Genomic DNA, 63,732 nt, shown 5'->3' with positions numbered 1-63,732 from the left:
TTGAAGATTTTCAGTCAGGTTTTAGATTAAACCATAGCACAGAAACATCACTAGTTAAAGTTAGTAATGATCTTCTCTTGGCTTCAGATAATGGTCTAGTTTCTTTACTTGTCCTGTTAGATCTTAGTGCTGCATTTGACACCATTGATCATAATATTCTACTGCAGAGATTGGAGCAGACTCACAGGTGCTGCCCTCTGCTGGTTTAAATCATACTTATCTGATAGATTCCAGTTTGTTCATGTTAATGATAAAGCCTCACTACAAACAAAAGTTAATTGTGGAGTTCCACAAGGCTCAGTGCTTGGGCCTATACTTTTTACCTTATATATGCTTCCTCTAGGGAACATTATTAGGAAGCACAACATACACTTTCATTGTTATGCTGATGACACACAGTTATATTTATCAATGAGGCCGGATGAAATAAATCAGGTTGTTCAACTCCAGGAATGTCTCAGAGACATTAAGTCCTGGATGACCTGTAACTTTCTACTTTTAAACTTTTATACTCGGCCCTAAACACCTCAGAGAAAAACTTTCTGATCACATTGTCACTTTAGATGACATCACCATGGCTTCCAGATCCACTGTGAGGAACCTTGGAGTTACTTTTGACCAGGAAATGTCATTTGATTCACACATAAAACTCATTTCCAGAACAGCCTTCTTCCACCTGCGGAACATTATGAAAATAAGAAACATTCTGTCTTTACAGGACGCTGAAAAACTAGTTCATGCTTTTGTTACATCTAGATTAGATTACTGTAACTCCTTATTATCAGGATGTTCCAACAAGTCTGTTAGAACCCTTCAGTTCATTCAAAATGCTGCAGCACGAGTTCTGACAGGAACTAGAAAGAGAGACCATATAACTCCAGTGTTAGCTTCTCTACACTGGCTCCACCCACAGTTTAGAATTCAATTTAAAATCCACCTCCTCACGTACAAAGCACTTAATGGTCAGGCCCCTTCATACCTGAAAGACCTAGTCTTACCTTATCACCCTAAGAGACCACTAGAGATGTAACGATATGAAAATTTCATATCACGGTTATTGTGACCAAAATTATCACTGTTATCAATATTATCACGGTATTATTAGATGTGTTCAAAATGTTCCAAAAGTACTGAACACACACACTGAAATCTTTTAACCAAGTTTTATTTAAAAAAAGATATTTTATATTATATGATTATTATTATTATTATCATTATTATTATTATTATTATTAATAATAATAATTATCATCTGACTGACTGACACACACACACACACACACACACACAGGTCCTCACTCTGTGTCGGATAATAATTAAGTAGCAGCGGTCGTACACAGCATAAAAATTAAATAAAAAAACACAGAAACAAACACATTTTGGTCTGCTACGGTACCTGTCGTCTGCACACTACTCGCTTTCGCGAGACAAACCATGACGTTTCCCACTATTCCGAAATCCCGTTTTTGTTGACTTACCCGCTGAAAAGTTGTGTGTGGTGGTCACGGAGATGGCTCATCATATTGGAAGTGGCTTCGCGGAGATTTTTTTTTTGCATTTTCTGCACAAGGATTGATTGTCTTCAATTATTTTACCCTCAACATCCTTTAAAAATACAAAATATGCCCAGATTTCTGATTTTACGGGGGGTAATCTCTGGAGCGCAGGTGGCTTCAGCCGTGTTGTCGCTGGACAGACAGTGCAAACTGCGCATGCGCGCCCACTTGAGCGAGTGCCGTTCAGGTGCTGCTGCTTCTCCAGGAAATGAGCAGTATCACTGTGAGTTTTTCGGTAATCAGTTGCGGTAATCAATCACGGTTTTAGCGATAATTAAAATTTGAAACGGTATGATAACCGTCGGGAATTTTACCGCGGTTTATCGTCATACCGGTAATCGTTACATCCCTACAGACCACTTAGGTCACAAAATACACGTTTACTTGTGGTTCCCAGAGTCTGTAAGAGCAGAATGGGAGGCGGAGCCTTCAGTTACCAGGCTCCTCCTCTCCTGTGGAACCAGCTTCCAATGACAGTTCGGGAGGCGGAGCCTCTCTCTGTATTTAAAGTTAGACTTCAAACTTTCCTTTTTGATAAAGCTTATAGTTAGAGCTGGTTCAGGGAAACCTGGACCATCTCTTAGTTCTGCTGCTATAGACCTAGACTGCTGGGGGATTTTCCTGTGGTGCACGCACATTCACTCTCTCACCCTCAGGGTATGAATATGACTTTTTATATGTCATTAACCTTGTCTCTTTCTCTCCCTAGTTTGTGTCCTTCCTTCCTTCCCTCTCTCTCACTCTCTCTGTATCCTCATCTTGCAGGTTGCAGGATCCAGATCCAGTTTTCGAGGCTATCCATATCATACATATCACACATCACCATTATTATTGTGCTATAATTAAAAGTCGATATCATTGACTGTATAAACTTGTAACTTGATACAGTTGTTGTGTATCTGCTCCTGGTCTCTCTCTCTCTTCTGTCTCTACCTCATCTCCCTCTTGTCCTTTCTCTCCCCCCTTTCTGTCCCCCACCTCTCCGCTGTCCCCTATTTTCCTTTCACCCCGACCGGTCGAGGCAGATGACTGCACATCTCTGAGTCTGGTTCTGTCAGAGATTTCTTCTTCTGTTAAGAGGGAGTTTTTTCTCTTCTGTTGTGCTTCTGTTGTGTTTCTCTGCTCTCCTTGATGTTGTCTATGTACAGACCTGAGATCATGTATGTTATGATTTTATAATAATAACAATAATAATAATGATGAAAACTTGAGAATCTGAGTTGAGAACCGATGAAAAAAAGAAAAGCAGAAAACACAAACACAAACACATACAAACAAACACCAGATGTCACTTCAACAGAGATTTAAATAACTCCAGAGTTGGTACGTGGTGAACAGCCAGAGGCAGTGAGTTCCAGAGGGTTGGAGCAGCGACACTGAAAACCCTGTCGCCAAAGCTTTGCCTGCAGGTGCGGGGAACGGAGAGGAGACCGAGGTGCACATGGAGGAGGTCGGAGAGATAATGTGGAGCAAGTGAATGGAGAGACTTGTAGAGGAGAAGCTAGAGATCCGGAACTAACGGGGAGCCAGTGCAGTTGTTTCAGTGTGGGGCAGATGTTTTGCCAAGGTTTGGTCTATATTAAAGTACTGTAAATGATAACAGTCATGACTGTGAGACACTGAGGTGCTGCAGTTGCATCGACAGAGCACAAGATGGCGCTGCTGTAAAGACCATGACAAGTGGAGACAGACTTTCTTTCCTCCAGCCTCATTATCAGAGGGAGAGTGTGTTTGTTATTACAGAGGAATGACCAAAGAAAGAAAGAGAGAAAGAGAGAAAGAAAGAAAGAAAGAAAGAAAGAAAGAAAGAAAGAAAGAAAGAAAGAAAGAAAAATATTAAAGAAAACTGTGAACCTAAACATGGATTATTGGATTAAAAAAGGGAAGTTGCTTCATCAATAATGATTTACCATGCGATTATGTCACTTTGTTTTAACACAGTCCTCTTTGGATCTAAAGACACAACGTCTAACTTGACAAATGTGAAGATAAAGTCAAATAATAACGATGAGCAATGAGCAGCATCAGCTTCAGCCATGAAAATGCCATGTTATGTCAATAAAGCATCTTAAAGGTTATAATATCAGAAGATGATTATAAAACCCAAACACCATATGTCAGATTCAAAGCAACAACAACACACTTCACAGCAAGTCAACTTCATCTCAAAATCAGAAATTAAAAACCTGTTTTTATTTTTATTTCATGTCCTTTCAAAGCCCACATGCAGTACCGCCACCAACCACTAGGGGACGATGCCCCACACTTGGGGAATTTCTGACGTAGAGTAGACAGGACAGGAGAAGAGATTCAGAAGATGATCTGGTTAAGATAAGATCTGCTGTCAAAGGGTAAGGGGCAAGGCATCGCATTATATACATGTACGTGTGTGTGTGTATATGAATGAATGAATATCATGTCAGATACATTTGAAAAAATAAACATAAAGTTTAACACAACACAGCAACTGGTGTTCGTGTACAAGTACAATGTTTTTTTCTAAAGAAAATGTTCGTTTGTCTTCATTTTAAATTATTTATACACTATTTCAACATGCAGTAAATAGTCAGTAACTGCTGAAAAATGGGCAAAAGCTCAAAATACTCACTGGATATTTTCTGGCCCTTTAATGGTTAAATGTTGAGGCTTAGGTGTTAAAGGGTCATTAACCTTTAACCCTAAACTTAACCAGAATTCAAATCCACTGGTGTGCTACAGTAAAGAAGTGTCTGACTGGCTGTCATTCATATGCGGCCTATAAGCAAACATGATAAAGTAAAGAAAAGTGACATATTAGACCTTTTATGAAAGTCTAAAGATGTTCTTGTCCATGCTCTGATGAGTGACTGTTGTGTCAGTACATGTGAGGTGACCATGATTTATTTATTTTTACAATCATACAATTTAAAAATAAGAAATAATAGTTACATTACATTACAAGTCATTTAGCCACTCCACCACCAATATACATGAACATCGACTTTAATGACTCAAAAAAACTAAATGTTGATTATCTCTGTTGGGCTGTGTGTGTGTGTGTGTGTGTGTGTGTGTGCTTGTGTGTGTGTTTGATGACAGGCGAGTGACAGAGACCCACGCATTAAGGCTAAATGACGTCAGCAGTGGGTTCAGTCAGTAGAAAGTCAGCGTCCTCCTCCCTCTGCTGCGTCTTGCACAGCGCAGCGCGCACTGCTCCATATTCCAACTCATCACCTGAGTGAGAGTGTCTGCGGTGTCTGCGGTGTTTGCGGTGTTTGCGGTGAGGACGAGCATCATGGGGAGGTTAGACGACCTGCGGCAGTTTAACTTGCTGAAATGGCTCAGGGAGGAGAGACAGTCGAGGAAACTGATTCTTTTCATTGTTTTCGTGGCGCTGCTCCTGGACAACATGCTGCTCACTGTGGTCGGTAAGCGCGTAAACTCTCATCTCTCTCTTTGTCTTTGTTTGCTTTTGTTGGCTTTTTCTTTTCTTTTTTTTCAAACCCAGCTCAACAGGTTGTACAACATGCGCAGCGCAGCGCAGCGCACACAGCAGTATCGAATAAAAGTAGAATAAGTCATAGTGTATGTCATAGATGACCCAGCACGGGTGACTTTTAACTCAGTAAATGATTGCAATTACATCTCAAATCCAACGCATTTGCGCAGACACAATAATTGCACATACACGCACGCACACACACACAGAATAAATCACAAAGACTGCATGTTGGTGAGTTTGACAGGATTTTAATATTAATGTTTACAGTTCAGTGATGGTAACGATGAGCTTTAACATCATTATTTACAGTTCACATCAGGTGTGAGAGTCAATGCTGTGAAAGTATTCCTTATAATCTGGTGCTGAACTCAGCTGACAGGGTGAAAGGCGGGGTCACAGATCACCTGACCCAACAGTTGAACACAGCATGTTTTTGGGAGGAGAAACACAGGGAGACCAGCAACCTTGTAGCCACTGTGTGGGCAGACGACGACGATGATGATGATGATGACGATGATGATGAGGAGGAGGGTTTTATTTATTATTACTGCAGAGGAAGCTGTATGAAAGAACTGTATTCAGCCTCAGAATAACCATGATATATGTTACATTGAAACACTAGTTTTACAGACAATGGATTTAAAATGTGATTGACACCTCGTGTTTCCTGCTCCTCCATGGACACACATTATTAGTACCACACATCAAGTTACTTTGCTTGTAAAAGAAATAAATGAATGACATAATTAGGCTTTACAAACACAGAGCTGGAACAATGAAGAGCAATGAGCTTCTATTCTAATTACAGTTATATTCTTACATCAGTATTATGTGCACACATATGCTTTGCTTTATCGTCTGTGACACCTGGTGCTTTATATGGAGGTTTATGAGCAATTATTGTTCAATTCCTTGATTATTAATCAATAACTATATGAATCGTCAACTATTCTGATAACTGATTCATCGGTTTGAGTGTTTTTTAATCATTAAACATTTGAGAAAATGTGTAAATGTCCAACTCTTGGTTGAAAAGGTGGAATTATGAGGCAGTTTTTATTGTGCCGTCACAAGGTCGAGCCAAGCAGCTGTCACCATTAAAGAGGCCATAGCCCAGAAGTGAGTCTGTGTGTGTATCTGCGTCATCACCTCGTCTATGAAGCCCTAAAAGTCCAGAACAATCAGTTCAGCCACTGCTGAGAGCGCAGGCTTTCATTGTTTTCCTGAGCTCCACAAAGCAGCAAGGCGAATCCCAGCACTCCTGTAAACAGCAGGGCCTCCTAGTCCAGGTGCATCTTTAGTTTATTTCAAACTTTTTGACTCTCACCTTTTCCTATTTAATTCCACCCTTTGTTGTGTTTTATTGTTGTATTTGCTTCTACTGTGAAGCACTTTGAGCTGCAATCCTTGTATGAAATGTGCAAAATAAAGTTTAGTTTTATTATTATTATTATTATTATCATTATTGATATTATTATTAGTATTGTTATTATTATTGATATTATTATTATTGTTATTGAAATTGATATTATTAGTATTATTGTTATTATTGTTATTGATATTATTGCTATTGTCAGTCAGTCAGTCATCATCTACCGCTTTATCCTCTGCCAGAGGGTCGCGGGGGGTGCTGTGCCAATCTCAGCTACATCGGGCGATAGGCGGGGTCACACCCTGATAGGCGGGGTCACACCCTGGACAGTTCACCAGTCCATCGCAGGGCCACACACACACATATAGAGACAAACAACCATTCACTCTCACACTCACGGTCAATTTAGAGTGTCCAATTTACCTATCCCCACATTGCATGTTTTTGGACTGTGGGAGGAGCCGGAGAACCCGGAGAGAACCCACGCACATACAGGGAGAACGAGGGCTCGAACACGGGTCTTCTCGCTGCAAGGCGAGAGTGCTAACCACTACACCACCGTGTGGCCCTATTGATATTGTTATTATTATTATTATTGTTATTATTTTATTATTGTTATTGATATTATTGATATTGTTATAATTATTGTTATTTTTTATTATTATTGATATTGATATTGATATTATTGATATGGTTATTATTATTATTATTGTTATTGATATTTATATTATTGATATTGTAATTATTATTATTATTTTTATTGGCATTGTTATTCTTCTTATTATTATTATTATTATTATTTATTTTTATTTTTTAAATTATTATTATTATTATTATTATTATTATTGGTGCTTTATTTTATCCCAGTGTTGTATAATTGAAAAATATGTAAATAAATAAAATATCTCTCCCTCCCTCTCACAGTTCCCATCATTCCCAGTTACCTGTACACTCTGGATGAGACAGCAGAGGTGAACGTCACAGTGACGCAGCAGCAGCAGCAGACTCCTGGTGGATCCTTCCACAGCATTGTGTCTTTATATGACAACTCTGTGAGACTTCCTGTTACCAACAGCACAGACAGACCCACCACGGTGGTCCCCACACACCAGGACCTGCCACACAACTCGTCTGACTGTCCCCAGTCTAAAAAACGGCTGCTCAATGAGAACGTCAAAGTGGGATTGTTGTTTGCATCCAAGGCCACAGTCCAGCTCATCACCAACCCCTTTATAGGACCACTGACCAACAGGTAGGTGTGTGTGTGGTCTCTGTGTGAAACTGGCATTGATTTCAGAAGTTCACCTTCTTTGTAAATGGCCCGTTTGAGGTGCCACGCTTCATCTCGCTGCACACAACTAAACAAACACTACGATGTAGTTGTGGAAAAATGTGTCCTAAGATGTCTGATGAGAACAGAAAAGCTTGAAGCGGCTGTTCGTCTGCACCGAGAGAGATACATGCTTTTATATTATCGCCTGTGAAAGGAGAAATATGGAAACAGAAAGATTAGTAAATCAGTTTGGTGTGAATGTTTAGACAGTCAGTGTTTGAAAGAAATAGATTCTATATTCATCACTAAACTAAAGAAACCTCGCTAAAGCTAGAGGAAACAATAACAATACATGAGTAACATACATGAGTATACCATGTTAACAAACATCTAAATCCTTCTAATATTATCATCGCACAGTCAGGTGAATATCTTTAGCAGAAGGTGAAATAATGTAGTTATTGGTGCACTTTCTGAACTCACTGATCATTTTAACACTTCTTAAAAACATTTCACAGACATCACTAAAATAAATGTTATCTGTAACAACCTTTATTAGCCAAAAAACTATATGTAATTATTATAAGAGTTAATTTCTTTCATTGATATTCATAAGAACACAATATCTCTTATATATTGTGTTCTTACACACAGAGAACACAAGATGATACAGTACAGTGTGAATGTGTATTCTTCACTTTCCTTTTTGTCTACTAGTGTTGATTTGTCACATTTCACACATCTGTGTTACCAATATGTCATTTATTAGGATCTCAGTGATAACAGCGATGCAGAGTATTTGCTGTTGCTACGTTTACAATGAATTATTTTCCATTTGTGACGTATGAAATATTTCAGTGATTACAAAACAATAAAACAGCCCAGCTTCTGTTTAAAAACTAACATGGGATTGTGTTGTAATGAAGATTTCTGAAAGGACCACATTAGATATTGTTAATAAACTGACCACCAACAGACTGTGGTTCTCTTCATAAAGATCCTTAAACCAAAAAGCTCTAATCATATCCTATAAATATCAAAGTCTGTGATTCATTTGAACTGATGATAAAATGATAAAATGATAAAATGATAAGATTATAAAATGATAAAATGATAAGATTATAAAATGATAAGATTATTCAAATGATAAAATTATAAGATTATAAAATGATAAGATTATAAAATGATAAAATGATAAGATTATGAAATGATAAAATGATAAGATTATAAAATGATAAAATGATAAGATTATAAGATGATAAAATGATAAGATTATAAAATGATAAAATGATAAGATTATAAAATGATAAAATCATAAAATGATAAGATTATAAAATGATAAGATTATAAGATTATAAAATGATAAAATTATAAAATGTTAAGATTATAAAATGATAAAATTATAAGATTATGAAATTATAAAATGATAAGATTATAAAATGATAAGATTATAAAATGATAAAATGATAAGATTATAAAATGATAAAATTATAAAATGAAAAAATTATAAGATTATAAATTGATTAAATGCTAAGATTATAAAATCATAAAATGATAAGATTTTAAAATGATAAGATTATAAAATGATAAGATTATAAGATTATAAAATGATAAAATGATAAAATGATAAGATTATGAAATGATAAAATGATAAGATTATAAAATGATAAAATGACAAGATGATAAAATGATAAGATCATAAAATGATAAGATTATAAAATGATAAAATGATAAGATTATAAAATGATAAGATTATGAAATTATAAAATGATAAAATGATAAAATAAGATTATAAAATGATAAGATTATAAATTGATAAGATTATAAAATGATAAAATGATAAGATTATAAAATGATAAGATTATAAAATGATATAATCATAAAATGATAAGATTATAATATGATAAGATTATAAGATTATAAAATGATAAAATGATAAGATTATAAAATGATAAAATTATAAAATGATAAGATTATAAGATTATAAAATGATTAGATTATAAAATTATAAAATGATAAGATTATAAAATGATAAGATTATAAAATGATAATATTATAAGATTATAAAATGATAAATTTATAAGATTATAAAATGATAAAATAGTAAGATATAAAATGATAAAATAATAAGATTATAAAATGATAAAATAATAAAATAATAAGATTATGAGATTATAAAATGATAAAATGATAAGATAATAAGATTGTAAAATTATAAGATTATAAAATGATAAGATTATAAAATGATAAAATGATAAGATAATAAGATTGTAAAATTATAAGATCACAAAATGATAAGATTATAAAATGATAAAATAATAAGATTCTAAAATGATAAAATTATAAAATGATACAATTATAAAATGATTAAATGATATGATTATAAAATGATAAGATCATAAAATGATAAGATTATAAAATGATAAGATTATAAAATGGGAAAATGATAAGATTATAAGATGATAAAATTATAAAATGATAAGATTATAAAATGATAAAATGATAAGATTATAAAATGATAAGATGATAAGGCCAGTAGTAAATATTACCACTCCCCTTCCCAATGAACATGAACCACTGTCAGTTTTACTGTGTCGTCTGTGAGAAACCTGTAAAATGAACATTTGTTATTGTGGTAACAACCACACAGTCCCATAAACACTTTAAATGAACAGCTGTTCATTTAAAGGCTTCAGCAAGAGCCACAAGCTCAGCGTGTTCAACATGAAGAGGGTGTGAGGACACAAGCAAACAGCACATGTTAGGAACACCAACAAACAAGAAGTGTTTCCTGAAGGTGTGGAACATCATCAGGTGTGAGGAGAAGAACAGCAGTCTGTGGAAAGATGACACAAGATTAGAAACAAACACACAGTATCCTGTGAGAGAACAGGTTTCATCCTTCACAGTCTGTGGAAAAGGTCAAGGGTCAGGCAGAGTGGTTTATGAAGAAAGTTTGTTCATGAGGATGAACAGTTTTTATTTGAAATAAAGTTTCTACACATACTTTTTTAGGTTTAGGTAAATGTATCTACATGTCGGTGAGAGCCGACATCCCCTCAGCTGTGATCACATGACCCAGACATGTTTGAGAGTGTGGCTTCATGTCCCTCTGTGTCCTCGTGTTTTCCACATCATCTGTGTTACCTTTGCCAAGTTTCATTTTCTTAACTGGAAAGAGTGATGAGTGAGGGCTGGTGTCGTGCCAGCTCTGGCTGCTTGTTGTTTGCATGGTCTATGATAAAAATGTGTCAGTGAGGCCGCGTCATATTTACTGCACACTGCTTCAGTTTCACATGACAAACACATTCATTTTGTGTTTCAGTGACATAAAGTCACACAAAACACTGAGCTGAAGGATTCCATTTATATTTATATCACATATGAACATGTGTGAGTGTGTGTCTTCTGTTAGAAATTCATGCATCTTCTATCATTCATTCATTCATTCATTCATTCTTTTTCCATCCATGAGTTGTTTTTGCTTCACGTTGTTTCATTTTCTCTGAGATAAATGTCATATATGAGGAGCTGAGTCAGTAACATGAACACAGCGTGTGTGTGTGTGTGTGTGTGTGTGTGTGTGTGTGATGATGGTCCATTCATACACATGTAAGGCTCGTCCGGAGCCAAGCAGATACAGGGAAACGTTCAGACAACGCAAATAACTACATTTTAAGATGAAGATATGTCTTAAGGTTAGGTTGAGGTTAGGATTAGGGTCAGGGTTAGGATTAGGCCAGTAGTGATTGTGGTTAAGGTTAGACTAAGTCTCCAGGAAATGAATGTAAGTCAATGCAATGTCCCCTTAAGTCATGAATGTCCAACATGTGTGTGTGTGTTTGTGTGTGTGTGTTCTCCAGTTTCCTCCTGTAGATTGACTGTAGGTCCAGGGTGTACCCCGTCTTTTGTCCTATGCTAACTGACACCAGCGCCCCCTGTGAACCTCCTGTGGAGGATAAAGTGGTAGAAGATGAATGAATGAATGAATGAATGAATGAATGAATGATCACATCCAGTGTACTCCTAATGCTGGTCCCAGACACAGAATAATGGGAGGGTTAAAAATATCTGCCAAATCAAATATGTGGATCATCCGTTGTGTTAAGAGGCTGAAAACATACAAACACAAACAACAGAACATGAAAGGGGTTGTTTCACAGTTGTTCATCATCATTCATCTCTACACAACGTTATTTCAGCTTACTAACTAACTGTCATTCCAGGATGATTCATAGTTCTAGCTTGATGCTGCATTTGAGAAGTTAAACAATTATCTTTGCTGATGATGAACCGTGTTGCAGTTACGAGGCAGGAGTGCAGCTTCCACAGCACATGACAACGATGATGTGAAAAAAAAGTATTACTGTGAATTATTGTGCCAGGTCTTTTGAGTAGAAATCTGACTTGTTACACCACTCTGACTAAAGATAATCATATATGTTAATCTCAGAACACATCCTGGACTCAAGCAGAGCAGATTTCCTGATCATGTGTTTGCATGAGTGTGCATGTTCAGCTTTGGTCTGTGTTGGCGAACAAATGATGTCCATTTAAGAACCAGCATGAAACAGACATAGGTTATGTCAGGTGTTATAATATAATTATAAATATTTGTAAGATTTTTGGGAAACGGAGCAGTTTTACAAGTGTAGGTTTTCAGCTTGAAAAGGTGAGAAAAACACATCAGTAAGATAAAGTAGACGTAGTTGATGATGTCAGTGAGAGCACCTGATCCACAGAAACACTGTCAGGAGAAAATCCATTTAAATCAATGTTATTTCAACCACACTTGAAATAGCCTGAACCATCCTTCTGTTGTTAGTTTGCTTTGATCGATAAAGACTCATGATATGAAATGTGTTACAAACACTGTATATACACATGTATCTGAGTTTGAGATATACATCAACATGAGGGCCATTCACCTCAATACTAAAATGTCTCACTCACATAGATACGATGTCACTGAGGCAAAGAACTCAGTCCTATTAGTCACCTTCTCTCCTGACAGAGAACAATACGAGGGAAGTCATGTGTGATCACAGCAGCTCAGAGGCTGTTATTGTAAAAACCTCGGGAAACAATGTCAGCCACATGCTTTGTGTTTGTGTTGTTATTCATTATCTACACAATATAAACAAGATATGCTTTGATGACGTTTAGTTTGGTTTGTGTGCACGTTTATTACAATAGAACACGTGTGTGGGTGAGATAGAAACTCATTATGGGTTTGCAAACACAAAACACACACATACATCTTGGTAAAGAATCAGTAAGTAAGTATAAGTATCTCTTCCATAATGTGGCTCCACGGCATCTTATGGAATATTGTCCTCCAGATGTTTGGTCCAGGTTATTGATTTGTCTCGCTAGATATTGGTGTTCAGAGTACATCATAGAAGAGTATCATTTCAAAGATGGATCGTACTTTACGCCTCAGAAGAGGAGCAGATGCATCATTCTAAATTTCTGTGGGTGAAGTGCTGGCACATACAATATTACAGTATAGTTTAGGCCAGGGGTCTCAAACTCAAATGACTCAAATAGCTCATATCATCAATATGTACTCTATTGCCTTGTGTGAGCTTTTCTGTCTTTTCACTTCATCGTCTTTTGTCCATTATTCTGTACAGCACTTTGGTCCACTGTGTTTGTTTTAAAGTGCTTTACAAATAAAGTTGGATTGGATCATTTCAATATATAAGTGCTTGTTTTAATATGCAACAATAAAAAAAAAAAACATATTTATGATGCAAAATTAATCTATTCATTTAAAAATAAAAACAATAGAAATGACTCGTTATAACTTGATATTGTTTGGAGGGCCACATGAAATCGATTGTAGGGCCACATGTGGCCCCCGGGCCGCCACTTTGAGACCCCTGGTTTAGGCCATGTTCATATGATTAGATATTAATTAATCTATCCTGAGTGATTCAGGGTTTTCCCATCTGATAACAAAAGTCACTTTCAGATCAAATAAATGCATCTAAAATGCATATTCTGCATACTCAGTGAACTGCATCATATATTGATTTATATGTTGGCATCAGCACAATATTAACACTTCTTTTATATGTCATGTTACAGCAGTGCAAATAAAGATGAGCAAACAACCACATCCCTCTTCTTAGACTCCCATTATTAGAAAACACACATTTGTCCTTATTTTTGACATCTGAGTGTGGGGAAGTGACACAAGTGGTCACATGGGAGACGCATCGAGGACGCATATTTATGCCAGGTGTGAAGTCATAGTGTACTCACTCCTCTCAGGGAACTACGGTGGCCTTCACAGACCAAAAGTGGATGTTGTTCTTCTTTGTTTGCATAGTAAGTTTCCAACACAGAAAACACAGCTGGTTTGTCCATTCTTGTTGCTGCACATGCAGCGTCTGTAAAGCAAGGCTCTCGCCTAAAGTATATGAAAGGCATCTAATGCAATGTTTCCACTGAGTACGTATCACTGTACATACTGTAGACAACATCAAGGAGAGCAGAGAAACACAACAGTTCACACAATGAGCAAACACTAGGCATCAGTGGAGAGAAAAAACTCCTTTTAAATGAAGAAGAAATCTCTGACAGAACCAGACTCAGAGATGTGCAGCATCTGCCTCGACCGGTTGAGGTGAAACGAAAAATGAGGGTGTTACAACCAGGTACCCTAACTGCAAAACAACCATGACCAGAGTCAAAGGGAGCACGTGTCTAGGGGTATTTATTTACAAAATAATATTTAAACAGGGAATTTGAAGCAATCATGAATGTGAAAACATAACAAAAGCAGGAAAATGACAGGCGCTTCAGTTGAGAGAGAGAGCCTCACTTTGCAGAAGACCTGCTCTTATAGATAGTGGCTCCACCCCATGATTAGGATCCACACACATTTTTTCAGTCATACTCGATCCTGTGTGTGATGTTGCTGTTTCCATCTGTTCTGTCATAAAACAAACAACTTCCTGTGTTTAAATAAAAATGTCCTTATTTCTGCAGATATCAAAGCAATAACCTGCCAATCGTACAAATGCTGTTCTCCGCTCTGTGTCTCTTCAGAATAGGATACCAAATTCCAATATTTGCTGGTTTCTGTATCATGTTCCTCTCCACCATCAGTAAGTTCCAGCCACATGTTTTGTATTGTCAGAACATCACAATGCTGTCACCACGCCTGATGTGTCTCTGTTCTCACTGTTGTGAAGTGTTTGCCTTCTCATCGAGCTACGCTCTGCTGTTTCTGGCCAGATCGCTTCAAGGCGTGGGCTCATCCTGCTCCTCTGTGGCTGGTAAGACCTCCTTTATTTTACTATTTGCCAGTTTAACCTGCTCGTTATAATAAGTGCTGCCTTATGGAATATTCTCTCATTAAAGAGACACTCAAATAGCTATGAATTAGTCTTGCTGTGCTCACATGTGGCCATTTCTACATGGTTTTCATTTTTATTAGCCTAATGACTTTTTGGTTAAAGCCCACATAGATTGGAAGCTCCAATTAGCGCTGCGTTTGTGTGTGTATCTGCGTCATGACCTCGTTTATGAAACCCTAAAGTTTCAGCACAAACAGTTCAGCCACTGCTGAGAAAATAGTGTTGTATTGTTTTCCTGGGCTCTGCGAAGCAGATCGGCACTTCCTTAATCTGATGTCGTCATCAAAAATCCTCACCACTCCTCTCACCACCGTAGCGCCTCCTGGTGCGGGCACTAGTCCGGGCACATCTGGTTGCGTACATTCAACCGCAGAAGAAGAAGAACTACTCTCGTAGCTGCTGAGATGCAGAGCATCCACCGTGCCAGAGGGGGAGCTGTGTATCTGAGAGCTGGCCTATCTATTACGTCACTTCCAGGTACCTGGCCAATCACAGGACAGTGGGAAAGCTCTCGTTGGCTGGCCAATCACAACACAGTCCACGTTCTGGGGGTGTGATTTTGGTCTGAAACAGCACGGCTGACGAGAGCGTCAGTGAGGAGATATTTTGATCGGCTCGTTTGCAGCGATTAGGAGGTTTTTAACCATGAAAACAAGTTAATATATGTAAGTAGACCTCCATAACTAACATATATGTGACCGTGAAAACAAGTTAATATATGTAAGTAGACCTCCATAACTAACATATATGTGACCGTGAAAACAAGTTAATATATGTAAGTAGACCTCCATAACTAACATATACGTGACCGTGAAAACAAGTTAATATATGTAAGTAGACCTCCATAACTAACATATATGTGACCATGAAAACAAGTTAATATATGTAAGTAGACCTCCATAACTAACATATACGTGACCATGAAAACAAGTTAATATATGTAAGTAGACCTCCATAACTAACGTATATGTGACCATGAAAACAAGTTAATATATGTAAGTAGACCTCCATAACTAACATATACGTGACCGTGAAAACAAGTTAATATATGTAAGTAGACCTCCATAACTAACATATACGTGACCGTGAAAACAAGTTAATATATGTAAGTAGACCTCCATAACTAACATATACGTGACCGTGAAAACAAGTTAATATATGTAAGTAGACCTCCATAACTAACATATATGTGACCATGAAAACAAGTTAATATATGTAAGTAGACCTCCATAACTAACATATATGTGACCGTGAAAACAAGTTAATATATGTAAGTAGACCTCCATAACTAACATATATGTGACCGTGAAAACAAGTTAATATATGTAAGTAGACCTCCATAACTAACATATATGTGACCGTGAAAACAAGTTAATATATGTAAGTAGACCTCCATAACTAACATATATGTGACCATGAAAACAAGTTAATATATGTAAGTAGACCTCCATAACTAACATATACGTGACCATGAAAACAAGTTAATATATGTAAGTAGACCTCCATAACTAACATATACGTGACCATGAAAACAAGTTAATATATGTAAGTAGACCTCCATAACTAACATATACGTGACCATGAAAACAAGCTAATATATGTAAGTAGACCTCCATAACTAACATATACGTGACCATGAAAACAAGTTAATATATGTAAGTAGACCTCCATAACTAACATATACGTGACCATGAAAACAAGTTAATATATGTAAGTAGACCTCCATAACTAACATATACGTGACCATGAAAACAAGTTAATATATGTAAGTAGACCTCCATAACTAACATATACGTGACCATGAAAACAAGTTAATATATGTAAGTAGACCTCCATAACTAACATATATGTGACCATGAAAACAAGTTAATATATGTAAGTAGACCTCCATAACTAACATATATGTGTGACCATGAAAACAAGTTAATATATGTAAGTAGACCTCCATAACTAACATATACGTGACCGTGAAAACAAGTTAATATATGTAAGTAGACCTCCATAACTAACATATATGTGACCATGAAAACAAGTTAATATATGTAAGTAGACCTCCATAACTAACATATATGTGACCATGAAAACAAGTTAATATATGTAAGTAGACCTCCATAACTAACATATATGTGACCATGAAAACAAGTTAATATATGTAAGTAGACCTCCATAACTAACATATATGTGACCATGAAAACAAGTTAATATATGTAAGTAGACCTCCATAACTAACATATATGTGACCATGAAAACAAGTTAATATATGTAAGTAGACCTCCATAACTAACATATATGTGACCATGAAAACAAGTTAATATATGTAAGTAGACCTCCATAACTAACATATATGTGACCATGAAAACAAGTTAATATATGTAAGTAGACCTCCATAACTAACATATATGTGACCATGAAAACAAGTTAATATATGTAAGTAGACCTCCATAACTAACATATATGTGACCATGAAAACAAGTTAATATATGTAAGTAGACCTCCATAACTAACATATATGTGACCATGAAAACAAGTTAATATATGTAAGTAGACCTCCATAACTAACATATACGTGACCATGAAAACAAGTTAATATATGTAAGTACACCTCCATAACTAACATATACGTGACCATGAAAACAAGTTAATATATGTAAGTACACCTCCATAACTAACATATACGTGACCATGAAAACAAGTTAATATATGTAAGTAGACCTCCATAACTAACATATATGTGACCATGAAAACAAGTTAATATATGTAAGTAGACCTCCATAGCTAACATATATGTGACCATGAAAACAAGTTAATATATGTAAGTAGACCTCCATAACTAACATATATGTGACCATGAAAACGAGTTAATATATGTAAGTAGACCTCCATAACTAACATATATGTGACCATGAAAACGAGTTAATATATGTAAGTAGACCTCCATAACTAACATATATGTGACCATGAAAACGAGTTAATATATGTAAGTAGACCTCCATAACTAACATATACGTGACCATGAAGACGAGTTAATATATGTAAGTAGACCTCCATAACTAACATATACGTGACCATGAAGACGAGTTAATATATGTAAGTAGACCTCCATAACTAACATATACGTGACCATGAAGACGAGTTAATATATGTAAGTAGACCTCCATAACTAACATATATGTGTGACCATGAAAACGAGTTAATATATGTAAGTAGACCTCCATAACTAACATATATGTGACCATGAAAACGAGTTAATATATGTAAGTAGACCTCCATAACTAACATATACGTGACCATGAAAACGAGTTAATATATGTAAGTAGACCTCCATAACTAACATATACGTGACCATGAAAACGAGTTAATATATGTAAGTAGACCTCCATAACTAACATATACGTGACCATGAAGACGAGTTAATATATGTAAGTAGACCTCCATAACTAACATATACGTGACCATGAAGACGAGTTAATATATGTAAGTAGACCTCCATAACTAACATATACGTGACCATGAAGACGAGTTAATATATGTAAGTAGACCTCCATAACTAACATATACGTGACCATGAAGACGAGTTAATATATGTAAGTAGACCTCCATAACTAACATATACGTGACCATGAAGACGAGTTAATATATGTAAGTAGACCTCCATAACTAACATATATATGTGACCATGAAAACGAGTTAATATATGTAAGTAGACCTCCATAACTAACATATATGTGACCATGAAAACAAGTTAATATATGTAAGTAGACCTCCATAACTAACATATATGTGACCATGAAAACAAGTTAATATATGTAAGTAGACCTCCATAACTAACATATATGTGACCATGAAAACAAGTTAATATATGTAAGTAGACCTCCATAACTAACATATATGTGACCATGAAAACAAGTTAATATATGTAAGTAGACCTCCATAACTAACATATATGTGACCATGAAAACAAGTTAATATATGTAAGTAGACCTCCATAACTAACATATACGTGACCATGAAAACAAGCTAATATATGTAAGTAGACCTCCATAACTAACATATACGTGACCATGAAAACAAGTTAATATATGTAAGTAGACCTCCATAACTAACATATACGTGACCATGAAAACAAGTTAATATATGTAAGTAGACCTCCATAACTAACATATACGTGACCATGAAAACAAGTTAATATATGTAAGTAGACCTCCATAACTAACATATACGTGACCATGAAAACAAGTTAATATATGTAAGTAGACCTCCATAACTAACATATACGTGACCATGAAAACAAGTTAATATATGTAAGTAGACCTCCATAACTAACATATACGTGACCATGAAAACAAGTTAATATATGTAAGTAGACCTCCATAACTAACATATACGTGACCATGAAGACAAGTTAATATATGTAAGTAGACCTCCATAACTAACATATATGTGACCATGAAAACAAGTTAATATATGTAAGTAGACCTCCATAACTAACATATACGTGACCATGAAAACAAGTTAATATATGTAAGTAGACCTCCATAACTAACATATACGTGACCATGAAAACAAGTTAATATATGTAAGTACACCTCCATAACTAACATATACGTGACCATGAAAACAAGTTAATATATGTAAGTAGACCTCCATAGCTAACATATACGTGACCATGAAAACAAGTTAATATATGTAAGTAGACCTCCATAGCTAACATATATGTGACCATGAAAACGAGTTAATATATGTAAGTAGACCTCCATAACTAACATATATGTGACCATGAAAACGAGTTAATATATGTAAGTAGACCTCCATAACTAACATATATGTGACCATGAAAACAAGTTAATATATGTAAGTAGACCTCCATAACTAACATATATGTGACCATGAAAACAAGTTAATATATGTAAGTAGACCTCCATAACTAACATATATGTGACCATGTATGGTAATATATGTAAGTAGACCTCCATAACTAACATATATGTGACCATGAAAACAAGTTAATATATGTAAGTAGACCTCCATAACTAACATATACGTGACCATGAAAACAAGTTAATATATGTAAGTACACCTCCATAACTAACATATACGTGACCATGAAAACAAGTTAATATATGTAAGTAGACCTCCATAGCTAACATATACGTGACCATGAAAACAAGTTAATATATGTAAGTAGACCTCCATAGCTAACATATATGTGACCATGAAAACAAGTTAGTATATGTAAGTAGACCTCCATAACTAACATATATGTGACCATGAAAACGAGTTAATATATGTAAGTAGACCTCCATAACTAACATATATGTGACCATGAAAACGAGTTAATATATGTAAGTAGACCTCCATAACTAACATATATGTGACCATGAAGACGAGTTAATATATGTAAGTAGACCTCCATAACTAACATATACGTGACCATGAAGACGAGTTAATATATGTAAGTAGACCTCCATAACTAACATATACGTGACCATGAAGACGAGTTAATATATGTAAGTAGACCTCCATAACTAACATATACGTGACCATGAAGACGAGTTAATATATGTAAGTAGACCTCCATAACTAACATATACGTGACCATGAAGACGAGTTAATATATGTAAGTAGACCTCCATAACTAACATATATATGTGACCATGAAAACGAGTTAATATATGTAAGTAGACCTCCATAACTAACATATATGTGACCATGAAAACGAGTTAATATATGTAAGTAGACCTCCATAACTAACATATACGTGACCATGAAAACGAGTTAATATATGTAAGTAGACCTCCATAACTAACATATACGTGACCATGAAAACAAGTTAATATATGTAAGTAGACCTCGTGTCTACTTACATGTGTCTGCCTCACTAGTAAGTAGTACACTAGTAAGTTCATACTTACTAGTGTCTGCCTCCTGGAGGAGAGGAGCTTGTTAGCCCATTCTGTTCTTAGAGACTCCATCTTCAGAGTGGAGGAAGGAAACTGATCACTGAGTGAGGAGGAGGATTTAAAATGCTATTCTACACTTTACAAAGAGCTCAGCACTTAGAGCATCCTGATGATAATGAGTTACAGTAGAAGGAAAGTTGTCAGGGTTTATTTTCTTAATAGATTCTCTGAGGAAGCTTAAGGAGAGGGTGAGTTTGACATCAGGTCATCAGTGTTTCTGGATCACTGACAGATCTAGGATGTGAGTGAGAGTTCCCTCTCAGGCGGGGTTCACCAGTCCATCACATATAGAGACCAACAACCATTCACTCTCACATTCACACCCATGTCAATTTAGAGTCACCAATTCACCTCATCCCCATTTTGTATGTTTGTGGTCTGTGGGAGGAAGCCAGAGAAAACATGTGACCTCCATGCAGAAAGACCCTTCCAACCACTAACCACTACACCACTGTGTGGCCCATCCTTAGAATCAATGCTAATGTTGTTGTGCTGTAAGTGTGTAAGTGTAAGTGGTGTGTACATCTGTGTGACTTCAGGAATGGGAATGCTTGCTAGTGTGTACACAAACGATGAGGAGCGAGGTCACGCCATTGGGATCGCTCTGGGAGGCCTGGCACTGGGAGTGTTGGGTGTGTATACACACACACACACACACACATATACACGCGCACGCACACACACACACACACACACACTCACACACACGCACGCACGCACACACTCACACTCACACACACACACACACACACGCGCGCGCACGCACACACACACGCACGCACGCACGCACGCACACACTCACACACACTCACACTCACACTCACACACACACACACACTCACACACACTCACTCACACACACACACACACTCACTCACACGCACACACACACACACACTCTCACACACGCACGCACGCACACACTCACACACACTCACACTCACACTCACACACACACACTCGCACACACACACACACACACACACACACACACACTCACACACACTCACTCACACACACACACACACACTCACTCACACGCACACACACACACACACTCTCACACACGCACACACACACTCACACACACACACACTCACACACACTCACACACTCACACACTTGTTGAACTGTTTCTCATGAGTTAACATCTCTCATTGAAATATTGAGCTATTCTCAAAATTCTTTGTTGTCTTACATTTAAATTCAAAGTGTTTCCATCTGTTTTCCACCATTAGTACAAAACCTCTTTCTTTTATGAATAAAGTTATCTAATGTGTGGATATAGATAATGATCACAGTGGATCTACAAAGGTATAAAACATGTAGTCACAGGAATCTGGAAGTAAACATTCTAGTATTTCACACATGATGAGAACATGATGATTTTACTACACATCCATGTCGCATTCTTCAAACTACAGTGGAGCTGATACACATGAGGAATGACTATGTAACTTCAGTGTAGTGTGAACTCTGCTGCTCTGGACAGACAGACAGACAGACAGACAGACAGACAGACACTCAGGTGATCTTTATTTCTCACTGATCATACACTGGCTTCTCTCTCTTCACACACACATACACAGCGTTGCTCGCTCTCTCTCTCTCTCTCTGTCTCTCTCTCTCGGTGTGTCATCATCAACCCAGTGTTGAAAAATTAACTGAGTTATTGCATTGTAAAAGTAAGTAGTAACTATGGATGAAACTTGTATGTTGTACTGTATGTAAATGAAAGAAAACACACACAATGGAATATAAATGTTGTGTCAGGTTTCCTAGAACCGGACGAGCTGCCAAATATGTTACAACCTGGTCTAAGGGCTTACCTAATAGCTGCTACCTGGCTATGTGTGTGTGTAAGTGTAAGAATAATACATTTAATTTAACGGGTTACGGGTGAACAACACCTCAAATACGTGACATGAAGACCATGCGTGACTGTTAACGAGCATATAGACACACACTGTGTAGTGTTTGTGGAAATCAAACAGCAAGGGGTCATTCGCACCGTGCCACGTGCGAACGCAGCGGACGCCTGTGCGCACGCTCGTCTTAATGTACAAATAATGATTTACTTTATGATGATGAATTTTGAGTTAAACAGCTGCTTCGCTTCACAATTCAAGCAGTCCATGTGTTACCAAGAGAGAGCGATGTGACAGTTTAGGCTATTTCAGTCACACATGCACACTTTAAGGCGTCTGAAGCGTTGGCTTTAGTACAATAGTGACATGTGCGTTAACGCCATACGGATGTGCTGTAGTGCTATCCATGGTGCTGAATCCTCAAAACGGGCCTTTTAGCAGTATGAGTTGCAACAAAGAGTCCGGCCCGATGAACATGGAAATGTTCTTCAGCAGAATAATTGAATTCAGTTCAAGGTTATATAATTGTATTGATATATAAAGTAAACTGTATGGGTCTTCTTGCCAAAGAATGGTTTGGCAGCTGAATAGCGCATGAGCGGACTCTCCTGTCTAATCCAGAAAATATTTCCTTAACTCGTCCTATTTTCCAGCATTGCAGAGGTAGTAGATGATCGTAAATGAATACCACGTCATCAATCTTGAAAGGGTTAGTCAAGGTGGTTGAATTTGAAGCATAAGCAGATCTTAAAACAATACTCTCTCCAACTCTTCCACAGCTGGTTAAGAAGTCTGTCTTGATACTGCCAAAAAAGATAAACACGGGTTCATCTTTTTTGGCATTTACTCCAATAAAGTCAGCATCTTTTTTTTTCCTGGTTGGTAACACAGTTAATCGTTCTCCTGTCAGGAAATGGGCTGGTGTGAGCTGTCACAGGTTCAATTCCAAGCGCTTCAATTGCCGGTGACCATTTTCCAATAATGATCTCCTCCGATCAGAACTCCAAGCTCCATATTGTCCATTCCATTAACAGACGTGTCAGAGGGTTGCAGTCCTTTTAATTCCAGCTCTTCACGCAGCACTTCTCCTGCAATAGCTCATCTTGGAAGTACACACTTTAGGGGTTTCTACTGGACATAGATAGATATTACAAACCTCACATTCACTCACAGCATCACCGTAATCTGTCCTCACTTATCTATCCCACCTGCTCCAAACACATCCAACACCTTGTTGCAGGGGGCCTGTGGAACTGCCAGTCAGCTACCCGCAAGAATGAGTTCATCTCTGGCTTTGCTACTGAGCAATGCCTGGACTTCCTTGCTCTCACTGAGACTTGGATAACACCCTCCAACACAGCCACCCCTGCGGCTCTCTCCTCCGCCCACTCCTTCTCCCACACACCCAGATCCACTGGAAGAGGTGGCGGGACAGGTCTGCTCATCAACCCCAACTGGACTTTCACTCTTTACCCACTGCAACACTTCTCTTCACAGTCGTTTGAATTTCATGCAGTAACTATAACTAACCCTCTCTTGACTCTCTCTGTCCTCTTACTTCATGGCGGGTTCGTAAGTCCTCCCCAGCCCCGTGGTTGTCTGACTCAGTGCTGAGAGAGCCACGATACGGGCAGCAGAAAGGAAATGGAGGAAATCAAAACACCCTGATGACCTGCTTTCCTATAATTCTCTTCTCTCGACCCTCACTGCCTCTATCTCTGCAGCCAAACAATCTTTCTATCAGACTAAAATTCAATCCTCTTTCTCTAACCCCAAAAAACCCTTCTTTTTTCGATCTTCTCTAACCTCCTTGACCCCCCCACTTCCCCTCCTCCCTCTTCCCTCCTCCCTTCTACCAATTCACTTTGGCAACTACTTCACAAAAAAAGTAGATGACATTCGCTCTTCTTTCTCAACCCCACCTCCTGATCTCACCACTCTACCAACCACAAATTAATCTCCTTCTCTATCCTTTTTCACCTCTATCTCATGATCAAGTTCTTTCCCTAATAACCTCTGCCCGCCCCACCTCCTGCCCCCTTGACCCTATCCCTTCTCACTTTCTTCAGTCAATTGCTTCTGATCTTCTTCCTTTCCTCGCCCACCTCATTAACACATCTCTATCATCTGGTTGCTTTCCAGACTCTCTTAAAGAGGCCAGAGTGACCCCCCTCCTTAAAAAACCCACCCTCGACCCGTCTGAAATAAATAACTACAGACCTGTCTCTCTTCTTCCTTTTCTCTCCAAAACTCTGGAGCGTGCTATCTTTAATCAACTCTCCTCCTACCTTCACCGGAACAACCTTCTTGATCCTCTTCAGTCTGGTTTTAAAGCAGGTCACTCGACCAAAACTTCACTTCTTGCTGTCACTGAGCAACTCCACACTGCCAGGGCTGCCTCTCTCTCCTCTGTGCTCATCCTCTTGGACCTTTCTGCAGTGTTTGACACAGTTAACCACCAGATCCTTATTTCCTCCCTTCAAGAACGAGGTGTCTCAGGCTCTGCACTTACCCTACTCTCGTCCTATCTTCAAAACCGAACATACAGAGTAACCTGGAGAGGATCTGTGTCGGAACCCTGTCCTCTAACTACTGGGGTCCCTCAGGGTCCTGTCTTGGGCCCTCTCCTCTTCTCTCTATACACCAACTCTCTTGGTTCTGTTATTCTCTCTCATGGTTTTTCCTATCACAGCTACGCCGATGACACCCAACTTATTCTCTCTTTTCCCAGCTCCGAAACACATGTAGCAGAACGGATCTCCGCTTGTCTGACCGACATCTCTCAGTGGATGTCTGACCATCACTTGAAACTCAATCTCGACAAGACTGAGTTTCTTTTTCTCCCAGGAAATGGCTCTCCCACCACAGATCTGACCATCACCCTCGACAACTCTGTGGTAACTCCTTCTCATACCGCAAAGAACCTGGGTGTGACACTTGATGACCATCTCTCCCTCACTGCCAACATTGCTGCAACAGCTCGATCTTGCAGATACATGTTGCACAACATCAGAAGGATACGGCCTCTTCTAACCCAGAAGGCGGCACAGGTTCTGGTCCAGGCTCTTGTCATCTCATGCTTGGACTACTGCACCTCCCTCCTGGCTGGTCTCCCTGTGTGTGCCATACGACCTCTGCAACTCATCTAGAATGCAGCAGCTCGACTGGTCTTCAACTTACCAAAATTCTCCCACACTACACCGCTCCTCCGCTGCCTTCACTGGCTTCCTGTAGCTGCTCGCATCCGCTTCAAGACTCTAGTGCTTGCATTCCATGTTACAAACGGATCCGGTCCAGCCTACATCCAGGACATGATCAAAACCTACACCCCAGCCTGCCCACTCCGCTCTGCATCGGCAAACCGGCTTGTTGCCACCTCACTGAGAGGATCACAGAGGCATTCACAGAACTCAAGACTGTTCACTGTCCTAGCTCCCAAATGGTGGAACAAACTCCCCATCAACATCCGGACAGCAGAAAGCCTCCACATCTTCCCCCGCCGACTAAAAACACATTTCTTCCGACTCTACCTCGACTAAGACAACGACGACAAAAAAACAAACAAAAAAAAAACTTGCTTATATATCGCACTTATGAATAGCACTTCATAGTTTGGTTTACTTGAAGCTCTTACTTACTTCTAGCTCTTATTTGTACCCAAATGTTTAAATGCACCTACTGTAAGTCGCTTTGATAAAAGCGTCTGCTAAATGACATGTAATGTAATGTAAAGCAACAGACACCAGAAACACAGTCAACCATCTACCGTTCCTGGACCAACAGACAGCACCTCAAAAGGACACTTTTGCATCTTTTAAGGACTTGGTAACGTAACTGGGTCTAGCATAGATGAAATGTTGTACTGAGTTTACTTGCTCACATAAAGTGTTGTTGTAATGTCTAGATTTAGGTTAATATGATGTTAGTGATGTCCATGCTTCTTAGCTCTCAACTCTAGATGTGCATGCTTCTAACCTCTCATCTAACCTGACATCTCACTTTACAAAAGTAGTTAACAAAGAAACACAACAGCCATGCGGTCAAGAAGCCATCTTTGATTCCGCCATCTTGTTGTAGTTTATTTGTCAACCGCCATCTTGATTTGTAGTCTACCTCTATCTGACTTGACCATTTGACCTGTACACACACAGACTCTCTCTCTTTTTCACACACACACACTGTATATAGTTACATTTAATAGATATTGTTGTTACAATCTTTGATGTCTTTTTAATAAATGTTTTCTAAAATATACAGTCTGGTCTGATTAATACTGCACAAGTGTGTATATTGCCAACCTCTTCCCTGTAGAACTCTAATCCTTCAATTCACCTAACTATTGATGTAGTATTGTGATTTATCAATTATTAAGTTAATTATTAATCATAATCCAAATTGGTAGTCGGCTTAATTTATGAGACTGTTTTTGGAGGTTATGAATTAATGGTTCGTTCAGAACCGATTGTTCTCCTCTGTTTGAGAGGAGTGGTGCCCCGATTTGAGTTTGACTCAACTTTTTTATAAGAAATTAATTATTCCATAGAATAGAACTCAAGACTGTGAACTCACAGCAACTGTAAACACTGAGTACACACCAGAGTCATCCTAGGATCAACATGGATCAACATGTAATGCTTTGTTGTAGAAAATCATTGATTTTTACATTTGTTACATAATTACATCATGTTGACATCTCCACAGTTGGGCCTCCGTTCGGCAGCGTGATGTACGATTTTGTTGGGAAGACGGCTCCTTTCCTGATTCTGGCGTTCCTGGCTGTGTTTGATGGAGGTACAGTCACAGTGGCTCGTACACCATAACATAACTAAAGGCCTTTGCAAACCAGAGAAATACAAGTCAGCATCTGGTGTTCAGTCATTTAACTGAATAAAAGAACACTTATTTACTTTGTTAATTATATCCAACTCTGGAGAGGTGACTCTCCTCTGGTTCAGTCACTGTTTCACTGCTTCAGGATGGACGGCTGAGTCTGGTGTGCAAAGGCCTTAAGACAAGTCTTTGTAGAATGATTGTAAGTGTGTGTGTAATAGGACACATTGTTCCACATGACTTTATCAAGGAATAATACCCACTCATGTAAATGTGTCTCCTCAGCTCTGCAGCTCTTTGTTCTTCAGCCCACCAAGGTTGAACCAGAGGTGAGTGTGTGTGTTTCCTTCATGTAACTAAAGCCCTAAACCACATTTTTCACATGTAAACCAGTGTGTATGTGTATCTAGTTCATGTTATTCACAGTTTGTGTATCTACTGCCTCTCTGGTCAAACACCAGCTACTGCATTCAAATGTTGCCATTGGCTTTTTTGGTCCACTCTTGATTCACTGTTATATTTCTTTCATCACCCTATCGTCTAACCAGAGCAAGGCTCATTGTCCCAGACTCCTCCCGTTTTTATCTCTGCTTTGTCTGCTTGTTCATCTCCACCATGTAGTTTAAGATTTCACTACTAGACCACACCCCCTGCACTGCTCCCCACTCTCCCTTCCTCCTCTCCCTCACTCAGCTGTCAGCCCACTATTGATGGCAGGAAGTGTCCAGCAGTCTAGGTCTATAGCAGCATAACTAAGAGCTGGTCCAGGTTTCCCTGAACCAGCTCTCACTATAAGCTTTATCAAAAGGTTTTAAGTCTAACTTTAAACACAGAGAGAGCTGGTTCCACAGGAGAGGAGGAGCCTGATTGAATTCTAAACTGTGGGTGGAGCCAGTGTAGAGAAGCTAACACTGGAGTTATATGGTCTCTCTTTCTAGTTCCTGTCAGAACTCGTGCTGCAGCATTTTGAATTAACTGAAGAGTTCTAACAGACTTGTTGGAACATCCTGATAATAAGGAGTTACAGTAATCTAATCTAGATGTAACAAAAGCATGAACTAGTTTTTCAGCGTCCTGTAAAGACAGAATGTTTCTAATTTTCATAATGTTCCGCAGGTGGAAGAAGGCTGTTCTGGAAATGAGTTTTATGTGTGAATCAAATGACATTTCCTGGTCAAAAGTAACTCCAAGGTTCCTCACAGTGGAACTGGAAGCCATGGTGATGTCATCTAAAGTGACAATGTGATCAGAAAGTTTTTTTTCTGGAGTGATATGGTTTTTCTTTGTGCTGCAGCATTTTGAATGAACTAAAGGGTTCAAAAACACACGTGCCTAGATAAGTGATGAGATCAAAAGGTCGACTGTGATTGTGGCTTTTTGCTTCACAGAGTCAGAAGGGAACTCCACTGTTGACACTGATGAAGGATCCATACATTATAATCGCAGCTGGTAAGAAACAAATGAAAAGTAGTGATTTATATATTACATGTTATATTACATAAATATGACAGACTGTGCAGATGAAGTGTGGTGATAAAGTCTTTATCGAGTCTTTGGCATTTGGACTTTTTAAAAAAGCAACTTTTTTTAGGAAGACTGAATGTGGTCGAATTTGTGTCGCAGGGAAATTATATACGTATATATATATCTATATATCTATAGATATATAGATATATATCTATAGATATATATGTGTAGATATATACTTTCTTATAGCTTGTGTGTCTGCAGAGGTCCACTATGGTTTGTGTGATGTAAATGTTGTCATCCACTTTCCAGACCAAGTGTAGTTGCATTCTACTTTTAGGTAAAAGAGACTGTAACCATGGAAACAATCAATCACTCAAATAACACAGGTATACACAAATGCAGGTGAACTCCTGGAGTGGAACATATGATGAGTTCCAGTGCATATTTTAGTCCGGCATCTTCCACAGCCAAGTCGTGAGAGTGAACGGTTGTTTGTCTCTGTATGTTGCCTGGCGACCTGTCCAGGGTGCGACCCCGCCTTTATCCCAATGTCAGCTGGGATTGGCTCCAGCCCACTGTGACCCTCATGTGGAGGATAAAGCGGTAGACAGTGAAGTGTGAGCCAGGCATACGTGTCTGTGTGTTCAATGTGGTGAAGCTCCATCAACTTGTTACTCTTCATCCCCAGGTGCCATATGTTTTGGAAACATGGCCATAGCCATGATGGAGCCAACACTGCCACTCTGGATGATGGAGACCATGTGTGCCAGGAAATGGCAGCTAGGTAGGATCTCTCCTCAACGATGTGGATTTTTAATTAGATGACTTCAGTGTGCAATCCAGCCTTCAGTCCAAATGAAGAAGAATTCTGAATCCTGCATCTTCTAAATATAATGCCTTGTATCTATATAGTATTGACCACTCAAAGCTGCTTGACACTACAGTTTGCCATTCACACATTCACACTCATCTTCATACGGCATAATCTTTGTGCAGCACACTGCAAGCACAGCCAACATGTAGTCTAACACAACCAGGACACAACTCAACCCACAACCTTCCACTGAGCACTCAAGAAACTCATGAAAAACTCAAAAGCACTGGAATGTGGTATCACCACACCCTCGATCAATTCAAATACATAGTTTATGGTTTTAAGACCCACAATACTGTGGCTTCTACTACTTCAACTGGTATATTCTGTAAAAAAAAACATCTCGGATTTTTGATTAAAAAAAAAAATGTCTTTGTTTACTCGACTTGTTGCTGGTTTTCTCGTGACTGGTCACATTTGTACGGCACCATGTTGACAATCAGAAGTTCATAAATCATACGTGCTGTATAGTTTATATTCCTCTTCAGGGGAACATAATTCACAGGAATCCAGACCACTAACTCCTGAGGAAAATGTTTAATATGAATAATGAATAATGTTAAATCAAGTTAGAAGAAAAAGCTTAGTTTCCAATAGACTTACATTCAAGCTTGGTCCAATGTAGTTGCCCCCTAGTGGATATTCAGTATATTCTCACATCCATGTTGGCCTCAGAACAGAGCTGGACAACTGCTCGTTTAAATCTGAGACCTTGCAGTTGGAATTGTCGTTTGTTTATTCAAAGTCTAAAGACCGTCCAAAGTAGGTTTATTGCACATCATGTTTCACATAGTTTTGAATAGTTTGTCTCTGTGCATTTTAATGCAGGCACACCACATTCAGGGAGTCTTCATTGTTGAGGTCAGACATAATAATCACCCACACATCTTGCACTCCGTGGATGCTTATCGTCTTAGGTAGCCCACAGTGCTGTGTGAGTGAGAGGGGGAGTGGCTACAGAGCGGTGAAAGCCAATGTGTGCTTCTTTTACCGATATATTTAACGATATCTTCTGCATTACTGATCCAAACAACAAAACTTGGCACTGGACTTAATCAGACACACACACATGTTGGACATTCATGACTTGAGGGGACATTGCATTGACTTACATTCATTTCCTGGAGACTTACTCTAACCTTAACCACAATTACTACTGGCCTAATCCTAACCTTACCCTAACCTCAAACTAACCTTAAAACATATCTTCACCTTAAAATGTAGTTATTTACGTTGTGGGGACTTGATATTTGTCACACAAGGAAGACAAGTCCCCATAATGTGACTGTGTAAACAGTTTTAGGTCCCCACAACATTAGTAATACCCGCACACACGCGCACACACGCGCACACACACACACACACAGACAGACAGACCGACATTCCTCAAATTCATAGATAGATTATAGCATAATAATAATGGTGATGATATGTATGATAATAATAATAATAGCCTTGAAACTGGATCTGGATCCTGCAACCTGCAAGATGAGGACACAGAGAGAGAGTGATGATACGGGCTTTCACGTCAGAGTCTACAAAAGTCTCTAATAACACCAGACGAAGAGTCACTGCAGGGGTCTGAATACTTGATAAAAACATAGCGACCGTCTCGAAGTTTTCAACACTGTTTGCCAGATGATGAGCGTGACAGGACTGCACATGCAACATTAAAAACGTTATTTTCAGAATAAAATAATTGATTTGAGCCTTTAACATGTTCGAATTAGAACCAGCAACCTTCCAGTTCCAAGCCAAATTCTCTTTCCACTTTTCCATGGGCTCCCAACTACGATTGTAAACATGTGTAAAGACAGATTACGACACAAATTCATTAAATTGACACATGAGCATCATCAGTCATCGCTCCACATTTCCTCCTCTCTCATTCACACTCAGCCACACTTTCTTACTCAGCCGTGGAGTGTCACTCTGTTTGTGATATTCCTTCCCTCCAGCCTCTGCTGTTATTAGTTTGCTCCTCTGCTCCGCTGTATATGAAGTCTTGGTCAGATAGTAAAGGGTGAGTGGGGAACAGGATATTAGCGTGTCATATACTGGCAGGTGGGGAGCACAAGTCTTCATTACAGACAATGGCAGATGTACAGCAGCACAGCAATGAGGCACTGATAGAGATCTGCTTATCTTGAAAACCTTCCCACACCTTCACTCTCATCTCTCTCTCTCTCTCTCCTTCCTTGTGTGTGTGTGTGTGTGTGTGTGTCCCAGGCATTGCTTTCTTACCTGCGTCCATCTCCTATCTTATTGGAACCTACATCTTCGGCACATTGGCGCACAAGATGGGAAGGTAGGGAGGGAAATTATCCTTATCTACTCTCTCTGTCTGTCTCTGTCTCTGTCTCTCTGGACATGACATCTGTTTCCGTTCCTCTAAATGAGTTTTCAGGATTTGTGAGGCTCCCTTTATTGAAGCCTTGATTATACGGAGAATCCAGAATTTCTCTGTGGTAACTTATTTATGTTGGTGATTATTTATTTATTTGGTATTTGGTTTGCAATCTGAACCAAAAGCAAAACTTCATTTCCATCTTTTCCTTCATTTAGCACTCAAACTAGGGAAGAGCCGATGTCATACTGAATATTGGAGTGGGTCTGATAGTGGTCAGAATCACTGGATCGGACAGCCATTTTGTTTTGTTCATGACCAATGACATGATGTTATCTCTCCATATCTGAAACTCTCTTCTGATGCTGATACAAGTTTTATTGCATGAATTGTTCAACTCTTTCCCGGTTTTTTGCAGCATATGCAGCTGTTGCTAATGCTGGAGAAGCATCAACGATAACTTGTAGGGCCAATAAGAGCAGCCTTTATGTAATTTGCACTGTGATTGGTCCAATCCTGGGTTTAGAGGAGGTGCAACATTCTAGTTCTCTCTGTTATCCTGGATTTAGTGATCAAGAAAGCCAACAATATTTGCCTTCTCCAGCTTTACTGGCAAAAAAACTAAACTGGGAAAGAAAACTCTTACAATTGAATCTATATGAATAAAGTGATTATAAATTTAGGACGTCTTAACATTATGTGAAACCATTTTAAATATTGTTTGATTATATTTTATATACATGTTAAACTCATATATGGATTGATATGATTAGAAAAGCCTGATGACGTCTTCTTTCCCTCCCTCACAGGTGGCTTTGTGCTCTGATCGGAATGATGATGGTTGGAATCAGTGTTATATGTGTGAGTATGAGGGACTGTCATTTGTTCTGCACATGTGCAAAGTGTCATTACTTCCTGTCCAAATATTACCTTCTCAGTATTTTTTAGAATTCTACATGTTGTTTTATTAAGTTATTTTTTAGAACATAAAATACACATTTGTATTTACCATTTAGTTAAAGTAGTTAGTATTAGTCATGTAAGTAGTAAATGTTTTAATTCTATAAGTGTCATCATACATTAGCCGTGACAGGAAGTCGTCGCACACGTGCAGATTTTAGTGTTGAGTCACTGCTGAGTTCTTACAGCTGTGTCTGTTCTAGGTTCCATTAGCTCGTGACATCTACGGTCTGATTCTTCCAAACTTTGGCGTTGGCTTTGCTATTGGTACGTCTGCAGGATACATTGTGTAGTACACTTGGTTTCCCACAACATCTGTAAGACCTGTGTTTGTTTGTGGTGTGTTCCAGGAATGGTGGACTCCTCCATGATGCCTATTATGGGTTACCTGGTGGACCTGCGGCACGTGTCTGTTTATGGAAGTGTGTACGCCATCGCTGATGTGGCTTTCTGCATGGGATTTGCTTTGGGTAAGTAGGAACTACTGCACACACACCGATGACCTGCACTCAACACAAAACTCCTTACTGTCACAACAACAAGAGACACTGATGTGATATTAATGAGTTCTAAGCGCATCTTGTTTGAACAAAAATGAAATGATGGTGGTCACAGTTACTGCACAGTGAGGGTGAAGTGTGTCTCTCAGTGTATAGTTACAACACCAACATAATGTCAGGTAACAGGATTACAGTGATTCATGTTCTACAGAGAGAGACATACAGTCAGGCTTACAGGACACTGAGTCGGGAGAGACATGTAGCTCAGGTCTTTTCAAGTTTGGTTGTATGAGGTCACAAAACAAAAGACTCCTCAAATAAAATCTGAACCTGCTTCTTATGAATATGTTTTGGGGTTTTATCTCGGTGTAAGATGCGTTTTCAGGCTGGAAACCACTCATAGAGAAAATCAGTGATTTTAGCTGACAGGTCCTCTGCTGCCTCGTGTGGTCACTTTGTGTCACTGAGGTCAATCTGAACGTTGGATTTCAAACACTGAAGTGACAAAATAAGACATTTGAACTGAGTGATGGAGGCAGCAGTGGATCAGCAACTCCTACCATGTAGGAAAGAACCATGTTTTCAAATCAGTGATTTTGTCTCTGCACTTTGGTCTGGGAGGTGAGAAGTTTACAAAGTTTCCAGATATAAGTGAGCATCATTTTATGAGGTGAGTCTTAACAGGACTTCACAAAAACCTGAACTGTCTCTGTAAGTATTCATTATAAAAGCCGACTAACATTATTACTAACATTTGTACTTAGTCATTTTATTTACTAAATTATTAACAGCAAACAATCGCACACACTGACTAACTTGCAATGACAATTTATTTTTGCAATGTTTTGATTTTGCAACAGTCTTGTGTCTTGTGAAAGAAATATGAAAAGTATTGCTGTATTAATGATGAATAAACTAGGTTACTATGTTGAGACCTGTCTTCTAATTCTAATGTAGGTCCATCTATTGGAGGATCCATAGCTGAGAACATCGGCTTCCCCTGGCTGATGACCATTATTGGAGTTGTGGATATTTTCTTTGCTCCACTTTGCTTCTTTCTCAGGAGTCCACCAGGACAAGAAGAAAAGATCGTAAGACTCAAAACACACAGATGCATTCATCAGGTTTAGCAGCGTCTACGTACTGTAAGCACACATTTAGTATGTTTTTGACAGATCATTTCATTTCCCCTTCACAGGACACAGTCATCTATGACAGTGCACTGTGACTGAAAACATCTATGCCATCATTGTGCTGTACTTTAGACCCTCAAAATACACAGAGCATTAGACTTTATAGAAATGAATTCTTCTATAGAAGCTTTGCAGCCATGTGTTTGGTAAATCAAATCAAACTTCATGTTTGTCATGTATGTTTTAAATAACATACATAAATCTTAACTTAAAGGTTGGGACCATTTACCATTTAGTAAACATATGTGGGAAAACTGGTATAGTCAGTGCTGACGTCCTCCTAGAACCCTTGGCTGCCAGTGAAAACACAAGGAAAAACTTAATAAAATCGACAGTATCTTAAGATCAGCAACCAAAACAGGTCTAGTTATTTATACATAAATTCTGCAAACAAACGACTAGAACAAGGAGACGTGACTGAAATGTTGTAATATTGGTGTTTTTATGTACAAATGAAACTGGTAAATAACGCACAACGAGCAGAAACACAAAAGACTGAGGCAGAAAAGGCTGTCAATCAAAAACTCAGACACTTCCTCCAATCACCATGCAGAAGCCCAGCGTCCGCTCCCGCCCACATTGACTCCCAAAGAAGCTGAGCTTCTGTGGACATTTGTACTGCATTTGTCCAATCAGCATCGAGCTCAGTGCAGTGAAAAGAACCGATTCTGTGTCGTCACATAGAGAACAGTTGAAGCTGAGCTTCAAGTGGTTTTAATGTGGAGGCTGCTACGAGAATACGAAAATCACGTAAGACGATCATCTGTGATAAACAGCTGATTGTGAACAAACCAGTGACACATTCTAATCATGTTCTAATCACCTTCTAGTCACGTTCTACTCACGCTCTAGTCACGTTGTAGTCATGTTCTAATCACGTTCTACTCACGTTCTAGTCACGTTGTAATCATGTTCTAATCAAGTTCTAGTCACATTCTACTCACGTTCTAGTCACGTTGTAGTCATGTTCTAATCACGTTCTAGTCACATTCTACTCACGCTCTAGTCACGTTGTAATCATGTTCTAATCACCTTCTAGTCACGTTCTACTCACGCTCTAGTCACGTTGTAATCACGTTCTACTCACGTTCTAGTCACGTTGTAATCATGTTCTAATCACGTTCTAGTCACGTTCTACTCATGCTCTAGTCACGTTGTAATCATGTTCTAATCACGTTCTAGTCACGTTGTAATCACGTTCTTCTCACGCTCTAGTCACGTTGTAATCATGTTCTAATCACGTTCTACTCACGTTCTAGTCACGTTGTAATCGTGTTCTAATCACCTTCTAGTCACGTTCTACTCACGCTCTAGTCACGTTGTAATCATGTTCTACTCACGTTCTAGTCACGTTGTAATCATGTTCTAATCACGTTCTAGTCACGTTCTACTCACGCTCTAGTCACGTTGTAATCATGTTCTAATCACGTTCTAGTCACGTTGTAATCACGTTCTTCTCACGCTCTAGTCACGTTGTAATCATGTTCTAATCACGTTCTACTCGCGCTCTAGTCACGTTGTAATCCTGTTCTAATCACGTTCTAGTCACATTGTAATCACGTTCTTCTCACGCTCTAGTCACATTGTAATCATGTTCTAATCACGTTCTAGTCACGTTCTTCTCACGCTCTAGTCACGTTGTAATCATGTTTTAATCACGTTCTAATCACGTTCTACTCACGTTCTAATCACGTTGTAATCATGTTCTACTCACGTTCTAATCACGTTGTAATCATGTTCTAATCACGTTATAATCATGTTCTAATCAAGTTCTAGTCACGTTGTAATCACGCTCGTCACGTTGTAATCATGTTCTAGTCACGTTTTAACCACGTTCTAATCACGTTTTAACCACGTTCTAATCACATTCTAGTCACGTTCTAATCACGTTCTAGTCACATTCTAATCACGCTCTAATCACGTTCTAATCACGCTCTAGTCACATTCTAATCATGTTCTACTCACGTTCTAATCATGCTCTAATCACGCTCTAGTCACATTGTAATCATGTTCTAATCACCTTCTAGTCACGTTCTACTCACGCTCTAGTCACGTTGTAATCACGTCATACTCACGTTCTAGTCACGTTGTAATCATGTTCTAATCACGTTCTAGTCACGTTCTACTCACGCTCTAGTCACGTTGTAATCATGTTCTAATCACGTTCTAGTCACGTTGTAATCACGTTCTTCTCACGCTCTAGTCACGTTGTAATCATGTTCTAATCACGTTCTACTCACGTTCTAGTCACGTTGTAATCGTGTTCTAATCACCTTCTAGTCACGTTCTACTCACGCTCTAGTCACGTTGTAATCATGTTCTACTCACGTTCTAGTCACGTTGTAATCATGTTCTAATCACGTTCTAGTCACGTTCTACTCACGCTCTAGTCACGTTGTAATCATGTTCTAATCACGTTCTAGTCACGTTGTAATCACGTTCTTCTCACGCTCTAGTCACGTTGTAATCATGTTCTAATCACGTTCTACTCGCGCTCTAGTCACGTTGTAATCCTGTTCTAATCACGTTCTAGTCACATTGTAATCACGTTCTTCTCACGCTCTAGTCACATTGTAATCATGTTCTAATCACGTTCTAGTCACGTTCTTCTCACGCTCTAGTCACGTTGTAATCATGTTTTAATCACGTTCTAATCACGTTCTACTCACGTTCTAATCACGTTGTAATCATGTTCTACTCACGTTCTAATCACGTTGTAATCATGTTCTAATCACGTTATAATCATGTTCTAATCAAGTTCTAGTCACGTTGTAATCACGCTCGTCACGTTGTAATCATGTTCTAGTCACGTTTTAACCACGTTCTAATCACGTTTTAACCACGTTCTTATCACGTTCTAATCACATTCTAGTCACGTTCTAATCACGTTCTAGTCACATTCTAATCACGCTCTAATCACGTTCTAATCACGCTCTAGTCACATTCTAATCATGTTCTACTCACGTTCTAATCATGCTCTAATCACGCTCTAGTCACGTTCTACTCACGTTCTAGTCACGTTCTAATCACGTTCTACTCACGTTCTAGTTACCTTCTAATCACGTTCTACTCACGTTTTAGTCACATTCTAGTCACATTCTAATCACGTTCTAGTCACGTTCTACTCACGTTCTAATCACGTTCTAGTCACGTTCTACTCACGTTCTAATCACGTTCAAATCACGTTCTAAAGTTTAGTATTGAAATGTAAATAGAACACAGAACATATTTGTCTTGCTGAGCTTAGTCTCTTCGAGAAATCAACACTATGTTTGACAGCCTTTCTGTGGCTGGTTTTCACTTCTGCTCACTCTGCACACCAAAGTCCAGAGAGAAAATGGAACATTTTCATCATGGCACACAGGAGTTGTTACTGAGTCCATCAGTCAGTAGCCTAACCCTAACCCTAACCCAAAGGAGGCAGTTTATGAAATGGTAAAATGACAAACATGTTGTTATAACAGTGTACACAGTTTATTAGATAAACCTTTAGAATGTTTGCTAAAATCTGGTTTTCCTCGTGTCCCCAGCACCAGCTGTTTTCTCTGCCAGTCTTATGTTGGTTCTTAACTGAGTGTCTCCCCACAAATATATAACCTCATCTAATCTGCAAGATTACCTTCAATTAAAAACAAAACAAAAGAGTGGTTTACTCCGTTACATTAAAGGTCTTGTTGTCAGGGAAAAACACCACCAACACTTTCCAACATGTGTGTTTTCAGGCCATTCTGTCAGACAGCAACTGCTCACTGAAGACGATGTCCTACTCCACACAAGGAACGCACGTTCAGGGTGAAACCATGGAGCCAGAGTATGACGATTAAGAGCTTCATCCTTCAGAGGATCTATTTTGTTGTACAAAAAAAGGGAACAGAAAAAAATCAACAGCCAAGATATTTCCATGTGAATGTCCTGCGGTCAGTCTTTACTGTTCGGTGTCTTCTTAGCAGTCGTACTGGAGCAAACCAAAGTTGTTCTTCATCTGTGTTTGCAAGCGCATCGTGTGAGAGATATTTTTTAGCCAACAGCCTTATTCAATAGGGACATGTGTCATGAAGCACTTTTAGACAGTAGGCGGGTGCTGAGCGACAGAGTTTGGTGTGCAGTGTGCTGGTATGTGGGGTTATTTATTGTGTACTATGTCAACAAAACTGTTGTTTGTGTAAAACTTGATGGACATTTGTTTGTCAGCCTGGTCATTATTTCATTGTGTCACAGTGATTTACTGACGACTCCTTAGACTGTGATGCTTTCTCTGTCCAAGATTCATTTCTAAATTTCTTCTAGAAAGATTATACAGTGACCGACATGAAGCTCCATGATTCACTGACATCTGTGTGTGTGTGTGTATACTTTAATCCACAATCTCTGCCCCCCTGAGAGGCTCCGCCCATATTGACACAAGTTTTATTGCTTTTATTGACTTTATTAACTTCAGTTAAAATATAAGCCAGCCAGTTTACTTGTGATCAGTTGTCACTAAGGGGACATTTGGAAGTCAGAACAGCCCCGAGTTTGCCCTGTTCCAGTGAGACATGTTCACTAACAGCAGTCAGACACTGCGAGTACGACTGATTTACTGTGAAACAAATACAACAGAAGTGATATTACTGTTTGTACGGAGGCAGCTATGTCAAGTCGTGGGTTGGTGAGGTTGCTCCACAAATGGAGCGTACCATATTTCCAAGATGTTGTGCAGAAAGTGTCTGCAGAAGTTCCTCAGAGTATTAAGCGAGGTTGTGCGCAGTGCACTGCTGTTGTCCCCTCACCATACTTAAATAAAGACAGAAATTCAAAAGCCTTTTTCCTTTTAGGCCATGTACAATCCCACAGGACAATCTACTTCAACAAAAACACAAACTTTTTCAACCAATGGCAAAGTGTCATCGATTCCACCGCCTGTCCTCTGCTGTGGACTCAGCCACACCCAGTGTATTTCTACTGCTGGTCCTGAGGGTTGCCCAGTCAAGTAGTGTTGTAGTCAAGACCACCTAAACCGAGACCAAACCCACAGTGTATCGAGACCAAGACAAGACCAAGACCGAGGCAGTAAAAGTTGGAACGTGGTCCCAGCCGTCTCCGTTAGCGTCGCTTTGCAGAATTTACACGTTGCGCTGTGTTTTCTTTTGGAGGTATTTATGCACAAAAAGTCTTTGTGGTTCAGGTAACCACATTTTATTCTATCTTCTCACGGCCTCTTCTCCTGTCACTCACATGCACTTTTGTGGGGGGGGTGTGAAAGGGGGCGGGAGGGGTGACAGCCGTTAACGGTGACAACAATTTCAAATGATAAATGAGTCAAGTTATTGGTTGTACCCGAAGCAATACGATTTACGCAAAATCACAGTAATGATATTAACAAGTTCATCCAAAAATGCACAGGCAATTTATTGATATCCCCACAGTTGTGGTCTTGACCGGTCTTGAAATAAAATCCAGAGTCCGCTTTGTCCGAGACTGAGACGAGACCGAGTAAAAATGCAGTCGATTCCGAGACGAGACCGAGACCTTCAAAAAGTGGTCTTGAGACCGGTCTCGAGTACTACAACACTACAGTCAAGTATGTGGACAGATGTGGCGACCACTAAAAAAAAAACACTTTCACGTTAGCAGCAAAAGTCATTGAGCTGGATTCTATTTTCATATACTGAATAGTTCTACTGCACTTACTGTGCATACATGTCTCCCTTCAGGGGTCGCCACAGCGGATTTTACACCAGCTGTCTTTACTAACGCGACCCTCTGCATGGCTCTGGCACGAGCAGCAGACTGTGACTGCGTTAACTGCTTACACTAAAGAAAGTGTTCGACAATAAACACATTACAACATGTGTCAATATCAGCAGGAAGTCAGAGATGGTCTTGTGTCCATGTTGTCACTGGGATAGGATCGAGGATCCTGACTGTAGCTTAAAGAGCTGAATGGAAAATGTTTCAAAAGCGAAAAAAGAAGAAGAAAAAGGTGAGTTGTGTGTGTTGTGATTATTCAATGTCTGATAAATGTAACATCGCTCTTTTTTAACTGCCGACAGTCAGAACACAGTATTACTCGGGAGAAGGAAATTGTTTGAATAATATACTTGAGAATTTATTGGCACGTTACATTTGTACAGCAGTTCTCACGCTGCAGCCAAACTTTTACAATGTAGTATTGCAAGTGTTCAGTATTATAATGTCTCATATGTTTTGGATGTGGCTGATTTAAATAAACTGACAGTTTTCACACAATCTTTCACAACAGCTCCACATTGACTTTGTATGTGTCTCAAAATACACTCCCTGGTGATAGAAAGCCGTGTTGATTCAGTTTTTCACTATGTTTGTTTTTGCATTTCCATTAGGACGTAAACTGGTCTGCAGTCTACTCACAGACAAACGTCTGACTTTAACCAAGCTGCTGCACGTCCTCCATTGTTGTCTGTTGTGTCGCTGTTCGTTGTCATCGTTCTTTGTTGCCGGCCGTTCGTTGTTGCCAACCGTTCATTGTCGTCGCTTGTGGTCGTCGTTCGTTGTCGTCGTTCGTTGTCCGTTGACATCGTTCGTTGCCGCTGTTAGTTGACGTCGTTCGTTGTCGCTGTTAGTTGTCGTCATTCATTGACGCCGTTCGTTGTCGCTGTTAGTTGTCGTCGTTCGTTGTCGCTGTTAGTTGATGCCGCTCGTTGACGCCGTTAGTTGACGCCGCTCGTTGTCGTCGTTCGTTGACGTCGTTTGTTGTCGCTGTTAGTTGTCGTCATTCATTGACGCCGTTCGTGGTCGTCGTTCGCTGTCGGCAGTAGTTGCTGTCGTTCGTTGTCGTCGTTCTTTGTCATCGTTCGTTGTCCGTTGACATCGTTCGTTGACGCTGTTAGTTGACGTTGTTCGTTGTCGCTGTTAGTTGTCGTCATTCATTGACGTCCTTCGTTGTCGTCATTCATTGACGCCGATCGTTGTCGCTGTTAGTTGTCGTCGTTCGTTGTCGCTGTTAGTTGATGCCGCTCGTTGACGCCGTTAGTTGACGCCGCTCGTTGTCGTTGTTCGTTGACGTCGTTCGTTGTCGCTGTTAATTGTCATCGTTCGTTGACGTTGTTTGTTGTCGTCGTTCGTTGTCGCTGTTAGTTGTCATCGTTCGTTGACGTTGTTTGTTGTCGTCGTTCGTTGTCGCTGTTAGTTGTCATCGTTCGTTGACGTCGTTCGTTGTCGTCATTCGTTGTCGCTGTTCCTTGTTGTCATTCATTGTCATCGTTCATTCATGCTAACATTTCAAGGTCCAGTGTGAAGTATGTAAAAGTAAGATTTATTGAATTATTTTCACTTAAATATTAAGAACTATTGTGTTTTCACTTTAAAATGAGTCCTTTACGTCAAACTAAAGCAGGAGGTGGCCATGTTGGTTTCCAAAAGGTATTTAGTTGCTAAAAGGTCTGTATTTGTAGAACACTCACACATTCATACAGCACATTTTCATACACATTCTCATTGATGTGTAGACTCGTGGATCCAGGAATCGAACTACAACCCTCCAGTTAAAAGGCAACTCACTGCACCACTGTTCCTGCTTTCAGACTTTTCAGCACATACTCCTTTATTACCACACAAACAAATGTCTGTTATCAAAAGTCACATATGTTCTGAACATTTCAACATTTGACACCGGTTAATATTTCCTGTTTATTAATGAGGCGACGTTCACTTCATTAGGGCTTGGAAATGATTATGGTTTCACATCAGTGACGTGTGGTGAGGTTCATGACTGCTGAGGCACCTGTCGGATGTACAGTGAACGTAAAATAGAAGCTTATATTTTAATTTAGTTTTTAGACGTTTAGTTTTTTTAAAAGCTTTTAATTATGCTTTAATCAATCCTTTACTGTTCTACAATATGATAGCAATAAAAACAAAAGAATATTTATTAGTATAAAGTCAAATTTAAAAGAAAAATCACAGACTTCAAGAATTAAGTGGTAAATTTACGAGAATAAAGTGGTAAATGTATGAGAATAAAGTGGTAAATTTATATTCTAACCTGTTGTTTTAGAAGAGGAGAGTAGTGAAATAATGGAATTGTACTTTAGAAAAGGTTTCACAAGCAAGGAGATACTTCATCTTTTGGCACATCAGCATCACATTGTCATAAGTATCAGGACTTTGAGAAAAAGCATCTTTTCCACAGAAAGAACCATCCACTGAAGACCCTCCGGGTGGAAACTGGCAGAAACGATGTGTTTTCTTGCTCTCCCCTTCTAAAAACAACAGGTTACAATATAACCACTTTATTCTCGTAAATTTGCGACTTTATTTTTCTCAATGTGGCCCTAATACTCCATCGTATTCGATATTTTAAAATTAAAATGTTGGCTTCTGTTTGGCTGATCTCTCTTTCACCTTTACTGTATATGTATATATATTGTAAGTCCATGCTCCTAACCCTTCTCCAAGAATATCTCCGTCACTGCGTAGAAGAAGAGCATGTGCACCTCAGCACTGCCTCCTATTAGTGCGGCAGGGTACTTTCTGACTCACCCTGTGCATTTTCACTGCACATTTCTGGCCGATCAGAAAGACTAACTCAGACACACGTTCATGAACTACAGTATATTAGACAGCATGTGTAGTACATGTATAATCCAACATGTATATTGGTGATATAAAGAGAGAGCCAACTGCCTGCTTCAGTCAGTGTGTGCAGCACCGAGCGGAGGCACAGCTCATCGCTGCCTCACCTCTACATTGTCCCGTGTATTTGACCTGCGTCTAACCTGAGACTAACCTGCGTCTAACCTGAGACTAACCTGCGTCTAACCTGAGACTAACCTGAGACTAACATGTGTCTAACCTGAGACTAACCTGCGTCTAACCTGAGACTAACCTGCGTCTAACCTGAGACTAACCTGTGTCTAACCTGTGTCTAACCTGTGTCTAACCTGAGACTAACCTGCATCTAATCTGAGACTAACCTGGGACTAACCTGAGACTAACCTGAGACTAACCTGCATCTAACCTGCGTCTAACCTGCGCCAAACTTGCGCCTAACCTGAGACTAACCTGAGACTAACCTGCATCTAACCTGAGACTAACCTGCATCTAACCTGAGACTGACCTGAGACTAACCTGTGTCTAACCTGCGCCTAACCTGAGACTAACCTGTGTCTAACCTGAGACTGACCTGAGACTAAGCTGTGTCTAACCTGCGCCTAACCTGAGACTAACCTGTGTCTAACCTGAGAATAACCTGCATCTTACCTGAGACTAACCTGCATCTAACCTGAGACTAACCTGAGACTAACCTGCGTCTAACCTGAGACTAACCTGCATCTAACCTGAGACTAACCTGCGTCTAACCTGAGACTAACCTGCATCTAACCTGAGATTAACCTGCGTCTAACCTGAGACTAATCTGCGTCTAACCTGAGACTAACCTGTGTCTAACCTGAGACTAACCTGAGACTAACCTGGGACTAACCCGAGGCTAACCTGAGACTAACCTGTGTCTAACCTGGGACTAACCCGAGGCTAACCTGAGACTAACCTGCGTCTAACCTGAGACTAACCTGCGTCTAACCTGAGACTAATCTGCGTCTAACCTGAGACTAACCTGAGACTAACCTGCGTCTAACCTGAGACTAACCTGGGACTAACCCGAGGTTAACCTGAGACTAACCTGTGTCTAACCTGGGACTAACCCGAGGCTAACCTGAGACTAACCTGTGTCTAACCTGGGACTAACCTGTGTCTAACCTGAGACTAACCTAGCAAACTAGGTTCATAGTTAAGTCACAGACAGACAGACAGACAGTTTCATGTTAAGGAAGCACTGACATATCCTACTAATAAACTAAATGTGCTTTGTCTCACTTTTTTTTCAAAACAATGTTTATTCAGCTCCGCCCCATTGTATTAACTCACCAATGAGATTGTTTCTCACTGACGATTTTTAAATTTGTGTTCATTATTATTGTTGTTATTATTAGAGTGATGATTCTGCAAAGCCCCTCCCACCACTTTGGAGTCGCCAGTGTTTGACTATTATTGATGCAAATGTAACATTTTCAATTGCGTTAATTCCAGTTGTGTTATTGAAACCAAACCAGTGTCACTCACACAACAGGACAGTGAAATCACACATTCATATTCTAAGTGTGTTTTACTGAACTTGAGTTAAACAAGCAAAGCAGTTGAATGAAAAGTGAAAAACTAAAGATTGCGAAAGATTAAGATGGTGTTAAACTGCTGGTGATGAGCAGCAGCTGAGTTGGCTCTGCTCTAGTGTTCAGGTGTATTGTCTGGACTGTGATGGACTGTGATGGACTGTGATGGACTGTGAGAAGTGTGTGTCATGAGCTGGATGTTGTTGTTCTTCTTCTTGTGAGAATGTTGTATTAAATGTGTTCTGTTCTGAAAAAGCATCTTCTTGTTCGTCTTTTAAAAAAAGGAGACAGATGGATTTTCAGGACCATTAACTTTGAGTGCATTTTAAAGCAAAGGGACGTTGTTGGTGTTGTTATGAACAGAGCAGTACAACACACACACACACACACACACACACACACACGTCTATGTGCAGCACATCTTTCATACGTGTGTGTGGGAGCAGACTCTCTGTAATCAGTGTGTCCATCTCAACAATGGCCTTCAATTACTTTGTGGATGATCACAAAATATCTTCCCCTCTTTTCCTTCTTTACTCAAACCCCTGGAAACAGCAACGTCAACGCAAACACGGTTTATTTCATGGTAATATCACACAAAAAAAGGATGAAAATGTCTACTTTTGTACAATGATGCGAAATAAAGCCGTGAATATCAAACACAGAGAGATGAATCTGAAATGAAGTCAATAATAACTGTAATTTAGATGTGATTATTATGTAATCGCCAGTTTGACACCACTGCTCTAAAGGGATTAAAAGCAACATGATCCTCCGATGTGTAACGCTGGTTTCATATAAATGTCGGTTGATTTACTAAGGAAGAACTTTAACACAGCTGGGATTAACAAAGCCGGGATTAACGCCATAAAATCATTTAACAGACAGACCTGGCAACCAAGAGAGGACAGACAGACAGACAGAGACAGAGAGACAGACAGACAGAGAGAGAGAAAGAGACAGACCTGGCAACCAAGAGAGGACAGACAGACAGACAGACAGACAGAGACAGAGAAAGAGACAGACCTGGCAACCAAGAAAGGGGAGGCAGACAGACAGACAGACAGACAGACACAGACAGACAGAGCGAGAGAGAGACAGACACACAGACAGACCTGGCAACCAAGAAAGGGGCGGCAGACAGACAGACAGACAGAGCGAGAGAGAGACAGACACACAGACAGACCTGGCAACCAAGGGAGGACAGACAGACAGAGAGAGAGAGACAGACACACAGACAGACCTGGCAACCAAGGGAGGACAGACAGAGAGAGACAGAGAGAGAGAGAGAGAGAGAGAGAGAGACAGACAGACAGAGAGAGACAGACAGACACAGAGAGAGAGAGAGAGAGAGAGAGAGACAGACAAGCAGACACACAGACAGGCAGACAGACAGAGAGAGAGAGAGAGACAGACAGACAGACAGGCAGACAGACAGAGAGAGAGAGAGAGACAGGCAGACAGACAGACAGTCCTGCCCACGTCACTCACTGTGAAAATCAAATAGATTTCCCCGTTACTCTGTGTGTCTGCTCCTGTGTAAAACTGTGGAACGTTAACCTTTCACAGATTTGTTTTTATTTTTAAAACCAATGCTTCATTATGCAGATTTAACAAAGCAAAACTATGTAAAGAGATTAAAGGACATTTAACACACTTCTCTATACATTCAGCTCACCGTGGTAACACACGCGTCAGAGTCTCCTTCCCCTCTCCTTGTGTGGCTTCAGCTCGGGGTTCTGGCCTGGACCTCCTCCACCCGTGAGCAGTGACACACGGCTCAACGTCAGACTTCTGCCACAGCGCGCGCCTCTGAACCAACTGCATTCACACGATTGTGACACCGTTTCCTAGTGTTGTAGTCAAGACCACCTAAACCGAGACCAAGTCCAGACCAAGACCACAGTATATCGAGACCAAGACAAGACTTTGAGGGGTCGAGACCGAGACAAGACCAAGACTTTGAGGGGTCGAGGGGTTCGAGACTGTGACAAGACCAAGACTTTGAGGGGTCGAGGGGTTCGAGACCGAGACAAGACCAAGACTTTGAGGGGTCGAGACCGAGACAAGACCAAGACCGATGCAGTAAAAGTTGGACGTGGTCCCAGCCGTTGCGCTGTGTTTTCTTATGGAGGTATTTATTTAAAGTCTTTGTGGTTCAGGTAACCTCATTTTATTAAACAGTAGATGAGTTGACTGACATCTTCTCACGGACTCTTCTCCTGTCACTCACATGCACTTTTGTGGGGGGCGTGTGAAAGGGGGCGGGAGGGGTGACAGCCGTTGACGGTGACAACAATTTCAAATGATAAATGAGTCAAGTTATTGGTTGTACCCGAAGCAACACGATTTACGCAAAATCACAGTAATGATATCAACAAGTTCATCCAAAAATGCAATTTATTGATATCCCCACAGTTGTGGTCTTGACCGGTCTTGAAATAAAATCCCGAGTCCGCTTTGTCCGAGACCGAGACAAGACCGAGTAAAAATGCAGTCGATTCCGAGACGATACCGAGACCTTCAAAAAATGGTCTTCAAAAGACCAAGATCGATCTCGAGTACTACAACACTAGTGTTTCCTCTTGTTATACTTGATGATAAACCACCAAATGAAGGTGCTGGTTTCAGAGGCTTCCACCTCTGAAACCAGCACCTCGAGCTCACAGAGGATGAAGTGTTTTTCCTTTGAAGCCATCATTGTGTCAGAAGATGGCCGCCCATGCAGCTGCGTCAATGTACAAAAGAAAGATGCGCTGGACTCAGCGCACGCCTGCTTTTAGAAATCTGACAATTTCTTTGCGTGCGTACGTACTCAAGAATGTTTTTTATATATACTAATTCTAAGTTTTAAACAGTAAATATGACTTAAAACATTAAAGTAAATGAAGTAGTAATGATTTTAAAATGGAATCAATTGCTAAAGCCAAACTTGCCAAAATGTACCCAGACACAGTAGAGGATAAATGTTATAGATGTTCACTAAAATTCATCTGATCTGAAGTTTTATTCTCATTGGCAACTGTTTTTTAGGTTATTTAGATCTGATTCCTGCAGGGAATTTCTCAGTATTTGTCCATTTATCTTCTTTTTAAAACATTTTTTGAGACTATTCTACCTGCTATACTGTACACTTAGTTTGTTTATTTTTTGTGAATGTATGTTTTTTTATACTTGTTAAGTTACTTCCTGTCATTTATTTATCTATTTAATTGTATCTTTATTTATTGTATTTTTATTCTTCTGCTGTCTATACCAATAACTAGTCTGTCCTTTGCTGTAGGGGTTCATGGGAGGAGAATGCCTTATGTTTCATACCCTTGTTACACAAGGTCCTGTTGCATTTTCTTGAATAAAATATGGCAAAAAAGAATAAAAATGGAATCAATTTAAATGTAAATCAGTGTGACTTGACTTTCCTGAGACAAAGGCAAATGTGTGACGTGATCACACCTCTGTTGTATATATCTAACAAAGCAGGCATTAAGAAAGTCATTTATGTTCATCAAACACATTCTTGGTACGTAGCCATGATAAACTGTTATTCTTTCTTATATTTACTGTGACTGCAACGACTTTCTTCATCACCTTATCTTTTAAAAGCAGGACTGTCTTTGTTTTGAATCTCAACAGCAACGTCAACACGTGAACGTCTAATCTCACCACGTTCTTCCTGTTGGCGTGCTGAACACCAAATGTATCCTCACTCAAGTTTGGTCCAGTGTTTGATGTGACACTGGTAAACTAGATTAAAATCATCTGAACAAAGAAAGACAAAGACGTCACAGATTTAGGAGATTTAGCAATTTCAATGTTCTTTTCCCACGAGCTAAACAAACGCAAGCTATACCTGTTTGACAAGCATTTGATTTCTAAAAGAGGGAGGAACAGCAAAGCATTGTGGGAGCAGTAGATAGTCACAACAGAATCAGGCTACATAGATGCTTGATGTAAGGAAACCAGTGAACGTGGTGCCAAACACTTTATGTACACAAAACACAGATCGAGCTCAACTTACATTCATTTGGGTATGAAAACATTTGACAGAAGCATTATAACAGCTCTGAGGACACTCAGGACCGGTAGCCTCACTCTGATCCAAACTTGACTCCGTGTTTACCCTCAACCACACCTTTGAGATTGTGACGACTCATCAAAAATGTCCTCAAGCCCAACATTTGTCCACAAATCCAAAGAAAAACACACATTAAAGCGATCAAATAAATAAATGTTTGAGTAACGTCGTGAGAGCTCCTCATTAACAATCAAATAAAAATCAATCAGAGTGAATCACGTGCCTTCTCACTCTTCATTCACAAGTTATTAGCCTTCGCCGATTCTTACAGGTTCAGTGTGGTCGTAAAGAGAACGTAACTCACAGTAACATCATTTAAAGAAGGAAAAGAACACAGGACGGAAACCATGGTTTTCACCGTTATGTTTGGCCGGACGAATACAAAGAGGCAAATTTCCATCAGGTTCCACAGATAATTATCCTGAAATACCAAATGAGTGTGAAAATCTAAATATATTAAAGCAAAAAGATGTGTGTGAGTGATGGTTAAACATGAGGTGCATGTGTGAACCTGCTGTGCGTACGCTAAGTGACTCTAATGACCTTCATATTGACTCGTTATCCAAAATGAAGACGATTCAGATGAGCAAACGACAAAAGTCTGCACATGCTGGAAAGTCCATATGTCAAAGCAGTTACAGACAGAAACGCTCACAATGACCTTTAGAAGCCACGGGGAAACAAAACTGGACAGATGTGCAGTAAGAGTGCAGTTTTTACATTTCCCTTTAAAAACACAGAAACGCATCAAAAATGAACATGACTTTAACTCACGTCTCAAATCAAACACTGGAGTCTCAACAACCACCAACATTTAAAATGGCCGTCTCTCAAAGAATACAACGTGGGCGCAGTCCTTGTCCTTGTTTGGTTTCGTACAGTCTAGTCTTTAGTGGAGAGCCTCCACACAGATCTGTTCTTCACTGATGTCATCCAGCAGTGGCGCCTCCCCAGGGCTGCAGATGTCACTGTCATAGACCTCAGTCCCCATCAGAGCCTCGTCCTCCAGGCCTTCTCCTTTTCCTTTAAAGCCTTGCTGCTCTGAAGGAGAGGTGCTCTCCACCGACTCCAGGTCCTCAATACCTGCCCTGTAGTGGATCATTAGCAAAGTGAGGGCCTGCAGCCTCTCGCCAGATTTGGACAAGGCAGTACTGATTAGGGCCTTGCGCCGGGCATCGGTGGCCTCCCTTTCCTCCAGCAGAAGGGCGTTATTATGCTCGAGCTCCTGGTCGATTTCCTGCTGCAGTTTATCCAGCATCAATTCGAGCTTCTGAGAGCGCTCGTCTGTGGGCAGACCCCTGTACAGGTCACGCCCTATCTCCTTCACAGCAATGAACACGCTGTCATCCAACCCACCTTCCTTGCGTACGAGTTTACTGCTGCCACCACTACTGACGGGCTGTTTTGAGGGGCTCGCGCCGCTGGTGTAGGTCTCAGTGTCGCTGCTCTCATTGTCAGAAGTGTTGGGTGTATGCTTGGGTGAGGGTTCCACCGTTCCAGGCACATCTACCACCTGCTCAACTAGCCTAGTCTTGGGTACCTGGCGGAGGTTAAGCAGGCGGGAGCTGGTGTTGATGATATGGCGCGTTAGGCCAGTGGTAGCTCGGTTAATGGTGGATTTGGCTTCAGGGTCAGCTCCACGACGTTCAGTTGCTGCCAAACAGAAGGGACTCTCAGAGAGGCACTTGTCCTGGCACTTCTTGTGGCAAACATAGGCACATACCATACACTGAGAGGCTGCCTTGGTCCAAACTTTCTTCTTGCAGTATTCACACCAGGTGGGGTTCTGGAACTGTGTGTCTTGGAAGTTGTGGCGAACCTCCACCAACTGTATGGTGCCGTAGGTCAAGTCATCGCGTGCTGCTGAAGGGATTTGCTCCCTTTCCCTCTCCTTTAGATCCTCGTCATGAAGACTCCCCTCTTGCTCCCTTTCTACCAGCCCGACTGGATACTCAGAGTCAGCCTCCAAGTAGCAGAAGTTCAGAGTAATGTCCCCATAACACAGCTTCTCATTGAAACCCTTGTGAGTGCTGAGACTGCGTAGTGCAGTGCGGCTGACATTGGCTTTGGGTTCTGGAGGACCCAGCCTGAAGGTGCTCTGGTACTCTGCTGAAGATGTAGCCATACATTCCAGGGCTACATGTTCCAGCTGGAGGCTCACATGACCCAGGCACAGCAAACTACCAAGCTTAAAGGGATCTTTGCACCACAGGGCCACATTAAGGTATTTGTGGTTGCTCTCAACATCAAACACCATAGAGGCTTTGCCCCAGTGTGCTGTCTGGTTGCGAAACATAGTTTCTGGGGATTCCCAGATGGTGTGGTCCTCTAGACTGTCCCGTGTGCTGCACGAGTTCTCTGAAGCTTTGTCCTTTGCTTGATCAGCCTTGCTACTACTAGGTGCAGTTGAAGGGACTGGCAGCTCATCACTGGACTCAGTGGGCTTGGTAGTCTGCTTTGCCTCTGCCTGTTTGACAAACATCTTCTCAGGGCCAGCCTTGTCCTCATTGGCACCAATAAGAGGAGCCTTTTCTGGAGATTTTTCAGAACAACTGGTGGTGGTTGTCATAACAGGAGTAATAGTAGCACTGGTACTAGTAACTGAATCAACACCTTCCAAAAGACTGGTTTCTGAGGAGGCTGAGGTCAACCTTATCTGAGGTCTTGGCGGCACTGGGGGGCGAGAGGGAGGGGGCGGAGGAGGAACAGTGGGGCGCTGCAGACCCTCCCCTGGATCACTACCAGTCTTATGTGCTGAGGGCTTTGGGGATTCTTTGGGCTGAGGCTTTAGTGGTGACTGGAGACCCACCAGGTTTAACTTGCGGTTAAGAATGGGTGATATGGTACCAAGGGGCTTGGAGGCCAAGTTAGCCACAGTCCTTTTGGGGCTTTGGTTAACTGTAAGTAACAAATCGTCCTTTGTTTCACTGGTATTTGTGGTACTGTTGTTAGGGCCAACAGTCTGGCTTGGTTTGGAGTCCACAACCAACTCTTCAAACTCAGAGTCCATGTCTTTGCTGTCAGATATATCAGAAAGGGTGGTGATTGGGGCTGGGTCTTCCTCATAGCCACCTGGCTGTGGGACAAACCCGGTTTCTTCCAGCTGTCCGAAGCCTTCCTGGTGAGTTCCCAAGCTTCCTAAAGAAGAAGTCTGGTGACGGACTGGTCTCTCATATCGCACCACCACCCTGTCTCCGGCCTGCTTCAACAGTTTGGGCACTTGAACTGAGGATGTCACTTTAACACCTGTCAACACAAACAACAACGTGAAGGATGTTTCGCACAATAGCACAAACTGAGTGGCAGATGATGTGGTCTTCAGAATATTTTGAGTGCAGTGAAATGTCAGACCTCCAATGTCAATGAGGCGATCACCTCTCTGCAGATCTGCCAGCGCTGCAGGGGAGTTAGGCATGACCGTCTCGATGCTGACGTGCACAGCATCCCCCTCAGTCGCAGGAACATGCCTGAAGGTCATTCCCACGCTGCCACATGGCCCCTTGATAACCTCTGTCTGAAACACAACACAAGCAAAGAACACAAAGAAAATGTCAATTTTATCATTTTGGTTTGTGGAAAAAACAAGACTTGTGAGACAATCATCATCTCAAGGTTTTGGAAACAAATATGAACATTTTCTGACATTTTGTGGACCACATAATTAATACATTGAGAAATACAATACAAAAATGATTTTCATAATCTGTTGATTAAGGATACAAATACAATATATCACAGCATTGACATACTTTGTGTTTTGTGGCTAAAAACAAAGTTATACAATAAAATAAAAGTATATCTTATTTTGTAACAGTGTAACAGTCTGGTCCTTCTGGCTGTTAGGGCTGGAACGAAAAAAAAAAATCAAAAATAATCGAATGTTGTTCAAATGTGTTTTTTTTTATATACATGTGTTAAAACGTGGCTACTCATGCCCCGCCCTCTTTCCTCCGCCTAAAACAAAATGCTTCGGTCACGTTCGACACTCGCAGAACAATAAAGTTTTCTGAGTCACAACAATCTCCCGTTCAGTCAGAAACACCCACAGAGGTCACCTGACCATCTGAAAAACGTGTGAAAAATTACAAATAAAGATGTTGTCATGTGCAGAATATGCAACGTGGAAATTAAATATATCTCAATAACGTGCTAATTATACTAACGCTGTTAAGAGGCACCTGCATGGCCCAGATGTAACAACATCATATTAAGTTAAAACGTATTCATTTTAAAAATTCAAATATAATTTGAATATTAAAAATAATAAGGAATGGAATTTGAATGGGATATAGAGGAAAATTGACAGCCCTACCAGCTATAAGAGATATAAATGGTCCCTCTTCCCCTACTATTGATGCATGGTTAAGAAGTGTTAATAGTTCACTTTTATAACACCAAGACCAAGTCAAGACCAAGGCCGAGAGCGAGACCGGGGAAAAAAAGTTCCACCATAACTTGCAAGTGAAGAACAGCAGCATTCTGGGGTTCAGCCGCAGTTCACATTCAGTACATATTAGAAGCTTTTATTTAAACAATGCATTCATGTGAGCTCACTCACTATGGATGTTTTCACAGACCGGCTGAGGTTAGACTGACAGGACTGATCCTAAAGTCATCTGACAAAACAGCCAACACCTCTAACAGCTGTCTGCAGAATATTGATTTAAATCACACTTCATTTGTAGATGAAATTGTAACATCAAATTGAAGATACACAATTGTAAACGTGAAAATTGCATCATGTCCCATTGTAGCGGCCAGATGACACTGTGTGTTATCAGCTTCACTGAAATGAATCAGGCCTCATGTTAAGTCAACACAACGGTGATATGCACATGTTATGTACGTACAATACTGCAATCCAACAAATCCTCAATACCAGCACAAACTGCACTACAAGAACACTGTAACACACTGTAACTCGCCTCGCCATGGTACGGTTTAGGTTTAGTTTGCATTTCCTCTACAAAAAAGTACCTACTCAACCTGACTCCGCCTCTCTGCGGGAACAGACAGCGTCCTGTCTCAGTCGTGTTGTCTCGGTGTTAAAAGTGGCTGAATTTTCATTTATCCTCTAAATAAAACCATAACCCTCGTTATGGCACCTTTAAGTCACTTGATAGACACAGCATGCACTTGATGTTTATTGCAGATTAACAATAAATCATCAGTGTACACTAATTTAATGATGAACATCTATGAGTTGAACATGGACTGCTGTAGATGCAGAAGACTAATGATGCGTCTAAAGTGTGAGACAACGAAAAGCTTCAAAAGCTTCACTGACATCTGCCTTTTGAGGGACTCAAACTGAAAGTGGCAATTCTGTGGGAGAAAGAGAGAGAGCTGTAATTAAACCCCCGGCTGCCTTAATGACAGTCACTGCACATGGTCCCAGTCACACCTGTTGTAATGCGGAGGTGACAGACGTCATACCTGACGATCCACAGTGAACACTGTCAGTGTCAGTGCAGAGACACATGGTGGAATCTTCCCATCATTAGGGAAACGGCTACATGAGGTGGAGGAGGAGAAGTGACCGAGCTGCTACGAGCATCCTGACTTACAAGAGAGAGAAGAAGGGCCGACCCAATGTGGCTTGACGTGGATAAATGACTGTAATTTCCCCTGCCTGTCATTTGTTAGGAGTTCTAGTGGAGGGCAGTGATTGAGTTAGAGCTGGGCCTGAATAAACTGATCATCTGTACAGCTGGAAACGCCTGATCGCCAGCATAACTCACACACTCAAACTGTGCTCTGCTGTGTTTTAAACCCTGGTGCCGTCAGAAATCATTCAGATTCATAAGCAAAGGTGAGTTCTTTCTTCCTGTGAAGAAACATTCCACATATCGTCACTTTAAAACAATCGCCTAAGTCATTTTTGTCAAAATTGGGTTTTTTTGCCTAAATCATCTCCTCATGACGCCGGCCACCTATGGTAAAATCACCTACATCCTCAGTTGATCAGATCATGTGATATTACCCCTTTAAGATAATGGCCAGTGTCAAGTGTGTTTACTGCAAATGTCCCCACTGCGGGACAAATAAAGGACTATCTTATCTTATCTTAAACGGTGAAGTTTTTGGTGTTTCCTGAAAAACTTGAAAAAATGACTTTATTTTATTATTTTAACAGGGTGACGATATAAGAAACATAACATCAGATTATCCGTTTGCTTGAGTAATTCTTGCTGTAATATTTCATCAATATCATTGTCTTTCATATTAACATGACAATCTTCCAGTGTTTAAAGTCATGTTTGGTCTGGAGCAGCAGCCGCATGCAGCAGCTTCTTCTGACCTGACTTTATTTTCTTACTTTGTGTTTGTGCTTCATAAATGTCTCCACTGTGGGACTAACGAAGGATTCTCTTATCTCAGGGTTACGTTCATGTTCAGTCACCAGTAAATAAGAGGGTCGCGGGGGAATGTGTGATATTATCAGCACAATATCGGAAACGGCAAATATTGGATATTATCGGATATCATCAAACAAGGTATGACTAATGACTGAAACAGTAGGTTAGAATACAGCAAGCTGCTGCCTCCTTCACTGCACCAACTATTGTTTATTTAATGTTTATTTGTTTGGCACAATGAAGAAAATGTAGATCTGCTACGACATGATCGTGAAACATTGTTAATTTCACTACAGAAAAAACTAAATGACCTCTGCTGTAGGGCGCAGGGAAAATGTACATACATCTGTATCAGTATCAGTTATCGGCAAAAAGTCTGATATCGTGCAACTGATCGACACCTTTACTTTATTTAAGTGCGCTATTTTTATCAAGAAGTGTGAATTCAGTGATCCTTGAAAGATTTGACTTAGTTTTTGAATGTGTCATTAAAAATGAAATAAATAAATGGTTTTTCACTGAATCACATGGAATCATTATACAATAAAATGCATCGTCCCTGAAACTAGGCAGGACTAAATGATGTGAGTTTGGATTACATTCAGCGTTACGTTATAAATTAGCATCTTTACTGAAATAGAAGTCCATGTGTTTGTGTTTGTGTGTGTGTGTGTGTGTGTGTGTGTGTGTGTGTTAATCAGATCAGGCCATGTTACAGCTCTTTCACAAAGACTAACAACATTGCACAAACCACCGGTAGCTGTAGGGAGAAAGTGGACTCAGGTGGGTTGTGTGGATTTGACTCGGAAGGCTGTGCACACTGAGAGTCATGGAAGTGGTGAACACATGAATCCTTCAGTTGTATGGCAACATTAATGACACTACACATTGTGAAATTAAGATTTTCAATCATTTTCCCACTTTTTCCATAATCTCACATTTGATTGTGCGACTTTTAGACATGGGATGATATGAAAATCACAATCACACAATTAATGTTGTTGTGTTTAGGTTAATGTTGTGTGTTCATGTTAGTGCTGTGTGTTCAGGTTAGTGTTGTGTGTTTAGGTTAGCGTTGTGTGTTTAGGTTAGTGTTGTTGTGTTCAGGTTATTGTTGTGTGTTTAGGTTAATGTTGTGTGTTTAGGTTAGTGTTGTGTGTTCAGGTTAGTTTTGTTGTGTTCAGGTTAATGTTGTGTGTTTAGGCTAATGTTGTGTATTCAGGTTAATGTTGTGTGTTTAGGCTAATGTTGTGTATTCAGGTTAGTGTTGTGTGTTTAGGTTAATGTTGTGTGTTCAGGTTAGTGTTGTGTGTTTAGGTTAATGTTGTGTGTTCAAGTTAGTGTTGTGTGTTCAAGTTAGTGTTGTGTGTTCAGGTCAGTGTTGTGTGTTCAGGTCAATGTTGTGTGTTCAGGTTATTGTTGTGTGTTCAGGTCAGTGTTGTGTGTTCAGGTCAGTGTTGTGTTTTCAGGTTATTGTTGTGTGTTCAGGTCAGTGCTGTGTGTTCAGGTTAGTGTTGTGTGTTCAGGTTATTGTTTTATGTTCAGGTCAGTGCTGTTGTGTTCAGGTCAGTTTTGTGTGTTTAGGTTAGTGTTGTTGTGTTCAGGTTATTGTTGTGTGTTTAGGTTAATGTTGTGTGTTCAGGTTAGTTTTGTTGTGTTCAGGTTAATGTTGTGCGTTTAGGTTAGTGTTGTGTGTTCAGGTTAGTTTTGTTGTGTTCAGGTTAGTGTTGTGTGTTTAGGCTAATGTTGTGTATTCAGGTTAGTGTGTTGTGTTTAGGTTAATGTTGTGTGTTCAGGTTAATGTGGTGTGTTCAAGTTAGTGTTGTGTGTTCAGGTTAATGTTGTGTGTTCAGGTCAGTGTTGTGTGTTCAGGTTATTGTTGTGTGTTCAGGTCAGTGTTGTGTGTTCAGGTTATTGTTTTATGTTCAGGTCAGTGTTGTGTGTTCAGGTCAGTGTTGTGTGTTCAGGTTATTGTTTTATGTTCAGGTCAGTGTTGTTGTGTTCAGGTTCTTGTCGCAGAGTGGTTGCATGTCAGATGTAAAGGGGCCACAGTGTCAGGGCAGCAGTACTTGAAGAGTAAGAAGTGCTGAAAGGTGAATGAAGGTGCTGAATATCACTAATTAAAGCAGCCGTGTGGTTGTGTGTGTGCAGCTGCACCAGCATTGTTGCTTTCAACAGGTTTACAAAGGAGAGCACACAAGTCCATTCTGCTCAAGTGCAAATAGCTGCAATCTCTCTTTTACACACGCACACACTTACACCGCCAATATATGCACAGTCACACAACCTCATATGGACCTCATTATACAGCTGCACACACACACAACCCCAGTAATAAGACTAGTGCTCTCCACCAGCAGCAGCAGCAGCAGCAGCAGCAGCAGCAGCAGCAGCAGCACTGGCATGAGCTTTGAATCTACTTCCATGTGTTCATGAGTGTTGTTAACACAAATCACAGCATGAGAAATAATTGTCAAGCACAACTCTGCAACACAAAAACTGTGTTTTATAGATTTGTTCATCCAAATTGACATGTGTGTATCTCAGAGACATTGTAACACATCAGGATTAGTCTTGTCACGCTTATATAAGATGGTGATAGCTATTAGTTGTGCACAGATTCAGAAAGTGGATCAAACTGTATACAAGTATACAAAACACAGTGCCAGAGTGTTCTATTAAACTGAATTAAATGCAGACAGAAGAACCAAAGTCCAGATTTCATCAAATCAAATTGTTGTTAAGGCCACAAGTTACATGTAAAATGTCCACTGTATATTTGTAGTTAAACTGTTTAAAACAATGGAAGGAAAATGTCTCTGACACGTCAGGAACTCTTTATATTATGGGCACAAAATGGGAATTGGCTGATATTGGGTTTAAGACCACGAGTTACATGTCACCCTGTATTTTTACCCTGTATATCTGTAAAGAAATCTCTCTAAAACCACAGCGCCTTTTCAGCCTTATATTGCAATTTGTGAAATAATCTTTGGAAGTCGAGGTTCAATGATCCTGTTTGTATTAACCGTGTCAACATGCTGTGTGTCACATGACAGGGTCACTGCACAATTATTCTGTCATTATTATAATATTATTACACCAAAGGAAAAGTGAGCTACGACTCATCTCTCTCTGAGAGAAGCTGTGGTGTAACGGTGAAGTTGAATTGTTGTTGCAGTGGCGCTGACTCTCGGGGGTTAGCAGCACTGACTGCACTAACCTCGTTAGCATCGACTAAGAGAGCGAGCTGCTCTCGGCTTCTGTCTCTGAGCAGAGAAAGACAAACAAAGGACATTGCAACCTGCAAACAGCCAGATGTAAATGGAGCAATTTACCATCTATTTCAACAAATCCAGTCTCACTTTTATCTGCACTTCCACTGGGAACAAATGAAAGGTTAATATGGAGCTCCAGGAAACACGTTTGCCTTTGATCCCTGGAATAAAACACTTCAACTGCTATTACTTTTGCTTACACTCCCACACACTAATAACATTCATGACAATGAGGCTGTGTTTTCTTCTACTTTTCCTCATGAAAGTGAGTTCAACCAAATCTAACTCCCTTCATTTATATATTAAAATCTAAATCTAAACCAACACAAGACTGTGCATTAGACGCAGCTGTTTATTGTTGATAATGTGTCTCTGGACTGAGCAGTTAGAACGTGTCTCTGCACAAACAACGAGATCCTCCACATTTCCATTGTATTCCTTGTTAGGAGTTGTTTTTTTTTAATCACATCATGTACAATTGTAAATTAGGGTGGACAAATAAAGTTAATTTGATTTGAGTTGCTGAAGGGACGGCAAAGTGTCACCATGGAGATGCTCAGTATGCTTTAACGCTCGTCTAAGCCCTCTAATTGGACTGTAAGCATCTATTATGCACAGTCCCTTCCTGGTGTTCAATAAGCCAGTCAGTCTATTTGTGGTCAGCTGTCAGCCAAACATGGAGATGTCCTATAGTATATAATCTATAGTATAGACTCTATAGTATAGACTCTATACTGTAGACTCTATAGTATAGAATCTATACTAGAGACTCTATAGTATAAAGTCTGAACATAGAGTGACCGTGCATCTGAAGCAGCTACATCTTTTCATTGTGAAGAAAGATTGGGAAAGAAGATTTCATACCTGAAAGACCTAGTCTTACCTTATCACCCTAACAGACCACTTAGGTCCCAAAATACAGGTTTACTTGTGGTTCCCAGAGTCTGTAAGAGCAGAATGGGAGGTAGAGCCTTCAGTTACCAGGCTCCTCCTATCCTGTGGAACCAGCTTCCAATGACAGTTTGGGAGGCGGAGCCTCTCTCTGTATTTAAAGTTAGACTTAAAACTTTCCTTTTTGATATAGCTTATAGTTAGAGCTGGTTCAGGGAAACCTGGACCATCTCTTAGTTAAGCTGCTATAGACCTAGACTGCTGGGGGATTTTCATGTGGTGCATGCACATTCACTCTCTCACACTCAGGGTATGAATATATTCTCTTCTCTGCCTCTATCTCTGCAGCCAAACAATCTTTCTATCAGACTAAAATTCAATCCTCTTTCTCTAACCCCAAAAAACTTTTCTCCATCTTCTCTAACCTCCTTGACCCCCCCACTCCCCCTCCTCCCTCCTCCCTTCTACCAATTCACTTTGTCAACTACTTCACAAAAAAGTAGATGACATTCGCTCTTCTTTCTCAACCCCACCTCCTGATCTCACCACTCTACCAACCACAAATTAATCTCCTTCTCTATCCTCTTTCACCCCTCTATCTCATGATCAAGTTCTTTCCCTAATAACCTCTGCCCGCACCACCTCCTGCCCCCTTGACCCTATCCCTTCTCACTTTCTTCAGTCAATTGCTTCTGATCTTCTTCCTTTCCTCACCCACCTCATTAACACATCTCTATCATCTGGTTGCTTTCCGGACTCTCTTAAAGAGGCCAGAGTGACCCCCCTCCTTAAAAAACCCACCCTTGACCCGTCTGAAGTAAATAACTACTGACCTGTCTGTCTTCTTCCTTTTCTTTCCAAAACTCTGGAGCGTGCTATCTTTAATCAACTCTTCTCCTACCTTCACTGGAACAACCTTCTTGATCCTCTTCAGTCTGGTTTTAAAGCAGGTCACTCGACCGAAACTGCACTTCTTGCTGTCACTGAGCAACTCCACACAGCCTCTCTCTCCTCTGTGCTCATCCTCTTGGACCTTTCTGCAGTGTTTCACACAGTTAACCACCAGATCCTTATTTCCTCCCTTCAAGAACTAGGTGTCTCAGGCTCTGCACTTACCCTACTCTCGTCCTATCTTCAAAACTGAACAGACAGAGTAACCTGGAGAGGATCTGTGTCAGAACCCTGTCCTCTAGCTACTGGGGTCCCTCAGGGTTCTGTCTTGGGCCCTCTCCTCTTCTCTCTATACACCAACTCTCTTGGTTCTGTTATTCTCTCTCATGGTTTTTCCTATCACAGCTACGCCGACGACACCCAACTCATTCTCTCTTTTCCCGGCTCCGAAACACATGTAGCAGAACGGATCTCCGCTTGTCACCTGAAGCTCAATCTCGACAAGACTGAGTTTCTTTTTCTCCCAGGAAATGGCTCTCCCACCACAGATCTAACCATCAATCTCGACAACTCTGTGGTAGCTCCTTCTCATACCGCAAGGAACCTGGGTGTGACACTTGATGACCATCTCTCCCTCACTGCCAACATTGTTGCAACAGCTCAATCTTGCAGATACATGTTGCACAACATCAGAAGGATACGAGCTCTTCTAACCTAGAAGGCGGCACAGGTTCTGGTCCAGGCTCTTGTCATCTCACGCTAGGACTACTGCCACTCCCTCCTGGCTGGTCTCCCTGCGTGTGCCATACGACCTTTGCAACTCATCCAGAATGCAGCAGCTCGACTGGTCTTCAACTTACCAAAACTCCCCCACACTACACCGCTCCTCCGCTCCCTTCACTGGCTTCCTGTAGCTGCTCGCATCCGCTTCAAGACTCTAGTGCTTGCGTTCCATACTACAAACGGATCCGGTCCAGCCTACATCCAGGACATGATCAAAATCTACACCCCAGCCCACCCACTCCGCTATGCATCGGCAAACCGGCTTGCTACCCCCTCACTGAGAGGATCACAGAGGCATTCACAGAACTCGAGACTGTTCACTGTCCTAGCTCCCAAATGGTGGAACGAGCTCCCCATCGACCAGCAGAAAGCCTCCACATCTTCCGCCGCCGACTAAAAACAAATTTTTTTCGACTCTACCTTGACTAAGACGACGACGACAAGAAAAAAAAAAGCACTTAATTATACATCGCACTTATGACTAGCACTTTATAGTTTGGCTTACTTGAAGCACTTACTTACTTCTAGCTCTTGTTTGTACCCAAATGTTTAAATGCACTTATTGTAAGTCGCTTTGGATAAAAGCGTCTGCTAAATGACATGTAATGTAATGGGAGGACGGTCCCTAAAGCAAACAGACGTCTGTGTTTGCTTGGTTTTCTTAGATCTCACCACAGAAGCAGACAAACGAGTAAACATGCACATTTGAGTCTCCACTGGAGAAGTCAGCGGGAGGTTACGTGTATGTGGACAGATGCCTGCAGGGCGGAGAAGGTCGCTGCAGGGCAGAGGAGGCCGCTGCAGGGCGCACTGAACCACCGTGATGGTTTGGATGGTGCAGCATCTTCTGTTGCTCGGCTGAACATCCATCAAAGTCTGAGCGGGAGTGCATGAGATGAGAGGTGAGGGTTGTGGGCAAATCCTTTTCCTTGTCACTGCACTGCTTGGTAATTTAATCTAATCCCACATGTCAGATGGATTTGTGTATGGTTATAGGGTACACGTCGCTGCGAGGCAAGCGGACCACAATTTCCTGCCACATTCAATTAGCAGCCCCAGTAGTGATGGGGGGAGGGGGGTGCGCATGGCCAGTGACTGCTCGGGTGTTTATGTAGCAGGTTGTTATTGAACAGGTTCAGTATGAAATCTGCATGGTAACAAACGACCCATCTGTCAATTCTTTTCTCCATTCACTGAGTAATAGTTTGGTCCATAAATCGTGGACCAGTGTTGTTCAAACCTCACCTCAATGATTCTGGTTCTCAGACCAGAATTCTTCATCTGATAATGTCTTTGTTAATCTGAAGCACAGAAGCAGACCATGCTTCTGTTGGTTCTGCCATGATCTTGTGATCGTTTCCCTTCATACATCGATCATCAGCACAGTAACAGTGTTCAGCTTTCTACTTGTACACGGTGTTGCCGCTGAATCTGCATTTTCAAGCTGTTCTGTTTTCATCACAGGAGCAAGGCAGGTTTCAAAAACATCCACAACAAAGCAGTCGTTATGGAGACGAGCACAAACAAAAAGGTGTTCTGCCTCATTTGCACTCGAGGCGATTGCAGCGGTGGTTTGTTCGTCCGCCCACAAGTTCCTTTTTTTTATTTTTTTGTAGCACTTCAGTTCTCGTGCCATTGAAGAACAATGATCTGTCATGACTGTTCATCGCATCATCTACCACTGCTTCAGAAGCACACACACCGTCTCCTCTGTTATCAAGCTGGCATTTCAGTTTACCCTCTCCTTTGAACACCACACACACACACACACACACACGCACACACACACACACACACAAAGTGTCATTCTGTAATTAAACCTGATTTGACCACTTGACCGTTTCACATTTACTTGTCACTGACTTCACATTCTGCTGCTTTCTCACTTATTTCCACTCACACAACAACAGACTACAGCTCTGCTGCTCCTTCAACTACTGAGTCTGAGAAAAAGAGAGCAGAAATAAGGGTTTGATTTCATTAACCCTGCTGCTGCTGCCGTTTACTGCTGTCACTGCTGCTGCTGTTTACTGCTGTCACTGCTGCTGCTGCTAACTGCTGTCACTGCTGCTGCTGCTTACTGCTGCTGCTGAATGCACAGTACATTCTATATAATAACATGTTAGCCATGGTTAGCATCAGTGTAAATAAGTGACAAAGCAGAGGAAAAGCAGACATGTCAGCTGTCAGATCTATCATAGATGGAAGGAAAGAACATTCACAGTAATTTCATCATTTTAAAGTCTGCATCGTCTCAGAAGACAACATGACGTCACT

At 40.3% G+C, this 63,732-nt stretch overlaps 2 protein-coding genes across 3 annotated transcripts; one reads left to right on the top strand and one right to left on the bottom strand.

Annotated features, from left to right (window-relative positions):
• Positions 1–4,702: 4,702 nt before the first annotated feature.
• slc18a2 (solute carrier family 18 member 2) lies at positions 4,703–39,233 on the top strand. Of its 2 annotated transcripts, none has more exons than XM_058650900.1 (15): positions 4,703–4,963; positions 7,334–7,661; positions 14,682–14,800; positions 14,888–14,971; positions 21,552–21,644; positions 27,582–27,671; positions 27,996–28,039; positions 29,099–29,159; positions 29,869–29,964; positions 32,284–32,362; positions 33,211–33,262; positions 33,565–33,628; positions 33,712–33,831; positions 34,819–34,952; positions 38,777–39,233. In XM_058650900.1, the coding sequence occupies exons 1-15, from the start codon at positions 4,831–4,833 to the stop codon at positions 38,876–38,878; spliced, it is 1,599 nt and encodes a 532-aa protein (XP_058506883.1). In that variant the 5' UTR covers positions 4,703–4,830; the 3' UTR covers positions 38,879–39,233. The 2 variants fall into 2 exon arrangements, with proteins under 2 accessions (XP_058506883.1, XP_058506884.1); XM_058650901.1 differs by having other exon boundaries at positions 4,704–4,963; positions 14,742–14,800.
• A 9,896-nt stretch (positions 39,234–49,129) lies between these two features.
• On the bottom strand, positions 49,130–59,832 carry pdzd8 (PDZ domain containing 8). Its single transcript, XM_058650899.1, has 3 exons — positions 59,774–59,832; positions 52,605–52,767; positions 49,130–52,499 (listed from the first exon to the last, which is right to left on the bottom strand). Exons 2-3 carry the CDS (start codon positions 52,729–52,731, stop codon positions 50,143–50,145), a joined length of 2,484 nt encoding a protein of 827 aa, XP_058506882.1. The 5' UTR covers positions 52,732–52,767; positions 59,774–59,832; the 3' UTR covers positions 49,130–50,142.
• Positions 59,833–63,732: the final 3,900 nt, after the last annotated feature.

Source organism: Solea solea, chromosome 15, assembly GCF_958295425.1.
Source record: "Solea solea chromosome 15, fSolSol10.1, whole genome shotgun sequence".
NCBI lineage: Eukaryota > Metazoa > Chordata > Actinopteri > Pleuronectiformes > Soleidae > Solea > Solea solea.
This window is presented reverse-complemented; position numbering and strand designations above follow the sequence as displayed.

Coding starts and splice junctions, on each gene's coding strand:
- slc18a2 (XM_058650900.1), top strand. CDS start 4,831: ATGGGGAGGTTAGACGACCTGCGGCAGTTTAACTTGCTGAAATGGCTC. Junction 7,662..14,681: donor ATAGGACCACTGACCAACAG/GTAGGTGTGTGT, acceptor TTATTTCTGCAG/ATATCAAAGCAATAACCTGC. Junction 14,801..14,887: donor CATGTTCCTCTCCACCATCA/GTAAGTTCCAGC, acceptor ACTGTTGTGAAG/TGTTTGCCTTCTCATCGAGC.
- pdzd8 (XM_058650899.1), bottom strand. CDS start 52,731: ATGACCTTCAGGCATGTTCCTGCGACTGAGGGGGATGCTGTGCACGTC. Junction 52,500..52,604: donor TCGCCTCATTGACATTGGAG/GTCTGACATTTC, acceptor TTGTGTTGACAG/GTGTTAAAGTGACATCCTCA.